Source organism: Camponotus floridanus, unplaced genomic scaffold (genome assembly GCF_003227725.1).
Source record: "Camponotus floridanus strain SB8 unplaced genomic scaffold, Cflo_v7.5 scaffold213, whole genome shotgun sequence".
Taxonomy (NCBI): domain Eukaryota; kingdom Metazoa; phylum Arthropoda; class Insecta; order Hymenoptera; family Formicidae; genus Camponotus; species Camponotus floridanus.
In genome coordinates this window covers 194,564-253,924 of record NW_020229341.1, presented here as the reverse complement: position 1 = coordinate 253,924, position 59,361 = coordinate 194,564, and the positions used below count along the sequence as shown (strand labels likewise).

The window sequence follows — 59,361 nt, the reverse complement described above, 5'->3', positions numbered from 1 at the left end:
ACAAAATTATTATGAAAATAGTATGTATTGCACCATATATTAGTATGCGTTTCTTGTAAAAGTACAGAAAAAAATAAAAATATTCTTTTTTAGGAAGTGCGAAAGCCGCTTAATTAATGGAATCTGTTCAGCAAAGATAATTGATGATCATACTAAATTTTTAAAAAGCCAAGAACTCGCAAGTGGCAATGTCTTATGAATAATTACACGCTGCAAAGGGGACGCACATAATCAATTGGAATGGAACTGATAATCCATCAAGATACTAGTAATTCTTCTTATAAATATTTGATCTCTTTATTAGAGATATTATTATATCGGCATGTTTGAAAATATTAACACGGCAAAAAATTATTTAGTTAACCACGTAGAACAATTAGTACAATTTCGAATATTTTTAATTATTTTCTGGATTTTCTTTTTTAGGACTTATCGCTAGATTGAGAGTGGAAATATTGTAATGTTTAAAATACCAGATTCTTTCTGCAGGAATAAAATTTTAATTTTTCCGTTAAAAAAATTATTATACAACTTTTGGAATGTTTAGCTCTACAGCACAGTATTCAAATTTACATCATTATTTAGAGGAAAAATTACCAGCTAGATTTGAAACATTTTAGACATACTTTTAATGAATCAATTTATCTTATAATTTTTATGATCAATTTATTATATATATTCCAATCGATAGAGCGAACTGAAGCTTTAATCGCTAACCTTTTTCCTTCTAGTGCTTGCCAGAAATACTACATATATGCTTAATACATATCAATAATTTCAGAAAATGTAATAATATTACTCGGTAATAATGTTTATATAATTGAAAATAATAAATACGAAATTTATTGTACATATTAATTATTGAAATGTATTATTTTGTTCTTACAGGACAGTCAATGAGATGATAGTTTAATGTTACTAATTAAACAATGCGTATTCTGAGAACAATTGACGTGGTAATTCTTATGAATCAACAGTTTTGATATTTATCGTAAATTTTTATTATAAAATAATTTTTATAATAATGTGTTTAAGGTCGATTGTTTACACATATTTTTTGCTGGTAACAAGTGCTAAAATTGAATTTTGTGATAGTAAATTAATTTGCAAATTCATTATCTTAACGCACGATCCAAAACATGATACTTCAATCAATTGTTCGGAGCCTTTGCTCGAGTTCAATTAGAATTTTAGTAATCACAGAAACATAGCTCCAATGTATGTGTATACGAGAAATGTTACTTATTCTGAGCAATGTGAAATAGTTTGTTAAAAATAAAATATAACAAAACATTTCTTTCACTTCTTACTGCCAATTCAATCAAGTGTTATAGAAACATAGGCCCCATAAGTCGTTACCCACAGTTCGTACAGGATTTGCTACACACCTATTCAGAGCGTCGATGGGTATGTCTTCATCAAGGCGCTAGACTAAAGTATTACTTTTTATTTGCCTTAATAAGAAACTATAAATTTTACAACAAATATATTATCAATAGTTATTCAATTTATTTTCCCCATAACCTACTATACGAAATTTTGTAACAGCGAATAACATACATTGTATGTGTATATTTTTATACACCAATCTTCTATTACCTTGTTCATAAATCTTGTCAATGAAAACTCTGGCTTTGTATGATACCTGTGACAATTCAAAATCATTATTGATGAACACTTGTTAAAAGCTTTTTTTAGATAAACTATATCAGACATGAGTTAGAGAATCCCGATCATCCTTCGAGTCCGTTGTTATTGAACGCAAGATAGAAAACGCCGTCGGAGAAATCCAAAGACAGACAGAATTTCTTCAATCTTTGTATACCAATCAAAAACTATGATATCTTAGTGTGCGGAACGTGTTAGAAACAAAAAACTGTAGAATAATCGTTTTGGGAGATAAGATAATGAATGACTAATTAATCACTACTTCTAGTTAATTGTTAATAACTCTTGCAATTGTTTTAATTATATTTTAAGTAATTTTTATATACATTGACTTTTTAGTAATTTAATATTTGTGTATAGTTAATTATATTTATATAATATTTATTATAAATAATATATGTATATATAACGTATATAAAAATATAAATATATACATATATGTATATATTATGACATTAATCAAGTACTCTTATATATTTTTACTTAATATTAAAATTTAGTAGTAACTAAATTTACTAAAATGTTTAATTAAACTCAAATATTTTTGTTACTCGCTATTATGTGATATTTACCACTATAATTTTTAATTTAATCCAACAATGAAAAGAAAGTAAATAATTACACTTTATATAATCTTTGTAAATGATGTTGTTCTTAATTTATGCTTATGTTATACGGAAGTATAATACTTAGCATATGTATATAGGAAGCTCAATAAAACATGTTATTAATACTGCACATATCCTGTATTTTCGATAATCGACCAAAGTAGTAACACTTCAATACTAAGGAATTCAAAGTTGTGTTTAATTCATTATAAATATTGATGATTTGTTGAGAAAGAAATATTTTTTGACATTTAAATCTATATGTATGTATACACATATATATATATATATATATATATATATATATATACATATATACACACATACCGAGGGTAGTTCGAAAAGTTCTCGGCCTGGCAAAGAAAACACATGATTTCCAGCAAAAATCTTTTTTATTTTTCAACATAGTCCCCTTTCAACTCAATACATTTAGACCACGATGTTCTAATTTTTTTATACCCTCAGTATAATTACGATTTGCTTAAACCTCCAAAATAAGCATCCGTCTCAGCGATGACCTCCGCATTTGACGTGAATTTTTTTCCAGCAAGCCATTTTTTCATATTCGGAAACAAAAAGAAGTCACTGGGAGCTAAATCTGGCGAGTACGGTGCGTGTGGTAACAATTCGAAACGCAATTCATGGAGTCCAAGCACTCTTGAGAAATGTTCGTTCGAATGCGTTTCTGATCGACCGTTAACAAACGCGGCACCCATCGCGCTGAGAGCTTTCTCATATGCAAATGTTCATGTAAGATATTGTGAACACGATCTATTGAGATGTTTGCAATGTTAGAAAGCTCACGCACTTTTACTGTGCCTCGTATATACATATGTATATATTTATAACATTAATTAATTATATTTAAATATTTTTACTTAATATTAAAATTTAGTATTAACTAAATTTAGCAAATATGTGTATTAAACTTAAAATATATAGATGAAATATAAAACTTAATAATTTTGTTACTCATGATTATATAATATTTACCATTATAATTTTTAATTTATTCCAAGAATAAGAAGTATATAATTACACTTTATAACCTTTGTAAATAATGTTCTTCTTAATCTATGCTTATATAATACAAAAGTATTTAGCCCTATATGGGAAGCTCAATTAAATATGTTATTAATACTGCATCTATCGTGTATTTTTCAATAATCGATCAAAGCAATAACTCTTATTCGAATTCAAAGTTGTGTGTGGTTAATTCATTATAAATATTGATGATCTGTTGAGAAAGAAAATATTTCTTGCTCTTTAAATCTATAAATTTTAATCTTCAATTAAAATGGACCAAATTAAAGGACGATAAATATTTCTTACATTTTTGAAATAAAGAAGTTATCAACAAGGAGTAAAAAAATGTAAATTAACAAAGATTTAAGATTTCTTTAATTTTTTTCTTTGCTATGAAGAAACACTGCCAAGCAAGTACAACATCAAAATAAACAGCCGTTCTGCAGGCCCGGTTTATTACTCATGAAATTAAAATAAGAAATAACATAAAATACAATTAATTTTTCATAATCATTACAAACAATTAATTTTTATCGTATATTAAATAAGAATGCTTATTATCTTGTTTTTGTAATCCATTTATCATTTGTATTCGCCATAATAAAGAAATATATAATTAGATGGTTTATAATTCGCAATTTAATATTTCGGAATTAAAGAAATAATATTATAGACGTCACGGAGTATCATAACGAGAAAAATGTCGTTTTTCGAATTGATGAATATGTTAATGAATGATACAAATATTTCAAATATTTTAACCATAACATTCCGATTGTCGCTCATTTTTCGAACATGCAAAAAACATTAATATGTGAACTCAACAATATTTCCCGTAATTTCTGAATGATCTTAGATGTATACATGTACAGTCCGATAAATTAAAAGTTCTGGAAACTTTTTCCGATGACATGGTGTGTTTCGATTTACGATATTTTATATTTGTCAGTTTTCTCATGATGTATTCTTCGCTCTTTTAGTAACTAATATGTGTAAACTAATTCGCAATATTAATATAATTTTTGTTATTCTCTTCTCATATAATCGATATAATCTCATAATATTGGTATAATTTTATCGACGTTTACAAAGCTATTTTGAAAATTCATAGTACATATTTCAAAGCCATAACTGAATAGAAAAATAGCAGCAGTAAAAGCACTTATAAATTAAAAAAATATTATACATATTTATTAAAAATTCGTAACTAAATTTTATTGCGCGATAAAGTGAAATTCTCTATCAAATGTTATCGAGCATTTATAGCATTCCAACATCTTATATTAAACATTCTACAATTTTTGCGTACTAGAATCAACAAAATGTGAAGAAATTTAATTACTGTTAATATTGTTCTTGTATATTCTCTATACATTAATATAAAAAAATTTCTCGATTTATTGCTTAGTCATTTCACTGTTAAAAATGAACTATTAAGAAATTTAAAAAATTAAATAAACATTTTTTAAGCAAGCCATATTATTTATACTATTATTTGCAATCATTTTATTATTACTTAGTGGTTTTGAATTAAAAGCAGAAAAAGTGCAATTTAAATTTATTGAAAATTTTACTGACGTTTTAATCATTCCATCAATGTCATGATTAATTGGCATATTGTCTTTATATTCTAACGATTGATTTAAAATGATTTATAATCGAAATTTTAAATCTATCTTGTGGCTACACTATACATGACGATGCATGATGAAAGCCATCCCTAATTCTTATAATTAATAATTTAGAATCAACTCTATGTGGAAAAATGGATTTTCAGCTTCTATAGCAATTAAATGATTGAATATATTAATTTGCGTACAAATTAATGCCAAATAGGAAATATAATGTAAAATAATTTAATGATATGGATATTTTAATGACATTACTTACGATACGATATGAACAATGCTTCATTTTACATTCTTAAACTTTATTAAATTAAATTCTGGTATTCTCTAAGAGAAGATAAAGATATAATATAAAATACAAGAATATTTTTATCTTATATATTGAGTGTACAGGGTATTTCGTCAACATACAGATCAATACGACGGGTTGTCTATAAGAGCGCAAGACCGGTAATGCAAGAATAGATAATACAGATCATTCGCGTACATTTTCGACAAAGTATACCAGCTGTCACGTATCAACGCGTAATAAGCGTAGAAGAAAAAATTAAATTGCACAGAATAGTGAACTTGTGACATGAATATTTGAAAGTATATATCTAAAAGAATGTTATAATATTATAATATATTTAATTGTTATTATAATATTATATTATAATATTATACATTTAATTGTTATTATAATATTATATTATAATATTATATATTTAATTGTTATTATAATATTATTATTATAATATAACTTTTAGCATTATATATCAATATTCCTCATCTATATATTATTGCAATCATATATATATGATCATATATATATATATGATACAATCCGTCATATTGAGCTGTATATTGATGAAACACCTTGTACACACGATTTCTCAATTAATTTTATCTGGCAAACATTCCAGAAAAATGATCGTTACAAATAAAAACTTTAAATATGGAAACGAAAAACAAAAAATGTATACAAAAAGACAGCATACAAAAACAAATATGTACATATTGATCTTAAAGCGTTTTCCACATTGTAGCGAATAATCGAACATGCGCAACGTGAACGCCAGTTGAGAGACAAAATCGCTTTCTATTTATGCGTACGAGCATACGTACGTGAGTCTGAATCTGGAAATTATAGAGAAGAATGAAAAATGCCACAATTCTATCATGTAATTCAATATGCATCATTTCTCAAAATTGACTGCACCAATCTTATTCAAACTGAAATCGCAATCGAATGTTTGTATTCACATTATATCATAAAAGTGTCGTTAGATTTTTGATTACGGCTTTTGTTTTTGAAATAACTTTTTAAAAGTTTACTTGATATAAAATTCCGGGTAAGTTACTTGATAGCGCCGTGATTGCAGATAAGAAAAATCGTTAATAAGCCAAAAAGAATATTTATGCACTTTTGCTTTCTCGTTGCTTGACTACATGGGCTAAGGATCTTATGTAATCTTCTAGGAAGAAACATAAAAAAACGAAACTAATTAATTATAAATGTTTATTAATTGGCTATTAATTTTTAATTGATTAAGTAAATTTTTAATTATTAATTATATTGAATACTGATCGCGAGTGAGCGCGGATCGCTGCGACAGCGCAGATTTTACAGAATGCGGCAAACGGATGACCACGAACAGAATATTAAACGCTAAAAGACTTAACACGACACGTAATTTTTTTGAGATTTCTTTTGAGTTTTATTTGACACCACACAGTAAATTAAAGTTTTACACAAATAAAATGAGTACAATTATTTCAGGTACAGAAATAATTCCGAAGCCGAGATTGCGAAAGTCCGAGTGAGAAAGCGGTCGTTTTAATAGAGGTTAGACAAGCGGTTTGACAAAGCGAAGCGGTTTAACGAAAGTACTGCAAGCAGCGAAAAAGTGCGAGACTTGACTGGTCCACGCGCGGTGCCCATTATATAGCGAGCGGAATTTTGGGCCCGCTGCGACGTGGACCAATTAATTTAATCTTTTAGCGGTGATCTCATTGCGGCGCGTGTCGTTGATTGTTGATGAGGTCTGATGTCGAATATTATTGACTTGTCATGCGCGCAATCTTTTTAAATCAGCTGATTGGCGATCAGCTGATCGTGACGCATGGGCGCGCATGCTCATGAGCTGCGTAAATTTCACGGTTGACAATAAATGACGGTTGACAATCAACGACGGTTGACAATAATATTGTTCGCGACGATGATGAGCGTTTTTTCCGGTGGCAAAAAAAGAGAGATAACTCGAACGTTCGAGTTTTTCTAATAAATAGATATTTCGAGAAGATTCTCGACGCCCGTTAATTTTAAATTTTCGAACATTTAATAGCGAAAATATGCGAATTTCGCTATGCGAATTTTAATCCGGAATGATTATTTTAAATTTTGAACAAATACTATTATTTGTTATAAGATTTAAAGGAAAGTCAGAAAAATACTATTATTAAATTATCGATTCTACAGTGAAATCTTTATGGTAAATAATTATTATATTCGAAAGTATGCGGAAAAGAACCACGTATTCATGGGTGTCACATTATCATGGGTGTGTACATTTATATTATGTATCATTTTTGTGAGTGTTACAAAAATTTGGAAGCCATCACTCAGAATAATGTTAAAAACTTAAATTCTGACTGCTTATTAATAAATAATTTAAAAAAATAAGAAGAATAAATTAAAATCAAACCGTGTAAATAAGTAAAGAAATGTGTTTATATGTAAGGAAGGTCAGATTTTTTCTTATCTTTATTAAGGGGAAGATCGATACAAAAAGATCAAAAAATAGCATTCAATTCTCGAATATACTCTTAAGTTAAAATTGAATATTTAAATCGTAAAATTTATTTGACAAGATTAAACTATATTAAAATTCGGATATTAATATTCTATGTCGGTTTTTTCCATTCTTGCGATCGAACGTGATTTATTTAATAATTATTTGAATTTTTATTAAATAAATAAACATAATGAAATATAAAAATGTCACAGACGGTCTCCTAAAATCTGCCAGCCGAATCGGATAACCGCAATTGGGATCAGGGCTCGGGATCAGAGCTCGGGAGAATAATAGTGAAAAAAATGCGATTTGATTGGTGTCAAAATAAAGTAAAATAAAATTTATATACGTCCTTTAATGTGTGTGTGTGTGTGTGTGTGTGTGTGTGTGTGTGTGTGTGTGTATGCGTGTACAACTGTACAAGTATGAATAAGTCTGTGTGTGTGAGAATAACATGTGCTTGTGTATTTGAACATGATTTTATAATTGTACGCAGTGTAATTGTACAAGCATGTGCATTAGATATGAGTGTGTATTAGGAGGCGACAATGCTATCGATTGTAAGCATCACAAATATTAAAATGCCGGTGTGATTACAATTGCCAAAAACAATTATAACTAAAGTTTATATTATTTATATTATTTTAGAACTAAAATTATAACTAAAATTTAAAAAAATAATGTCTTTCAAAATCTATAAATAAACAAAGTATTTGAATGTAAAAAAGATAAAGTTCTCTCTCACTTATATTGAAGAGAAAAACTGTATAAAGAATGATGTAAGAAACGATATAAGATTGAATATAGATTTCAAAAAACTTTATTATAAATTTCGGAAGATTTATTATATTTATAAATTAAAATTGAAAATTTTTATCGTATAATTTATACTGTGCAAAGCTAAGCTGCGAATATTGACATTATATTACTTCGACGGTTCTTCACAGTTCCTTGTATTTTCGCGATCGTATATGATTCATTAGGTTATCTAATTTTTTTTAATATTTAATTATAATAAATATAATATAATATTATAATAAATATAAGAATAATAAGATTAAGAACCCAAAAATGTCGATCATAACTATAATAAGAAAAATATAATCCGTCTCTCTCTTTCTTTCTCAGCACATATATATAAATAACGGTGAAAAGGGCAAAAAATTTCATTAAAATAACATTGGAATAAGACCATAAAACTATACATCTAAAGAAAGGAAAAAAGATTGTCCAGAAATTCTTTCCAAAGAATTTGTCATACGTACCTGCTGCCATGGCTTAACTTTTTTGACCAATCAGGATGGAGATGTCTCTCTTGTTCTGATTGGTAAAGCAAATGCTGTAAATCATTTCTAAAGAAAGTTCATCTTTAGTCTAAACCACGTGCAACATTCAACAAAGTGTATGCGACGTGCATAGACGTATTACAAGTAGGAGTAAAATTTGTGCACACATATTCGTGATTAATTATATATATAAGTATATAAACGAAATTAATTAGAAAATAAATAATCGATTACGAGCTGTTGTAAATCATTGAATTTTTTACGATGACTACGGTAACACATTTGCCAGATGAAATAATTGCTACAATATTGGAACATAAGAACATTAGCGTGGAGGATATTGTGCATCTTAAATCCACGTGTAAGAGATTAGAGCGTACAACATTTAGCATCAAATTTTGGGAAAAGAAATTTTTTCAGAGGTATGATTTTAAATATTTTTTAATTTAACACACTCACCCATGTACGCATATACTCATACACAAACACAACATTCATATATATATAACATATTCGTACGTGTGTGTGTGTGTGTGTGTGTGCGCGCGCGCGTGTGTGAGAGTGTATGTGTGTGTGTGTGTGCAGCGACGGATTAACACTAGAGGCAAACCTAGGCATTTGCCTAGGGCGGCAAATTTGAGGGGGCGGCAAATTTTCAAAGACAGAAAATTTTCGCCGCCTCTGTCTGGGGTCGTGAAAATATTAAAAAATATATTATGTTTTCACCAGCTAATGCAGGGGTAACAGAAAATTGATACATATTTTGTACTTTTTTTTTTTTTTTTGCTTTCCGGTTCTACATCTGACACTGCGACTATACCTTGGATTAGGGGCGGCAAAATGTACGCTGCCTAGGGGCGCCAAAATGTTTAATCCGTCGCTGTGTGTGTGTGTGTACGAGTATGTTATATACATTTATATGATGTTCGAAAATTATTAAATTAAATATTATTAATATTTTAACAAAAGTTGTAGGACAGAAGGGGACATTTGATAGTGATACATAGATTTGAGTGAACGTGCGAAGATCATAGTTTAATTTTCTTTCTTGAAAATTCTGCGGAGGCCAGAAAACGCTAAATGACATTGTACTCTCTATTTTTCATTTCATTTTCTTATAGTTCATCTCGAGAACTTTCCAAACACTATAAAATATTTTTTGTCAAGTACTTTTCGAATTATGAGGCTTAAAATAATTTCTTAATTTTATCCATAAAATATATCCCGTAAAACATTCATTTCTCGATTATTTTATCTCAATACTTTTATGCACAAAATAATGAGAGGAATCAAATAGTGCAAAGAAAACATAACTGTTTTAAAAAAAAGTTTGTAATAGTTAATTTCAAATTACATATTTTTTATTAAAAACAATTATTTTCTTTATACATATTTTTTATTAAAAACAATTGTTTTCTTTATACCAATTGATTCCTCACATTATTTTGTGTATAAAAGTATTGAAGTGAGATCAAAAAATAAATATTTTACGAAATATTTTATGGTTTATATAAAATTAAGAAATTCTTTCAAACTTCATAAAAGTAGCTTCATAAAAGTAGCTTCATAAAAATATTTTATTATATTGTTTTAGAAAGAGCAAAATAAGCTGCTCTCGCGAAATAAACTGCAAGAATATGTAATAAAAAATATGGAGTTTTATTTAATAAAACAAAGTTCAATTCTATATGACTTTGGTAAGTTCACTCGAGATCAAACCAATATCACCGTCAGATCTCTCCCTCTTCGAACCCTACAACTTTTGTCCAAAATATTTTCTTATCCGACCATTTTCTACCATATTAATCGAGATGCACAATTAAAATAAGACACTCTGTCTATATATAATTAAAAAATATAATATATTTACTTTGAAAAATAAATATTGTCTATAATTTATTGCTGATGTTTGTTGTTTAACATATTTTTGAAAAATATTCTTTTCATTTTAGATTTCCCTTGTGGGAAAGAATATATAACTGATGATGTTAGAGTAGCGAGGATAAGGGGTGGACGAAATAAGTATTACCACAGATTCATTGAGCTGCAACTTTTAATATCCAGTAACTGTTCGAGTAGAGTCATGAAGTAAGAAAGTATAAAAGAAACGAAACTAGAATTTAGAACGTAGATTACATAGTGTAGAGAGAGATTATACATTGCTCAATCTAACACTCCGCCTCAATGTATGAGCCGTAACATAAATGTAAATATAGCTTAATTTTTGCAAACACCAATATAAGAACGAAGCTTAACAAATTGGTCTCCTGTGAGACTTTTCGTAAGTATATCGGCAGTTTGCTCTTTGGTATTTACGTAATGCACGTTGATTTCTTTGCTTTGGTACATGTTTCTAACAAAATTGTATTTAACATCAACATGTTTTAATCTACGATGTTCCCATCGGCTTAACAGATGAATCACAGATTGATTGTCCTCAAACACTGTAATGGGATAGGCACTATTCACATTAAAGTCCTCTAAAAGTCCTTTTAGCCATATTGCTTCCGTCAAAGCTGTTGCCAAAGCAACATATTCTGCTTCAGTAGACGAGAGGGTGATTCCAGTTTGCTTTTTCGTTGACCAAGCTACCGTAGAGCCGAAGACCTGAAGTAGAAAGCCAGTAGTTGACTTGCGATCGTTGTCTGTAGCCCAATTTGCATCTACGTAGACTTGGAGTGGTGTTCCTGGATCTAAGCCTCGTTTGAACAGCAGTCCATAGTCGAGAGTGCCTCTAATATATCGAAGAACTCGTTTAAGGCCTTTCCAATGAGTTAATTTCGCATTGTTCTGGAAACGACTGTAATAGTTTACAGTAACACTTATGTCAGGACGTGTGTTGAGCATAAGAAACATCAGACATCCAACGAGCTCTCTGTATGGTTTTATCTCATTTATGACTTCTCCGTCATCGTTTTCTTGTTTTTCAGGATTTGCTTCCATGGGTGATTTGGAAGAATTGCACTCCGTCATTCCAAAGCGAGTGAGCATTTTTTCCATATATGCTCTCTGGCTCAAAAATAGGCCTCTTGATGTTTGCTCGATTTTTATTCCGAGGAAACTTTCAATTTCGCCAATGTCCGTCATAGCGAATTCATTTTTAAGAGCATTAACAATCTCTTGAATCTGGATTTCATCTTGGCCTGCAATGATAATATCATCGACATAAAGCAGTAGATACAGCCGACACCTTTGGGATATTGCTACATAGAGACAGTGATCTCGTTCTGATCTTTTGAATCCTAGGGTCAAGATGAACTCGTTGAATCGAGCATTCCATGCTCGTGGAGCTTGTTTCAGTCGGTATAAGGAACGATTCAACTTACATACGAGGCCATTACCTTGGGTGAATCCTTGAGGTAATTTCATGTATATTTCTTCATCAATAGTTCCGTGTAGAAAAGCATTTTTAACGTCTAGCTGTCTAGTTTTTAGCCTGAGTTGGTTGACTATCGATAGAAGGGTTCGCACCGTAGTGAGACGCGCAACTGGCGCATATGTTTCTTCGTAATCCAGGCCTCTTCGTTGAGAGCATCCTTTCACTACCAGACGTGCCTTGTATTTGTCGATATTTCCGTCTTTATCCCTTTTTATCTTGAAAACCCATCTGTTATTGATGATCTTTCTTTCAGGAGGCAATGGTATTAAGTCCCAGGTTTTGTTTTCGACAAGAGATGTAATTTCTTCATTTATCGCATCCATCCACTGCCTTTCATCATCTCGTCCTTGTATGTCGTCAAAATGTTGTGGAATATCTTCGACAAAGGATTCTGCGCTTAAAGCCAAGACAGTGTAGTCATTTAAATACTTTGGCTTGTTTCTCTGTCGTGAGCTCTTCCTCAAAATCCTTGCTTCATCAGCATTATCGAAGTATTCGGATTCTTCATCACTCGGGATATCTTGTTCTCCGCCTGAATTGGGAGACTCTTGATTCCTTACTGTTTCTTCTGTAGACTTCTGTAGACTAAAATCATCATAAAAATCTTCAGACTCGGAGGTAAACTTTGACTCGTTAAAAATAACGTCTCGACCTAATAATATTTTGCTACTTTCCGGACACCACAGTCGATATCCGTTCGCACAATAACCCATTAGTCTGCAGCGTTTTGAACGTGATTCGAATTTTCCGTTGATCAGTTCCTTTGGAATGTGAAGATGTGCAACGCATCCAAAAACCCTCAGTTTCCGAAGATTGGGTTTTTCTCCATACCAGAGTTCTGCTGGCAGCTTGCCTTTCACAGCGTTCGTTGGGCATCGATTGATTAAGTAAACAGCCGCTATTACAGCTTCGGACCAAAAAATCTTACTCATTTTTGAATTCAAAATCATACAACGCGCCTTTTCGATTATTGTTCGGTTCATTCTTTCCGCTACTCCGTTCTGTTGTGGCGTATAGGGAATCGTGAGTTCGAATTGTATTCCGCAGTCCTCGAAATGTTGACGAATTTCAGTCGAGAGGTATTCCCTTCCATTGTCACACCTGAATCTGCTTACTTTGAAATTAAAATGAGCTTCTGTCAATGATTGGAACATTTTAAAATGTTTGAGCACTTCTGATTTGGCTTTCAATGTATATGCCACAGTAAAATGAGTGAAGTCATCAATAAAAGTAAGCAAATATCTTTTTCCATCAAAGGATGTAACGTCCATTGGACCACAAAGGTCGCTATGAACCAGCTCGAGAGGTCGCTTTGCTCTGATGCGGTGAGATTGGTGAGGGAGGCGAGTCTGCTTGCCCTCCACACAGGTTTCGCAGAGCTCCAATGAAGTCTCCAATTCTTTCACATCTATTCCGTCTGCCATGCTCACAAGTTTCTTCAATCCGGAGCTGCTCAGATGTCCTAAGCGACGATGCCACAGTTGTGTTGTTTCACTGACATTGCAGACATTCGCGGTTTCCGTTACGCTTTCAACACATAGTTCATACAGCTTGTCTTGACGACGCGCGATTGCGGCGACTTTGTCCCCTTTCTTAATGATTCCTTTACCGTCTTCAAAAATTACTGAAAAACCATTCATTTCAAGTTTACGAACTGAGAGAAGATTACATTCGAGTCCCGCTACCGATAAGATTCCAGTTATTACAATGTCACTAGTTTTCCCGTTTACTCGCGCGCGCACTCTTAAGTCTCCGATTTTATTTGCAGTCAGCACGTGACCCGACTTTGCAACGCGTATATTTATCGGCGTAGTTAATTTCCGCACGTTAATTAATTTTGTCTTTTCCGTTGACAAATGCTCAGTAGATCCGGAATCTAAAACAAAATTTACGTTTGACACACTACTGTCACTTCCATTTGAGAAAAACACAAAGGCTTTTTGATTTTTGTTACAGTTATCATCAACCGCGGCATTCGCCGTTTCCGAATTCTTATCTTCGTTTTTCAATTTCCGACATTCGGACCGTTTGTGTCCAACTATGCCGCAGTGGTGACATCTATAATCAAACCGGTTACGTCTCGTTCCCGCGCTATTCCCGTTCGAATTAACATTCCGTTTATTGTTCGCGTTTCGATTTCCGGTTGAGTTCGCGTTCCGATTTCCGGTTGAGTTTGCGTTCCGATTTCCGTGGCGCTTATTCGTCGTAGCTGAGAACACGGTAGACGAGCTTCCACTTACTAAATCTGTGCTGCCACCTCGCTTCGCTTCTTCATCCAATAACCTTGTTTTGACGAAGCTAAGAGTTAACTGTCCACTTGACATTGTTTCGAGGGCTGTTACGACCATATCATACTCTTCGGGCATCGTTAACAATAGATGGCATACGATATCAATTTCTTCTATCTTAGCACCGGTCGATTTCAACTCCCGAACGAGCTTGTCGAACTTCAAAAAATGAGATGCCATGGATTCCGTTGACGCGTACCGCATGGTCAAGAGTATTTTTCTAAGACGAAGTTGGCTCGAGACGCCTGTACGCTCGAAACTATCCGAAAGAGCCTTCCACATATCATACGCTGTATCTTTCTCCTTCACGTACTCGAGATGACTATCTGAGATACGTTGAGTAATAAGCGACTTACATTTTTTGTCATTTCTTTTCAAGATAGGAGTTTGAGCGGCTGCGGTTGCCGCCGGTAGCCTTGCTATTAATGTATTAAGCTCTTCACCGATTAGATCAAAGAGATCATGTTCCTCAAGTAGAATCTGCATACGAAACTTCCAGTTACTGTAGTTGCTTCCATCAAAGAGCGGCACTTTGTACTTTTCATCGTCCGCCATTTTTGTCGCACTTTCGCACACGCGTTGTTTCTCAAAACTTTTCCGACTCGTGACTTACGAAGTTCATTCCGCGACTAAATTCCTTCTTCACACGCGCAACTCTGGGCCCATAACCTGATGATGTTAGAGTAGCGAGGATAAGGGGTGGACGAAATAAGTATTACCACAGATTCATTGAGCTGCAACTTTTAATATCCAGTAACTGTTCGAGTAGAGTCATGAAGTAAGAAAGTATAAAAGAAACGAAACTAGAATTTAGAACGTAGATTACATAGTGTAGAGAGAGATTATACATTGCTCAATCTAACAATAACGAAAAAAAACAGCAGAAAATTTTTAACCATTTAGAAGTATGTGTAAAATGTATCGAAGAACTACGGCATTATGTGTCACTAATGTCTTATAATAACTTATCGGATAACGAAGAAATGGAATTGAATAGACTTCTGCGTTTCACAGCTGAACATTCCATAATTTATTATTATGTCTTAAATGAGATAAATAAAATTATTTCTGCACAATTATCAAAGTAAAATTTAATAAACCAAATTGCCGCTAACATTATAAATTAATGTAAATATTACAATTAATAGGTACAATTAATATGTAAATTTTTTTCAGGCACAATTCTGATTTGACAATTAAATACTATTTCAGCCAAATTTATCATTGGTTAAAACAGTGTCGGTTAATATACAAGCAAACCAAATTTATATACATGCCAAAAGAAAAGCTGCTTTTAGAAAAACAAATTACTATTTTTGTACAATATTTTCAACCACATATATCTTACTCAATCATTGACACATCGTTAAATGATATTGTGCAAAAAGTATTATCCTGCCTTCGAATTAAAAATCCTACACATTCAATATTCTCGACGTCTCCTGAGCAATTTACTTTATGGAGAGATAACAATATCAACGATAACTTCTGGAATTCGACAGAAACCGAACAGATTACGTGTATTCTTGAAAACATTATATTTTCTGATTTAAATGTACATCAATTATTGGTAACATTAGGTGTCAAAAAAAAATTTATGATATATGTAAGCTATTTTTTATTATATTAAATTATAACTATTATGTACTGTGCAAACTATGTGTTCTATATCTTATAAATGTTTAATATAATTTTCCTCTAATAAAATTTGATAATATAGTTTGTATATAGCACTCACAAGGAGTATCTATTGTCTCTTATATATCACATCGTAGCTAGAAGACTTGGTTTACATTGTTGTCTGTGTTATAAGTCTGAGGATACTGTAATGGCAATTCTATCGGGACAAATATAGTTAGTAACAATTTAGTTCCAGAACTTTTCAACCTATCTGATGTATATATACTTGTACAAATATTTATTTTTTTAATATTTTCAGTTATAGAGCAAATCATTCGATACAATATTTTTATAGAAAATGGGGACGTTCCTCACTTCTCTCACAGAATACACCTCTAATTGTCAGAGGAATATGTCGCCTTCCACTGGATCCATTACATAACATATTAGTAAGCAATTTTTTATGTATAAGTATTTTTATACTAATTTTAGTAGGAAGTAGTTAATGAAGATAATAATCAATTATAAATCTTATAAATAATATGTTAGTCAATGAATCAATATATTCTATGAGCAATAAATAACATTTTATTTTTTTCATTTTCTTTTCTGTAATTGAAATATTGTTTATACATGTATATCTATCATTTTTCAGCAAATACGAAATCTGGTATGTGATTTCCGTAGATGGGCAAATTGTATCAATCTTTGCACTAATAAATTCCATGAGGAAAGACGTCAAGTATCTTACAAATGGAATATGATGTATATATTGAATTTTTTATTACGCTGCTTAAGCGATATTAAAGATATACATATGGATTATGAATACACATATATTACACGTTCAATAAAGGTAGTGTATAACATGTTATATATGACATACTGTAATATATAGGATCCGGCCGAATAATTTGCATTATACAAACGGGCACAGAGAGTGATTTCTTATGGTAAAATAAAAAAAAGTAGAATAAAATTCTTTCATTTGAGGCTTTTTGTTTTCGTGAAATTTGAGTTTAAATAACTGTACCATTTAAATTCAATTTCCGGTAAGATACGATTGTCCGTGGGACGTATAACACTTGTTCTAATTGTAAACAATGATTTGCAACTTATACTGTATTATTTGCGTGAGCAATTAGTTTCCATTCAATTATCAAAGCAATGAGTTACACGAATAGAGAGTACGTTGACATGATCATGGGAGCTTGTAACGAACATTTTTGTGTTGCCCTTCGTTATTGCAGGGTAAATTTTCCCAACCAGGGAAGTTTATTGTGAAGATATTCATAACTTAGATAATTTAGTTTAACGCATTAACTACGCATTTGAAGAATTGAAATAGCGGCCGGACCCTGTATACATATATATATAGAGAGTGTACCAAAATTCGCGGATGCGAAATGTGGACAGCATGATTGTTCGTATTAAAACAAACAATTTTTTGCTCTGGGAAAATTGCGTCTCAACATTACTTTTTAAATGAGAGCAACTTTAAGTTAACTTATTCTTAAATTAACTTTAAAAGTAAGCGTTTTCGATTACGGTTGAAGCAGAGGCGGCGCGCATATATGTGACATTTGAGCGTGTACGCTATTTTATTATTTTCCACAGATTTCACAAAAATTATGCATGATATCTAAATATCGTTATTTTCAATGCGTATTTAATAAGAAAAGATTTTTTTTAATTTATCGATATCATCGAAGCAATCTGAAAATAAAATAAGTAGATTAGATAACATGCGAATAATTTTGATCCAAAATTATTGTTTCAATTTTCTAAATATTTTTTGGCTCTGAAAAAGAATATTTTAAATCATATGTTAGAAATGCAAACCTCCTATTTACACATATTCGTATTCTACAAATAAAATGGATATATGAATATGCTCTAAAGCATTTAGTCGGCCTTTTTCAGGGCCAACAAATTTTTAAAACGTTTGCATCAAATTATTTACAGGTAATTTAATTTTACTTTCAGTCGTTGCTTCGTGGTATCAATTAGAAAATTTTCTCCTATTAAGTAAGTTATATTGAAAATAGCAATATTTAGATATCATATATAATTTTTGTAAAAGCTTTAGCGAAATAGTAAAATAGTGTACACGTTGAAATGCTACATATGTCGTGCGCGCATCTCCCCTGACTCCAGTGTAACATAAAGCGCTTATTCGTAACTTAAAATTGCTCTCATTTAAAAAGTAATGCTTAGACGCAATTTTACCAGTGAAAAAATTGTTTGTTTTGAAACGAACAATTATTCTGTATATTTCACATCCGCAAATTTTGATACATGTATATATATATATATGTATATATATATATATATATATATATATATATATATATATATATACATATGCCTATATATATATATATATATATATACATATACATATGCCTATATATATATATATATATATATATATATATATATATATATATAGGCATATGTATAGGCATATGTATATGTATATGCATATGTATATGTATATGTATGTCCTATATGTATATGTACATATATATGAGTTTAGATGTCAATATGCACAACTGTCTATATTATTTAAATAATTACAATAATTACTTTTGAAAACATTTCATAAGAGATATTGATTAAATTTTATTATTATATTATTATACACACATTTGTTATGTACATACAGGATAGATCTAACATCGTCATAAATGAACAATTAGGAATAAGAAAGAAAAAAATTAAATTTACTATTGGTATGATCGTAAGACACTCATCAAGATTGTCTCGGCCTTCGTGTAATGTTGATAATCACAATGGTGTGATAATTGGTTGGCATTACAAATGTAAAGCTACATTTGTACATGAGAATTTGAATACTTTAGTTCCGCAACTGAGCGAATGCTATGAAAATCAGCACATTCTGCATTCATGTAGATATGAAACTTGCGAATCGGACAAGTCGATATTTATCCGTCAACCGCACTATATAATTCTTACGAATAAAAATAAGATATGTTATATACCACAAGGTATATATGAAATATTAGTAGCATTTTCTTTTATAAATTATATATATTTTATATGATTTTTCGTCTCTCTAACACGCGCAATATAATTAAATATATTTCTTTTTATTTTAGGTGAGGTATCAAAACGTTCATCAAAATGGATCAATAATGTAGAGGTAGGACGATATTTTTCTGCATTTGATACGCATTATGTACCAAATGAAAATTTGGCAAGGAATTATCCTACTGATATCGCTGTTATGCACGAAATATTGTCTAATCAGTAGTGTATATAATAATCCAAAAAAAAATTACTTTTTCAAAAATTACTTTTTCAAAAAAAAGAAGTCGAGTCATCTCAGTAGTAAAACATTATTGTATAAAACTATTTTACAAAAAATTATTTTAATAAAAAATTGCTGTATTAAAAAAAATTGTGTAAAATAGTTGTCATAATTATCTACAAAAATTAATGATATATTTAAATAGAAAATTACGTAGAAAATAAAAGAGTGCGATTTTATTTTACGTTTATCAACAGTGAGAAATCATTTGGTGTAAAAAAAACACATAGTTGTTTCAAAGAAAAAATATGTAATTGTTAATTGCAAATTACATATTTTTTCTTAAAAATAACTATGTTTTCTTTACACCAATTGATTCCTCTCATTATTTTGTACATAAAAGTATTAAAGCAAGATAATCGAAAAATGAATATTTTACTAGATATATTACGGTTTATGTTAAATTAAGAAATGATTTCAAGCCTCATAACTCGAAAAGTACTCAATAAAAAAATATTTTATTATAGTAAAATATTATAGTAAAACACTATAATGAAAGCTCTCGAGATAAGCTACAAGAATATGTAATGAGAAAATGTAGGTTCCATTTAAGAAATTGAAGGTAACCTTCATGTGACTTTCAAATAACTCTTCAAGGTCAAACCAATGGTACCATCTTATGTCCCTCTAGAAACCATACAACTTTTTGTCTAAAACATTTTGTTGTATCTCACCAACATTCCGAGATATTTTCCATTATAGATTAAAATGGTCCACCCTGTATATTAATAATTCAAAATACAATCTCAAAAAACAAAATCGATGTAATAAATATAAAAAATTGAAGTTGTGTGCGGACGTTTCGACTTACTTTTAAGTCATCTTCAGCGCAAATATTGAAACGAAGTTAGAGCATCTATAAAACGGTTCCCAGAGGTAGAAAACGAAAAATCAAAAGCAGAAAAAATATAAACAAATGTTAATCTGAAAGGAGATTAACTCCGAATGCAACGGTTATGCATAGTAAATCGTAGACAGCTTACTAATCTTAGAGGAGATGCAACTCCAGACGCGTTGTTCATGGGTTGTTGTGAACGGCTTCCAATTATTTCAATGAGTGAAACAACTCTCGTTTGGGTTAATTGGCCCAAAGTTGAGTATGGTTCATCAGAGTATCTGTAAGACCGTGTAAAAATAAAAATAAAAGTAAATAAACAATAGGAAAATTATTTAGCAATGTCAGTATTTATAGAGGGTCAAATAATGATTAAAAAATAATAATTGGTTTAAAAAAACAAAAAAACTAGCTGGGAACTAAATAAATAAAGAATAAGAAACAAGCAAGTCAAAAGTATAAAACAATGTTAGTCATTAGCATAAAAATCGAAAAAATATATATGCGGTTCAATAACAATAGATAATTAAAGTAAGAAAATGATAATCGGAAAAATACAAAAAGTAAAAAATAATTTTTATAATAAACCATGTGCGGAATTTAACAATTTATAAGGGCATAAAAATCAATAAAATAAAAAAGATAAAAAAGATAAGAAAGATAAAAAAAAGATTTTAAAAAAAAGGTAAAAATAACTTACATTGCTATGCGGAACAAAGTTGAACATGATTAAACGTTAAAAGAATCATCATGAATCATTTGTTTATATTTTTTCTGCTTTTGATTTTCCGTTTTCTACCTCTGCAAACCGCATTTTATAACCGCAATTTTATAGATGCTCTAACTTCGTTTCAATATTTGCGCTAAAGATGACTTAAAAGTAAGTCGAAACGCCCGCACACAACTTCAATTTTTTATATTTATTACATCGATCTTGTTTTTTGAGATTGTATTTTGAATTAGTAATATATATTTTGACTAATTAACCTACACTATTATTTTGATCTCTAGCTCTATACGCCTAATTGACCACTTTTATTTTTGAATATAATAATTATATAATTATACAATTATATAAAAATTATATATATATAATTTATTAAATTAAATAACTTTAAAGAATAAATTTTAAATAGAACTTTTAAGTAGATGGGGGGAATAGAATTTAAAGATTTTTTACTTACTTTGATGCTAATTTTCTCACATTCATAATTCAAGAAGAGTCTAAAAGTATGTAAGAAAAACCATACTAGCCATAACATGATGACATATATTTTATTGTAATAATTTTTAAATATCATATCAAAAATTCCTTCAATATTTAACGTTATAAAAGCGAAGTAACATCCCATATCCACAGTCATTTGTGTTCCAAATATTAAATCTATTTTGCGGGATATTTTACGTAACTCCGAATGAAGATGTCTGTGCAAACGTCGTATTAGTTTGTCGTACGAAACAGAGTCATAATTAATTAAATTGATATAAATCTTCATACATTACAATCCATATAATATATGGATTTTTCGGAGCTTTTGTATATCTAAATGGATGAAAAAGTACTACGGAATCTTTCAAGTTTTGCTTTGTTCTACGTTTATTATCATTTGTTAATTTCTGGAGATGTTCATTGATTTGATCAAATTTCAATCCTACGTACCTAAAAATTGAAAAGATTAATGAATAATTATCTAATTAGCAAATATAACAAAATGTTCTTGTACATATTTACAAGAATAAACTAACCAAAGCATACTTATTACAGTTAAATCGCCGATAATAGTAATATGAACGCAATAAATCTGCATAAAAACATTAAAAATATCTTGCACAATGTTATCAGTGCGTTTTAAAGAAGTATGTAAACAGATTAGTAATATAACTGTAATAAACCAAAATCCTAAAATGAGCCATATTGTTCTCATATACAATTTATAATCTGTTGTAATTCCTAATTTTTCCAATGTATCGTCCACAACAGTGAGATTCTTTATACAATTTCTAAATGCCTGATATAAAAAGGTAATATGTAGTTAAAGAATTTGTATGTAATGTTTTGAATTGTATGAAAATATTGACAATCTTAATGCCTATCAATTTATTCATTTTATTATCAAAAAATGTAAAATAAAATATATAATATATACATATTATTTTTCTTATTTACCTGATCATATGCTTATTTTTTGTATTTATCATGTTTCAAAAAATAATTGACGTTATAATCGAACATATTATATAGAAAAATCAAAATTTATTAATAATTTATGACATGTTAACATGCTAAATCTTTTATATTTATATAACAGTACTTTTTTATTACATACATATTATAGAAAAAAAATGTAAATTATATTTCATTTTACAATTAATAATTGTAAATATTCAAGTTGCACTCATATTTTTTTATATGTTCTGTCTTCTACCTGTTATAGTATATCCCAATAATAATTGACAAAAATGCTACAAACATGTTTGTTCCAAACCAAACATGATATAAGATGCCGTAAGCAATTGTACACGGTATTATTATATATATAACGACAAAATTATATAAGGACCACAGTAGCAACATGTACAAAAGACTGATCCAATATCTTAGGACACCTGTAGGAAACTCGATTATTCTTGAACCACACACATAACTGATTATTAACAATGGCGATAAAATTTGTCGAAAGCTCATAATGAAAGTGCGATTCCGAACTATACTTGCTTTGCAAAGAAATGTACTGAAACGTTATAATAGACCTTTGTAATTTCATTCATTATACTTATCCGTAATAGAATAATCGATGTATTGAATTTTACATACTACAACTATAAAAACAGAAATTGTTAGATATATTATGTTGTCAAACAAGATATTAAAACATACATTTAACAAGCAAATATTAACGTTGTTTTTGATATATTTATTTTTTATATATTAGAATCTATTTGAAACATTTGCTGTTTGGAGTTTTCAATAATCTACATCGACGTGAAAGTAACAAATTTGGTTGAAATTTTGATAATTAAATACTATTGCTTTGGATAAGGGTCACTCAGCAACATGCCTTGGATAAGGACCCAAATATGTACGAAAGACCGAACCATTGTCTTGGGACACTTTTAGGAAACTCGACTTCTTAAACCATCTTCCACACACATAACTGATTATTAACAATGGTGATAAAATTTTTGAAATGGTCATAACGTAAATGAGAATTCCGAACTACACTTGCTTTGTTAACAATTGCACTGTAATATAATGAGAATCTTAGAATAGCGGATCATCGTAATATCGCTTATCATATATTTATCTATAATGAATGAAATCTATAATGAATCGATGTGCTGAATTTTACATACTGCAAGCTATAAAAATGATTGGACGCATCACATATCTTTAGGCAAAATACTTTTAATATTGATATTGTTTTTGCCAATTTTATTTATTATTTTTCTACTTACATAATTACACAATACTATCACATTTAAAACATCAAATAATAGGATATTTATAGTATTTTCATATAATGGCTTTTTAATTAATATCCACCTTAACAAAATAATCATAAAATTATCTGACTGTAAAGGAAAGAAAATAGGAGATAAAAAAGAAATGGGAAAAACAAAACATTAAAAAATAATTTTAATAATTAACATATTTTTTTCAATACGATAATGAATAATATATCACTCAATATACTCAAAGAGATATTGTTTTGTATCTACAATATATTTATTAACTTATTTAAGTTTTTTAAAATATTAGAATTGATTAAATTGTATAATTGCTTGACATTTTGCTGTGTTATATTTATAATGTCTGTTTACTTACGTGCTTGTACTAATAAAACTAAAACAATTGTAATGAATGAGCTGAATTTGAAAACATTAATTTCCTTTATAAACTTTATCATTAGATAATTATGATTCATTAGATTAATTTATTGATTTATTAGNATATCTTTGCCAAATGATCAATTGCTGTGGAGTTGCTATCACAGCAAAATACATTGTTCCAAGTTAATCAAAATTACGCGCTCTCTCGAAATATGAGTGTGCCAAAGGCAAAGCAAAGATCTACCAGATGGATTTCTAGTTCGGTACCACGAAGCTGCATGGATAGCCCACTTCGCACAATTTTGTTCGCCGGATTACCACGTGAATAATATTGCTGTCACCTGTGCTTTTTCAGGAGGCGATCGCGCATCATCCCGAAGACAGCGATGTAACTATCGAAATCACGCGCCACTTGCTTGCTACAGACAATCTACGTAAATCGCTAACCATCACGTGATTATATCGGTCTTCAAAAGCTGAATCATTCAAATAATCTGATCTTTTATTATCCTAATGTCTGGGAAATGACTTACATAGGCGGCGCGCACACCCGACAGTCGCTAAATTGTATCCGTCAGCTCAGTTTTTCCCGTTAGTCGCGGAACACCGATTGATCGGTTCTCTGGTCAAGTGGGACCATCCTGCCTACATGGCAGATTTCCAATTTCAAGCATAAGTCGAAAGAATCGTCTAAGAGCATGTCATGAGATAAATTTGTCAAGTAAAACAGACGCATACTAAGGGAACACAATTGATTGGGCGATTTGTTACCCAGGCAAGGCTCTTATATTATAATGGTTTTGGCAATTATTTGCAAAAGCTACACGATACCCATTTCGAAGCAAACTACCAGTAGTCTTTGAGAACATATGGCTTCAGCGCATTAACCTTCTTACCGGAGAATTAAAACAATCAAAACTGTTTTTGATAAAACTTATCGAGGAAACGGGAGATTTGGTTGATTTCTCGAAGCGAATACGATGTACCAGCGGGAATATCCTCCATTGCTGAAATTTATTGAGAAAGATATCAGTTAAACCTTACATCGGCTTCCGATGCCGTCCACAAGCTTTTATTGAATACGAGATATGTATAGGGAATTGAGATTACGTGGATTACGAACACAGTGGTATTTTCAAGGGATTAAAAATTGCTATTGACATTTCTTTCACCGTTGGCAGTTACATTGGTGTAATGAATGTTTCTTCGATATGATAACAAGTTTCAATTAAACTGTTGTTCAAACGACCGGAAATAGTTTTATGGTTTCGAAGTGTCGTACACCATGATCAATCCCCATTGCATAAACGAATTGGTCAATAATTACCTAAAAACGGCCGGATTGCCGATATATCACTATAAAATGTCGAATTATAGTCTATATCAGGCGGCTATGAAATAAGAGATATTGAAATGTACCGCACCTCAAAGCGAACTGCCCAGAAGACAACTACACCCAAATACGAACGCTACGTGTTTTTCGCTGCCATATGAAAACTCAAGAGCTTGAGGTCTTGAAAAAGATCCAAAGACAGAAAAAAATTCACATACTTACTGTCTTACTGTACAAACTGTATGTGAAAACATAACGCATCGGGAGAATCAAAGCGTTAGCAAATTGCGGATATCGAGCCGCAGAAAGGCTTTTGGCGCCCCTGTACACGATATTCCTTCTTGCGAACCCTTAGTCACCGTAAAGTATCGCCTACATTTAATTTTAATGACTATCGTCGAGTTAAAGAAGTGAAATCTTTACCATAAATAGTTTCGAGCAATATTATAGTATTAAGATACACATTTTTGATACATACATATGAAAATATTTCATAAATTGCGCAATTTGTTATATAAGAAACCCTTGAAAACAATCACTTTTATCATTTTAGGTTGATTTTACAGAGTTAGCCGTCAGTTCCGCGTCCGATTATACGATAAGTCAATCAAACGACAATTAATATAATGATAATTAAATTGGATGTGAACGAACATTTCCAGCTCAGAATAATTGCACCTCATCATAGCAGCGGAAGTTCTCTTCTGGCCGATCTTGCTTCGTTCTCAAAAATCTTGCGGCTACCTTAAGTTCTAATTGTTATATTCTTCTAGAGGAGATCTGGTATATTCGACTTAAAGATTGCACTAAAGGAAGCGCATTGATGTTAATTGGTAAACAAATCGACTCCTCGGGTAAGAGTTTAACTTCTTATTGAGAAGCGCAAAAATTTGAGAAAAGAAACCGATCTTAATAGAGATCACAGAAAACGATTCTCATGGTAGGCAAATCGAAAGCGGCATTGAGTAAAATTCGACAGGGAAATCAAGAATGTACTTTTTGTATCTCAAAGCGAAGAATTTACTTGGTATTATACATTTTATATATAATATTTTTTGAAAAAAAATTCGCGTTTAAAAAAGTATTTATTAAAAAATTTTTTCGAGCTTTATCCGAGAGTTGACCAACGAATCATTTAAAATTCTTGTTCTTTTTTATTCTCAGGTCTAATCGGATTCGTTACATTTGCCATCCGGCGGGAGGTCGCCAAAACGTGCGTTACATTTACATCCAGGATAGTTAATGCTCCCAAATTATTGATTTATTTCTCGCAATATCTACGACCAAAGACAATTTAGGAAAAAGAATTAATGGCTAACGTCTTTAAAGGGGTCAATGGACAGAGTTTTTTTAGTTTTTAGTTTTATAAGAATTATTATCGGCACTTGCAATTAGATCAAGCATATCTATGTGGAACTAGAGCACGCCTATGTGATACATTTGACGACAGGAAATTTAAAAGTTGGAATGGATTCAAAGTCCGCTTAACGATATTGTAGACCAAATTATCCAAATTACTCTCTTGTACGTGTTGCTACTATTGCATCATTAAATTTCAGGAGCAAGTTTCAAGCATCATTTTTTTGCTGCTTTCCGAAAATTCTACTCTAAAAATTGTTTAATAAAAATATAGTTACCACAATGATAAATATTTATTGATTAATACTAATAGGATATTTTGTTTGGCGACTGGTAAACTATCAATGGACCTCTTTATCGTTAGGGCTTGTCACAGAAGACTAAAAATGTTTTAGGATTAGAATTCTCCGGTAGAGACCAACGGTTGTTAGAGTAATGGCGGTTTAACTAAATCTAGAGGTTTGACGACCACCGTTGTGCCGGATTCCGATTTTCTTTGGAAAGTTACCTGAGGAATGGACATTTGGAGCAGGCGGCGACAATTACCATTCGCTTATGTCATCAGTTATTTATGCTTTGTTTTGTACGAGGTCGATTGAAAGCGGGCAAAAATGTACTGATTCATTCTGTGCGCGGTGCCGTGGCCTAGCGGCAAATCAATATTGCCTGCCACGCCGCTGCCCACGTCTTCGCCACTGTCGGCACAGAGGAAAAACGATTGTATCTCAAAAAAGACTTTTCGCCAACTTGACCGACAAGCACATTGGCAATTCCCGAGATACGAAGTTTTGAACAGCCTGATTATTTGGACGAAACCCGAAGGCTGTGGGGTCGATGTTGTTTTGAACTCGTTGTCAGAAAAGAAACTGCATGCCAGCGTACGGTGCCGCGCGAAGAATGGTCGCTTCCTCGATATTGCGGAAGTACGAACATGTTGAAATGGCAATCGCATAGATATGTCGATATTTTTAAAGGAAACATCTCCTATCATGGATTACTTTAGAAAATGCTGTCGAGGATTATCTCTCTTTTAAGATATTTTTGCTCTTCAACTCTTCTACGAACTTTTTCACGGACGTGGGTGAGCCAGAAATGGTAACCAAATCCGCGGAATTATGACAGGCTGGAGTTATATCGGTCAAAGACATTTTCTTGACTTTCTCCCAATTTAAGTTTACCACCGCCATAGCGCCTGGTTCCAAATCGGATTCTATGATCGACTTTCCTCTATAATAGGCTGCCAAAATCGTTTGCTCTAGGGTAAACGCGCCATCGGCATAAGAGCAACTTATTTCGCCAAGGGAGTGTCCAATTATACCGTCTGGTCGCACATCCATAAAAATTAACATATCGATGAGAGCGATTTGAATGGCCACGATTGACACAGTAGCAACCAATACGTTTTCGTATGTTTCATCGGTACCGTTAATGATGATATTCATTAGATCAACATCGTGTTCCTTTAATACATCCGCGCATCGCTGTAGACTACGCTGACACGTTTCGATATGAAGCAATTCGCGTCCCATACCCGGCCATTGACTATTGATACCGGAAAATATGAACCAAACGGGACGTTTCTCGTCATAATTCGCCTCGACAATCTCGCGCGTACTATCATAAGCGAGTATCTCATAGCCACGAATGTTGTGTTCTGATATATTATCACTGTGCAAGGAGTACAGTAAAGATAAAAACTCATTGTTTTGTTGATGCTCGTTTGCTTTGTTGAGTATTATCTGTACAGCTTCTTTTGTACGGCCTGATACAGCGACCAGCTTGGGCAACCGAGTCTCGACAGCATGATCCAATGATACCTTAACTTTTGAATTGCTGCGCAGAATGACATGCGAATTCGTACCACCAATACCAAATGAACTGATACCCACAAGGCCGCCATTCCATGGCGTAGCTTTGTCGATTACGCGAATACGTCCTTCGGTCAACGCGCAAATGTTTGGATTTGGAACGGCAAAGTGCAGATTTGCCGGAATCACACCGGTTTCCATTGCAATTAGTACTTTGGCAATCCCGCTCAATCCACTAGCTGCTTCTGCATGTCCCATATTTGATTTAACCGAACCGATTAACAGCGGTGTCTTTCTGTCTTTGCAAAACAACTTATCGATGGCATCGAGTTCCCCCAGATCACCCGCTTTGGTACCGGTACCATGCGCTTCCACGTAAACTACGTTTTTGGGATCGATATTCACCTCATTGTACATTTTCTGCAACATCATATACTGCATGTCACCACTCGGGTGCATAATACCTTCGGGCTTGTAGCCGTCCATGTTTATCGCCGTGTTCATTACTGTGGCATAAACTCTGCGCGCATCTGTCATTTTCTGCAAATATATTGCGACCACTGCTTCGGATCTCACGTAACCGTCAGCTGAGATGTCGAATGATTTACATTTGCCATCTGTGGACAGTATATTCATATGATGATAATGAAGACTATTGACCGGATCGAGCACGAGATTCAATCCACCAACGATCGCTGCGTCGCATTCGCCACTGCGTATCGCCAAGATTGCCTGATGCATAGCAGTCAAGGACGAAGAACAAAGTGTATCTACCAAAAAGCTGGGTCCAATTAAATCGAAGGTGTAAGAAATTCTGTTGGCTATCATTCCTTTGCTACTTCGAAACCATTCATGGCCTGCAAATAGACGATAATTTTTTTAGCTTATTTTAAGTATATTTTATCGACTGATGTTTATAGTATTCTTGTAGCAAAAGTTGAAATTTTGCTAAATGTATATCCATTACAATGTAATATGTATTATATGTATTATATATGAAAAAATTATAATATAATATTTTATAATATTTATTGTACAAGAGGAAGGCCTTATACCTCGATTGTCAGGGCATAATAATATTAAAGATAACAATTTAACTGACTGAATTCTCTCATCATGTTTACTTTAAATTAATTAAATTAACCAAATTAACTAATCATAAAAAGAAAGGAGAATCTAGACTACTGCGTCATTTATTGCAATGATATGTAATAATTAGTAAAATTTACTCATTATATTAAAAAAACATAATATAATAAACCAAACGTTTCGATTTTGCATGGATTTTTTTCACTGGTGATAAAAGAACATTAAATTAAAAAAAAAAAGAAAACAAAAATAAACGTGTCGAAAGTATGTAAATCGTTGGTTAGTATAAATAAAGAATCCCGCTAATTTAATGGAAAATGTCTTTCCGTCGAATTTGATAAATTTTTAATATGTTAATTTTTCAAAATTAAGACATTTTGATCATGATTTCAAAAGTTTCAAAGGGTGGAACTCTCGAAAATAGACAGTTTCGGGGCTGACTTTAGAACATTACATTCGTTCGTACGCGACTAATGATAGGGGAAAGATTTCCTTATACTCATTATATTAAAAGTTTATATATATATATATATATATATATATATATATATATAATATATGTAATGTTTATATATATGTTTAATATATGTAAATTTTTAACACTTCCATATATCATATGGAAGTGTTAAAAATTTACATATATTAAACATATATATAAACACATACACCCCATACACATACATATACAACACATCTATGCAGAATGAGGCAATAAATTTGTACAACTAAGATTGCATGATATAAAGGGAGCTATGACATAACTATAATAATTTTTGTCCAGGTAGAGGCACTTCGGAAATATTAAGGTTATCTTCATTTTTTATAAATGGAATCATCTTAATTTTTCCTATAAATTGACTATTATATATACTCGCAATATTCCGTAAAAAATTACAAAGATAGAATAGTCAAAAATTGAAAAGTTTATAAGATATATTATACTTTTAGATAAAATTTTACATAAAAAACATCTCATAAAATATTTTTATACATAGAATAACGAAAGGAATCAATTGTAAAAGAAGCACATCATTATTTTTAAGAAAAAAATATGAATTTGCAACGAGCAGGTACATTTTTTTAGAAATAATTATTTCCTTTACACCAGTTGATTCTTTTCATTATTTTGTGTATAAATCCCTTTTTATGGTACAAGTATGATTGCACAAATTTTTCTGTAGATCTTATAGATTCCAAACTATCACACACACTTTTATCTTTACTAGCGAGACTATCCTAGACAGTTCAAGGTCCATTCGCCACTGTTTTTCATCAGTGTAGTGAGGATGGTGTTATTTACTAGATGTAGATTCTTAACATACATACATACTCCAACATCACACAGATATAAACATTTAATATACTTTGTATTTTGTAAGTATTTTATAATATGATTTTCACTGTAAATATTCAAAAATTAATCTAACTACATAAGAATATTGTTTTATAATGTGATTTTCACAGACAAAGATTTTCACAATAAATTTTCAAAATATACCTACTTTCTGGTTTTCTTTTCCAAAAATCATTCGCATCCGAAGTATAAACACCAATGAACACACCAGTATGCGATTTTTTCAAGGTAGAAGGATTGATACCAGCATCAATCAGTGCCTCAAATGTCACTTCCAGCATAATGCGCATCTGCGGATCCATTATATGCGCTTGTTTAGGAGATATCTTGAAGAAAGAGGCGTCGAAACTGTGAAGATCTTTAAGTTTGCCAAATCTAGAGGGTAAACCGTAAAGACCTGGTTTCCAACGTCGATCGTCCTCAGTGACCATGTCCGTCCCATTCATTAAATTTTCTTTAAATTCTTCAATGTTTGACGATTCAGGCAGGCGGCCTGGAAAAATATCGATGTATTACAAATATTCATTTTATAATAAAATTGTGATTGTATCATAACCATTCGAGACAGGTATAATTACCTGAAATGCCCGCAATGACAATATCACCTTCAAAATAGGTAGGCATCTTGATCTTCAAATAATTTGAGTTTCCTCAGACTAAACTAATTTTTTATCTCTCTGTAAAAATAAAAATTCTTTCTTCTAATTTTAGCTTACACATATAATTGTTTTTATGGAAATTACGTTCATCGTATAGCTTTATTTTTATTGAAGTTTCTATCGTAATATTTTAATATATAAATAGACAAATACATAATGAATAATGATATCATATTTAAAACAGAAAATTAATTGATCTTTTTTTTAACTTCATACTAATTTTCCTGGAATATAAAAAAAAACTTACAATACAAAACTGATTGATTAAAGCCGAATAACATCTGTGTCTGTTACACTATTTCTATTAATTCTTTGATTCACTAAATTTTTACAAGGAATAACGCGTTACTTATAACGCCGTTATCGTTATTTTTATTTACTGTTTTTTATTACTGTTTTTTATTTCTGTTTTTTGATAACGGATTGATAACGACGTTACATTTTTTTCTGTAACTGTAACGATAACGTAGTGCGACGCCGTCGCCCGCCTCGGGAACGCCGCTCCCGAGGAGGTGGCGTGCAAATTTGGCGGTGTCAGTGATTGGCGGTATCGGGATCTTAAAATGGCGGTAACGGTATCTCAAAATGGCGGTAACGTACGGTAACAGAATCTCCCACAAAAAAGGAGATAGAATATGGGCGCCAGGCGCGGTATTTCCGCGCCACGATAACGATACGGTAGCGGCAAGATCCGGTAATCCCGGGCTCAGTGTTTGGCAGAGGGGCGGAGTTCTTTGTGGATTAGATGTCGAGAGAGAGCGCTAGACAGTATTTAGGAGAGAGAAATAATCGACAGTCAGTTATTTTCCTTATAATTATCTAAATATATTAAACAATAATGGTACAGATAGTAAGTGGTATAACAGAGATAAGATCAATATATGTATAATTCGGTATCAAAAAAAAACAAACTAAGAACGAACAGATAAATCTCGGAATATAAACAATCGAAGATCCGAGTCTGAAAGACAAAGGACTTGACTTGTAACGACTGATGCGAAGGTCAGGGATCGTGATAACGGAAACGATCTATTCAAAATGTGTGACTATAATACAACGATGAAAGCGGTAATAAAGTGATGTATAACATCTCACACATTGCGATACGGAAGCTCAAAGAATAATTTACAGCGGGGTACTCTTTAATACGCGAGATACAATACTCACAAGGAAAGGGTCGGAAGTGTCCCCCTCCGATTTTAATGAGCTTTGAATATGTTGTAGTCTAGATCAAAATAGGAGACACGTATTTTTTTATAAGTGCTGAGTCGGCCGTTAAGGGGGTGAAACACCTTCTTGAAAAAAATCGATTTTTTCATTTCTCAGCGGATACCGTCGAAGCGATAAGAGATATAAACAAAAGTTTCAAATAAAAGTTTTATGGTCTTTAATGTACTTCAAAATCATGTAATCAGATTTGTCGAAAATGTCATATTTTTCGAAATCCCCCCCCCTCCCTTTTAATGTTTGAAAATTTTTAAATTTGTCTCATAACAAAACTTATAGCTCATTTAACGACAAATTCAATCATATATAATAAAGTTGTATTCCGAAGTCATTATATATATGTATATGGAAATATTACATAAAATACCGTACATAATTATTGCATACAAGAATAACAAATATTCATGGTTGATATCGGTTACAAAGATGATGATCATGAAAGAAATGATTTATACAAAGGGATTTTTTACACCATGCGCAAGAAATTACAGCAATTTCACCGCAAATATCACATGTTGGTTTTAAATTAGTTTTGAAACAAAAATCTACTGGTGTATCAAATTCTTCTGGTTTCTTTTCTAAATAACCACTTTTATACCATGCATATTTGAATAAATTTTTAAACCTTGGTGATGAAAATTGATTATGTGTTAATGATTGTAATTTTAAAATATTGTTTCTTGAATGAAGCTTGACGTCAAGATCTAAAAGCATGATGGTATCTGAAAAATGTCTAACAAAATTTTTCCATAAACGAAAACCGAATACATCTAAAGGTTGTATTTTTCCCGTTGCTCCAGCTGGTATAGTTAACAAATTAATATTGTCTATAAAATCTGGTTTGTTTCTTTGAATTATATCAGGACAATGACCAGTCCAAGAATCTAATAATAACACTGATTTTGGTCCAACATTTGGAAAAAACACTTCTTTTATCCAGATCTCAAAATGATGCGATGTTAATTTTCCAGATTTTGATGCCATGACAAAGATATTATTATCTTTAAACATTGTTTCTTTTACTATTGGACCAAATGTTCCAGTAGGTTCTTTTAAAACAATAAACAGAGGCGATAATAATCTACCATCAGCTGAAACAATAGGTTGTATAGTATAACTATGTGTAGTTGCTGATATGGATTGTACTATGCGCTCTACTTTTTTAATACCAATAGGTGATAGTGAACGACCGGAATGAAATTCTAATTGAAATCCACTTTGGTCCGAATTATATACATTTTCAATTCCATATTGTATAATAGAAGATTTAACATTTTCGATAAATGACTTGCTTCGTGCTTCTAAATCTTTGTCTGACGCTAAATTTTTTTTTGTTATAAATTTTGTAATTTTTCTAGATACGATATTATGTGCAAGCTTAAACCTTTTTACCCATGATAATGATGCTGTAAACCCAAGTAGATTTACTTCCTTCTGTGCGCGAAGAGCCCATCGAGCAATATCAATGTCATGAATAATTATTCCCTTTTCAATACCTTCATGGAATTTATTTAACGTATATGTTGAAATTTCTTTCAGTTTATCAAATCTGTTGCCACCTTGATTTACTTGCTGCTCCCATCTTCTTAATTGACGTAATGACGTGACTTTCCGAAATCTATTTCTTATAGATGCAAGAGTTCTTGACTTTTTTGTTCCACTTCTCCATAACTCTACTGCATTTCTTTTATATTCTATTGGTACAGAATCCGCAACACATTCAATTTCTTTTACAAAATATGTGTCTTCTTCTCTTTCTTCATCAATTACAGGTTCTACTTCAGGTATATCAAATTCGTTTTGAAAATCTAATGATGATTCTTCATAAACTTCAAACGCTTCTTCATACATTGATCGAAGCATATTTTCCATCATGTCTTTTGTTTCATTTTCATCTGTTGTAACAGGACTTTCTGGGAATTCCCCAGTCATATACAGTGCAGTGTATAGCAGTACTGCTACATTTCTTGGATTAAACATTATCTAAAAAAATTATTAACATTATGTATATTTGTTTTATAAATATTAGCAAAAAAATACTTATTAGCAACAAAAATATTTTATTATTTAATGCGTATTAATAATTTGTTACGTTTTCCGAGTTTCATGAAAAATAGAACAGTTTTATCACATAACTTAAATAAAGTAATAAAATATTAATTATAATTTAAATACATTAAAACAAAACAGATAAACCGCAATTTTGAATGAAGTGTAAGTAAAAGCAAAAAACTATAAAAGTTTTAAAAATCGAAAAAGTACATACATACTGTATTGTTGTGTGCGTGGGGCACAATTGTTTTTTCAGGATAACGGCTAGTCTTGTTAATTAACTCGAGCACTTGTTAATTATTTGATAACTGATTTGTGACTGTCCGCCGCTTCTAGGCGGTGGCTTTTAACGCCTCCGATTCTGAACGATTATCGGAGGAGGATCGCGCGGTGGCATGACCAAATAAAATCATTGGTTATTTCTAAAGTGGCGTGATCAAAATGCAAGCGAAGGAAGTCCGAAGACTTCCTCGCATTTTATTGCAATTCAGCGCTATTTCGAGAGTGATTTCTTCCTCTGTTTGATGACTTGGCCGTGTGATACTGGCTGTATCAGCACTTCGGGCAGCTGACTTTCTTATCGCGACGCATTTTTTCGCTCGCTTTATAAGTTATAATCCTTTTAATTATTTTCTTATATATATAAATATATTTACTATCGCGCTCGCGTATATTCGATAGACGCTTTAATAGTAATATGTGTTCCACTGCACGCAGTTGTTAATAAAATAATATATTGCACCAACTCATTTCGCGAATGCGACATCTGTTTATTCATAGAATTGAATCTATTAACATCGGCATCTGATCAATAATTTTCCTTGTCCGACTAGTTTTATTTTTCATGCATTAAAAACATTACTTTTCCATATAAATTATATGTATATTTATTGTCACATAATATAGACATATATTATAATTATAATTATTATATAATTTATAATTATATTTATAAATATAATTTCTATAATTTATAAAAATATATTCTCATAAATTATTTATTGCTAATTTATGGTTGCCTCTGTGAGTTTGCGAAGAAAAATGACTGTCGCTGTGAATAACGAGCGTCATAAGGCGGATAAAGCGGGCGTATAGTAGTGTATAGGGATATTTTTAATTTATTTCTGAAAAATGTGACTTCGGAATACAACTTTATTATATATGATTGAATTTGTCGTTAAATGAGCTATAAGTTTTGTTATGAGACAAATTTAAAAATTTTCAAACATTAAAAGGGAGGGGGGGGATTTCGAAAAATATGACATTTTCGACAAATCTGATTACATGATTTTGAAGTACATTAAAGACCATAAAACTTTTATTTGAAACTTTTGTTTATATCTCTTATCGCTTCGACGGTATCCGCTGAGAAATGAAAAAATCGATTTTTTTCAAGAAGGTGTTTCACCCCCTTAACGGCCGACTCAGCACTTATAAAAAAATACGTGTCTCCTATTTTGATCTAGACTACAACATATTCAAAGCTCATTAAAATCGGAGGGGGACACTTCCGACCCTTTCCTTGTCAGTCAAATTTCCGAACACGGCCGGAGTCGTGAGACCCGCCGCAAGATTTCGATAAAAATTGAACGTATTTCTTACAATAATTCACGGTGATTAGCGGTAATCGGGATAAGACTCGCGGTCGGCGTACAATCAACCCGTACGACTTCGGAACACAGGTCGAGGCACGAGCCTCGCGCGAATCTCGATTTTAATCGAACGAAACTAAAGATACTATTTAACGGTAATTTGCGATACAACTATTCAAAAGTAACGGATAATGAATAGAATATAATAATCGAGTGTCCTGTGAGTATCGTTTCAACGGCCCACGTCTCTCCAAAAATTTCGGTATATCTCGAATCGATTTCTCGGTACGGTAATCGGCGATAATATTTCACGGTATATTTTTGGCAGAAAAACCAAGGCTTCGGAAAACGGTAGCGGTAACAATGTTTATGCGGAACTGTTTGCTTTATTTAACGGTCTTCTCGCGACCTTGGGTACTCGGCAACAAAGACTCTAAGTCGAACAATAGAATTTTTGAATAAGCGATAACAGGAAGATGATTCAGCGGAGATTTCGCGGTAACAAATATTCTTGCAGAGCAAATTGTTCATTTACGGTAACACACGCTCGCGAAGAAATTTTTCGCGCAAATCCCGCCTTTCGATATGCGATACGAAACGACCAAAATTGCCACGTCACGCTAGGACTTAGATTTCGGCACGTAACATAACGGTAACATATACGCTTAATATGACACGAAACAACATTTAACGGTAATTAACGATGTAAAATTCTACGGTACGGCACGAGACTGTCGGCGCGAACCCCCTGAGAGGAACAAATCCGCGACACCCGGGGACAGCTGGCGTCCGGCAATTACGGTACAAGTACAATTACTTTACGCGGTAGCTGTACGAAATATTCGTCGCCCTGCGACGGTATCTCAAAACGACGCCAACTGATCCCGGATGAACAATAATTAGGCTACCTGTGCGACGGCTTACACTGATCGTCGGCTATGGCTTCCTTCGGGGTCGCTTCCTCGTGGTTCGTCACACGTGTATTCGTGGCACGAGCTCACCGAACAGTGACGAATTTCAAGTGCTTCCGTGAGGTCCTCGGATCCCGCGCCGATCTTCCGCGCATTTCGTCAATTTCGGATGAACGGGGGTTGATTCTCCGCCCCCTCCCGAGTCATAGCTGTTGAACGGCGTTGCCCTTATGCAGGGGCCCAGAACCCACGGGCGACGGTATCTCTAATTCTTGGAGACGGGACCGGCTGGCCAGGCCGTATCCTCGTCTTTTTCGGAATCTTCTTTATTCCCCAGTCGGCCGCCTGGGAGGTTGTCTTCCGCCCCGTCGTCCGGGTGTTCTGCCGTCTTTTAATCTGAAATAATGCAGATTTAATCTCCTGCAGAATTAAGCATAGCTACGGTACGGGATCTCATTACATGACCTTTTGTTTTCTTGCGGTATCTTCGGTATCTTCTGCGGCATATCCGGTATCTTCCTATACGGCTCCCTCTCCTTCCGGTATCTGGCTGTATCTTCATGTACAAAGGAGATAACGCACGCTCGCACAGCAGCCGCACTTTATTCGCGGATCTTACATTAAAGCTAAAATAAATCTTAAAATTACGAATAAATTCATATTTAAATTCCCTCTCAGGCGCGAGGAACGACCCCGCGCACGCTGTTTCCCCTCGACAGGGCAATGGTGACGGAGCTCACAAGCGTCACGTCACAGTAGTTATATTTTTTTTAATAACGATAATCATATTTTTTGATAATATCATATTTTTGGAAAGAGACACTTAAATTAAAAAAAGCATAAGTATATAAAAGCATAATAATATAAATAATAATAAAAATTTTATATCTGGAGATTTCCATAAATTTCCTTTTTTATGAGGTCTATATTGGAGATTGGCTCTGAAATTTTTCGAATTGGCACCAAATTTGTAATAACTTATGAAAAATATGTTTTATTTTTTTCGTATTTATACATATTTTGATGGTTTTAATTCTGATTGCCATATTGGATCCGTCAGAGACCGGAAAAACAAAAAATGTCACACAATATCACCTTCAAAATAAGTAGGCATCTTGATCTTCGAATAATAAGATTTTGCTTTAACTTTTCTATCTCTCTATAAAAATAAAAATTCTTTCTTATAATTTTAGATTGCACATATAATCGTTTTATTAAAATTGAATTCTTGTATTTTTGTTTTTACAACTTTTACCTCTTTATCTCTTTTAAACCTTCAAATTTTCCTCGAAATTTTCAGCACTAATAAAAATATATTAATACTCGATTTACAAATCGATAATAATTTTTATTATTTCAAACTAATGCAATTAATGTTAGAATATAATAAAATCGATAATAAATATACATAAAAAATATACTATTCTAGTTCTTTTTTAATAGGCATTTCTATCTACATTTGATTATCGATTTTCATATATACGCATACACATTTTAAAGTTTCATTAGGAAATAGCTATAAAGTTATCTATTTTGTGATATTTTTGTAAAAAAAATTAATATCGGTTGTATTATAATCATCACGAACAACAAATACACAATCGCAATTTTTTGTACAATCGCGTAATGTCTTTTTCTTTATTGCAATTCTGATGAATAGTTTTAATAAAGCAATGAATTGCAGTTGACCTTCATTATTTATATGTTTATTTCACAACAGTAAACTTTGTCTGTAAATCTGCTTTATACGCGACACATGTAAGCAGTTATTTTTTAATAATGTAAAATATGGAGTACCACCATGAAACCGTTTTAGGAATTCTTGTATTGTACATTGGAGTAATAATAATATTTGTAATCTCTGTAATTTCTTATAAGCATCAACACTGTAGTAATTTGGAAATATTTATTTTTACTTATCGGTTTTACTATAAACGGAACCTCTTGGTATTTCATTTATTAATCTAATCATTTCTTATAAACTATAATTATACCGGTAATTATATCGTTTTGTTGTAATTTGTGTTGCATCAATATGCCACGTTCCATTCCACCAATTTTAAAAGTTTACCATTTAAATTCTCGTATACTAAGCAAGAGAAAGATCATGAAACTACGAATTTTAGAACATTGTTTGGTAAGTGTCGGAAATATTGAACAAACTCAAACAGAGAGTATCAAGTTGAGAGATATTAAAAAAAAAAACGAACAAAATTGCAATTCAAATGTTCTAATTTACGCACAAATTTATTTAAAAAATTTTGAGCAATATTTATTATGGAAAATGATTTGTTCGGAATTTAATATGAATATTGCTATTACAAGAAGAAGATAATGATTGAAATAATCTTGTCTTAAAATTCTCTTGAGAACTGGAACAGAATAATGAAAGCCATGTTATTCAATTTTGCTTTCCAGTGGAGTAAATCTTATATATAACGCGGCATACGATGCATATATTTTGACAGTTTGATTGCCATAAGCCTTCTATTGATGACATCAATGACAGCATACACAGAAAACGGAAAAGCTCGAAATTTAATATCAAACTAGTAATAATATCTTTTTCGCGACACCGCCATTCACGCAATGCATTCTATCAATCCCAATTCCTCCGATAAAATCTGACATAAGATTTAAAAAAACAATGTGTTTCTTTATAATCATGACAGGATTATCGGGACTTGCTCTATTAGCATATTCAATACATTCATTTGAAGATCTTAATTTTAATTCATTTTCGTAACGATAAATATGTACTGAACCTCTTAGAATAATTAAAACGTGAAAATTTATCTTTACAATAACCGTGAAGTGTGACCATAGTCTCTTAAATTGAACAAAATTAAAAACAATTTAAAAATTTTAAAAAAATTAAAAAATTTAAAAACTCACTTTTGATTGGCAGATCAGCAATTTCCACTAATAGCACACTTCTTACCGTTTTTAACTCCAAATGATATTGATAGGTACTTGCGTCTATCTTTTATACTTCTTTATTCCCGACTTGATTATCATATCCTCGAGAATAACATGTAAAATTTTTAATCGCTCACTATTGAAAAATTATTAAACAAATAAACTTCCTGGTAATAAATTTTTTATGTATATTTATGCAGAATTGGATATAATTTTACATAACCATATACAGGGTGTCCCAAAACTCATAATCAATCTTTAAAAGACAGATTTATCTTTGCAATTAAGCCTTAAATTAAAACTCAACTAAAGTAAACTATATTTAAAATTAATCGAAGAATGTAGTTTTGTTAATATTTTATTTCTATAAAGCTTAGTTTACGAAAAAACCTTTATTTCCAATCACCTATAATTCGAAAATTATTAGTGCTTCGACATTCTCGTTGAGGAAAAATCTTCAAATGATCCCAGGAATCTGTCTTTGAAAGATTGATTATGAGTTTTGGGACACCCTGTATAATTGTGCAAATAAATGTATAATTATAAATAATAGAGTACAGGTTATTATATATATTTACATATAAGTGCAATAACTTTTACATATAATTATATAAGTGCGCATTGTGCATACTTATACATGAATTTTTGTTAGTTTAATATGTAATTATATATAAGTCTTGCGTCATATATAAATATGTATAAGTAACACGGATTTCTGTTAGTTTAATATACATGGATTATAATTATACGTGGATTTCTGTTAGTTTAATATATAATAATATATAAGTCTTGCGTCATATATAAATATGTATAAGTAACAAATATAGTTCAGATACAATCATACATAATTGTATACGATTCTATAATGTATAAACGAGAAATTTTGATCGAAATGTATATGTATCTTTCTATATATATATATACATATATATATATATATATATATATAATTATCATTATACATCTATATATAATTATGATTAATAAATATATATATATATATATATATATATATATGTACATATATATATTTATTATAGAATATAATATTATAATTATTTATTGTTATTATATATATATATATATATATATATATATTATAATAAATAATTATATATATAGAATATATTTCTGCGTAACTATATTTGTGTCTACGCAGGCAAATGTAATAAATGTCTATGTAACTATAATTATGGTTGTGCAGTCAAATATGTAAATTTTTACACACACACACACACACACACACCACACACCACACACACACACACACACACACACACACACCACAACACACACACACACACACACAATGTGTGTGTGTGTGTGTAGAAATGTACATATTTGACTTCGCAACCAATATATATTTTATATATATATATATATATATATATATATATATATATAATTATAAATTACATAATTATATTCCACAAAATGATAACTGCCTATTTTCTTTATTAATATAATATGTCAAAATATATAAGAAAAAAATATGTAATTTGCAATTAACAATTATATATTTTTTTTAAAAACAACTATGTGTTTTCTTTACACCAATTGATTCCTTTCATTATTTTATACATAAAAGTATTAAGGTAAGATAATCGAAAAATGAATATTTTACTAGATATTTTATGGTTTATGCAAAATTAAAAAATGATTTCAAGCCCCATAACTCAAGAAGTACTCAATGAAGAAATACTTTATTATAGTGTTTTGGAAAGCTCTCGAAATAAGCTACAAGAATATGTAACAAAAAATAGGGAGTTCCATTTAAGAAATTGAAGATAAACTGTACGTCACCTTCAAATGACTCTCCAAAGTCAAATCATTGCCACTATCTGATGATCTCCTTCAAGCCACAAAACTTTTGTCTGAAATATTTCTTTCTAAAGTGCATAGTTTATGAAATATTCGATCGGTCCGGGACTTTTGGGACACTCTGTATATGTAATATATGTAGATTCTTAACACACTTTTTAATATCCCCCCCCCCCTCAAACACATCTATGCAGAGTGAGGTAATAACTATTACCACCTTAAATATCTTCGAATCTATACGACTTCGAAGAAAATTTGGGCAATTAAAATTGTACGATACAAATGGGATTATGATATGGTAATAATAATTTTTCCAGATGGAGGCACTTCGAAGATATCACGGTTATTTTTATTTTTAAATAGAATCATCCTAATCTTTTTATATATAAATCAATTCCTCGCAATATTCCACGTAAAAAATTATGAAGGTAGAATAATAAAAAATTGAAGTTTATGATATATTTTATACTTTTAGTTGATAAGATTTTACAAAAACTATAAAAAATACCTTATAAAATATTTATTTTTCGATTATTTTACTTTTATGTAACTTCAGTTGGTAAAATTTCTCATAAAACATAAAAAACATCTCATAAAATATTTATTTTCAAATTATATTACCTTAATTCTTTACGTATACAATAATGAAAGGAATCAGTTGCAACGAAAACACATAATTGTTTTTAAAAAATATATATAAATTTGCAATAAGCATTTTTTAAAAATAATTATGTGTTTTTTTTTATATCAATTGATTCCTGTGATTCTATTTATTACTTTAAACCCCTTTTTTATTGTGCAAATCTGGTTGCACAAATTTTCTTCTATACCTTATAAATTCGAAGTTAAGATGATCCTATAAAAATTACTTTTTCAAAAAAAGGTAAAAAAAAGAAGTCGAGTCATCTCAATAGTAAAACATTATTGTATAGAACTATTTTACAAAAAATTATTTTAATAAAAAATTGCTGTGTTAAAAAAAATTGTGTAAAATAGTTGGCATAACTATCTACAAAAATTAATGATATATTTAAATAGAAAATTACGTCGAGAATAAAAGAGTGTGATTTTATTTTATGTTTATCAACAGTGTGTGTATGTGTGTGTGTGTGTCTGTCTGTCTGTCTGTCTGTGTGTGTGTGTGTGTGTGTGTGTTAGATGTGATTGACTGCTGATAAATAATTGGATGAAGAAAAATTATGTTTATATTTTCGTCGAAAGTTATTACATCTTTGTCGTAAAAGTCTGAAACGATTTCTTCAACGATGAACAGTTGATTCATGTAGCTCGTAATTTAAAAAATTTTAATTATTAAAAATTTAATTATTAAATTTATTTATTAAAAAAACTCCACGCTGCCAAATTTATTTGTATATTATTCAGCAGCGTCGAGTTTTTTAATAATTAAAATTTTTTAAATTACGAGCTACATGAATCAACTGTTCATCGTTGAAGAAATCGGGATTCTGACTTTTACGACAAAGATAACTTTCGACGAAAATATAAACATAATTTTTCTTCATCTAATTATTTATCAGCAGTCAATCATCTAACACACACACACACGCGCGCGCGCGCGCGCGCGCACACACACACGCGCGCGCGCGCACACACACACACACACACACACACACACACTGTTGATAAACATAAAATAAAATCGCACTCTTTTATTCTCGATGTAATTTTCTATTTAAATATATCATTAATTTCTGTAGATAGTTATGACAACTATTTTACACCATTTTTTTTAATACAGCAATTTTTTATTAAAATAATTTTTTGTAAAATAGTTATATACAATAATGTTTTACTACTGAGATGACTCGACTTCTTTTTTTTACCTTTTTTTGAAAAGGTAATTTTTTTAGGATTTGCTATCACAATAAAACTATAAATTTGCAAACGAAGGTTTATTATCAAAAAGTATTCAATATTCGCTTCGATTCCTACTATAGAAGTTTGTAACAGCGAATAAAACACACAATTTGTATGTTATATATTTTATACACAATCTTCTTTATACCCTGTTCCATAATTCTGTCAATGAAACTCTGCCCGTATGATAATGTGACAATTACAAAATTATTTATTGATGACACTTGTTAAAATCTTTTTTAGATAAAAGAATTCATCAGAAATGTGATTAGAGAATCCTGGTATTCCTTCAAAGTTCTTGATGTTATTGAACGCAAGATAGAAATACTCCAATAGGAGATCCAAAAATAGAATTTCTTCAATCTTTGTTTACCAACTAAAAATATAAAGATCTATATTGTGTCGAACTGTTTAGAAACCAGAAATGTAGCATAATCGTTTAGGATAAGATATATAAATTGATGTAACTAATCACTATTTTCATATAATTAGTAATAATTTTTTAATTGTTTTTAATTTTATTTTAAGTAATTTTTACATATATTTGCTTTTTTGTAATTTAATATTTGTGTATAGTTAATTATATTTATAATATTTATTATAACTTCATATATGTATTGTATATATAATGTATATACACATATATATATATATATATATATATACATACATATATATACATATATATAAATATATATATATACATGTACATATTTATAACATTAATTAATTATATTTAATTATATTAATTATAAATATTTTTACTTAATATTAATTATTTTAATAAATTAAGTATTAACTATTAACTATTAGTATTCAGTACTAACTAAATTTAGCAAATATGTGTATTAAATTTAAAATATATAGATAAAATATAAAACTTAATATTTTTGTTACTCGTTATTATATAATATTTACTATTATAATTTTTAATTTATTTCAAGAGTAAGAAGTATATAAATAATTACACTTCATAACCTTTGTAAATAATGTTCTTCTTAATCTATGCTTATATAATACGAAAGTATTTAGTATTGTAAATAATGTTTTTCTTAATCTATGCTTATATAATACGAAAGTATTTAGCCCTATATAGGAAGCTCAATTAAATATGTTATTAATATTGCATCTATCGTGTATTTTTCAATAATCGATCAAAGCAGTAACACTTCAAATTCAAAGTTATGTGTGGTTAATTCATTATAAATATTGATGATCTGTTGAGAAAGAAAATGTTTCTTGCTCTTTAAATCTATAAATTTTAATCTTCAATTAAAATGGACTAAATTTGAAAGACGACAAATATTCCTCACATCTTTGAAATGAAGAAGTTATCAACAAGGAGTGAAGAAATGTAAATTAAAAGAGATTTAAGATTTCTTTAACTTTTCTCTTTTCTTTGCTTTGAAAAAAACACAGCTAAGCAAGTATAACAACAAAATATGTAGCCGTTTTTCTATCCCGTTTATTGTTCATAAAATTAGAAATGACATAGAATAGAAAATTAAATCGAAATTGGCACATGATAGCACGGTAATTGGAGCGCAGGGAAGAAACAACATTTCCTTCTTTTTTATTGTTAGTTTATTTCAAACTCAAAATTACAATAATAAAATTATAAATTTATCGATTGTGGCAACTGTGCATGACGATGAATGCCATTCTTAACCTCTACAATTAATAATGTAGGATTAATTCTATGTAGAAAAATGGATCTTTAGTCTCTATAGTAGTTAAATGATCGAGTATATTAATTTGCGTACAAATTAGTGCCAAATGAAAAATTTATTGTAAAATATTTTAATGATACGAATATTTTAATGACAACTCTTACGATATGGACAACTCTTTTTTATTTATTGTACATTCTTAGACTTTGTATTAAATTTTGGAATTTTCTAAAAGAGATAAAGATATAATATAAAATGCAGAATGTTTTTATCTTATATATAGAGTGTATACAGGGTGCTTCCGCAACATACAGATCCGTAAGTCGGGTTGCCTATCTGACGATAGATCTTCTTTTACCGACCTCGCATAATTGAAAAATAATAAAATCAGAGGATCGATGTAATTTTTTTTGGAAATCACTCCTCCGATGATTCGGAGAGTAAGGAAAAATTTTATGCGGAGGATTGCTTTATGTTTAGAAGAGAATGGTGGTTATATTGAGCATATATTGTAACTATTAAAAAATTAGTCCAATCAGAAAATAAAAGTTTTTTGTTTAAATTCATTATATTTTATCTATGTTATTATATTTCAATTGTGTCATTTGTCATGTTATTAATGTTATTTAAGTTATTTATGTTATTAAATATAATGTTATTTATGTTATTAAATATTACAATTACACTATATCAATGTTAAAAGCTGATTTCACTTTCCTCATTCCCTACAAATTTGCATTCAAGGTATCAAGGAATTTTTTCACTTTTCACGAAAAAAAATTACATCGATCCTCTGATTTTATTATTTTTCAATTATGCGAGGTCGGTAAAAGAAGATCGATTGTCAGATAGGCAACCCGACTTACGGATCTGTATGTTGCGGAAGCACCCTGTACATGCGATTCCCTAATTAATTTTATTTCGCGAATGTTTCTCCAGAAGAACAATCGTTACAAATAAAAACTTTAAATATAAAAACAGAATACAAGAACGTATACAAAAAGAGAGCATACAAAAACAAATATGTACATATTGATTTTTATCGATGAGTAAGAAAATTCTATGATGTATATATATATATAATCAAGATGTGTGTGAAATATTCACATAACACACATACACACACACACACACACACACACACACACACAATGTATCTTGTATATTTACTCTCAGGTATGCCGACAGTGCCGTCAGTTTATAACAGTCTTTTGAAGCGATAAGATTGCTGTTGAATGTTTATTTGGAATTAAACTTAACTTAAACGTCTGATTCAACAAGTAGGGTAAGACCTTAAATAAATTTACAATAAAATACTTATAAATCTTCTTTTCCTTGAATATATGTATACAAAAATACGAGTAATAAGGCAGTTATTTTGCTTCTTAAAAGAGACATTCCTTTTCAAAGGACATGTTTCTATATTGCAATTATTATTTTTATTTTCTGTAAATAATGTAGCTAATAAGAAGATATTTGACAATATATTGTAATAACATCATTTAATCATATTTTGATATAGAAAATATGAAATCTAAGCCAAGTATTTATTGACCTTATAATATAATATTATACTTAACGAAGGCTTATATTAATTTTCTTCCGATATAAAATATTTGTGGTGGTAATAAAAACTTCATAAAATATTTTACACAAATTGACTTAAATTTTTAATTTTATCACACTCTATATAGCACATATTAATCTATTTGTAAATATCTGTTTTATAAAAAATGAATATTTACAAATTTGAAATTTTTAAACCAATATTTGCGCGTGATATGTACATTTAAAACATATTTGTATATAACATCGAAAAAAGAGGATCATATAGCAAATTTATCGATTAATACGTCAATGTAATACAGTGCAATATACATGTTAATAATGCATGTATTTAAAGGATATAAAATATGTAAATAATTATTCAAATAAATGATCCGTAAATATATTTGGAAATTGTAATAGTTTAAGTTAAATTTTATATAGGGGAGACCGGGGACAAAAGTAACATCTTTTTGTAATATAGATCACTAATTAATTATCGTTAGAGATATAAAAAAAAGATTATATATTAAAAAACTTCATTTATTGCTCTATTATTATAGCTATGTTTCAATCTCAAATGATAAATATTTAAATAATTATTATAGTTTTTCGCAAATACGTTGATTGTTACTTTTGTCCTGAGGGACGGGGACAATCCGATTATTAACCGATCACTTTAATCGAAAAAAAAAAGAAACCGGTCAGATATCCAATCAGAAAATATCGATCGATCTGATGTCTGATCAGAAAGTTCAAAATTCGGAACTTTCCGAAATCAGATATCCGATTAAAGTGATCGGTTAATAATCGGATAATATCTGTTAGTTACCTTTTCACCGGATATTTTTCTCAGTGATACAAAAGATATTAGTATTTATTCCGAATCACAATTATGGCATACGTAATAAGAATCGCTTTTGGTACAGTTATTATCGGACCAGTCCTTATAATTAGTATTGAAACTATGTATTAAAATATGTTACCTTTGTTTACAGAGCGTCGTGTTACTTTCGTAAACCCCAAACACATTTTTTAGAAAAAAGCATTATATCTAAATATGATGCAAGAGTTAGCCAAATCAACTATAAAAACTTATGAATATATTTTAAAAGAATGCATCGGCAAATAATTACGTCAATATATACACTTTAATTAGGCATAGATACAAAAAAAATTAAACAAGAAATACTTAGATGAATAATACAAATATACACTAATTTCACTCCTGCATGTGCAATCGGTGCAATCGTTCTACAACAATTAGCTAAAAAGGAAAAGAATCGGGGCGTACGCGTTTGATTATATAGTACAAAATATTTAATATATTGTGTAGTTTAGTAGAAGGCTTGTTACTTTCATGACAATGTTACTTTTGTTCCCGGCCTTTCCTACTTATTAAAACAAAATTATTTAGTTAAAATATATGTATTTGCACATATATTATATTCGTTCTTGTAAATAGTACGAAAAAAATAAAAAGATTCTTTTTTAGGAAGTGCGAAAGCCGCTTGAATTAAAATGGAATCTATTCAGCAAAGATAGATATGATGATCATACTAAATTTTTAAAGCAAGAACTCGCAAAGTGGCAATGTCTTATGAATAATTACACGTGCAAAAGGACGGCACATAATCAATTGGAATGGAATCTGATAAATCCTATAAGATACAAGTAATTCTTCTTATAATATTTGATTCTTTATAGAGATATTTTTTATATGGGCATGTTTGAAAAATTAACACGTCAAAAATTATTTATGTAACACTAGAACAATTAGTACAATTTCGAATATTTTTAATTATTTTCTGGATTTTCTTTTGTAGACTTTCGCCTAGATGGAAGAGGTGGACATATTGTAATGGTTTAAAATTACCAGATCTTTCTGCATGGAATAAAACTTTTAATTTTTCCGTTAAAAAAATTGATTATACAATTTTGGAATGTTTAGCTTACAGCAAAAGTATTCAAATTACAGTCAATTATTTAGAGGAAAAATTACCAGCTAGTTTTGAAACATTTAGACATACTTTTATGATCAATTTATCTTATAATATTTTATGATCAATTTATCTTATAATATATCCAAATCGATAGAGCGAACTGAAGCTTTAATCGCTAACATTTTTCTTTCTAGTCTTGCCAGAAATACTAAATATATGCTTAAATACATATCAAATAATTTCAGAAAATTAATATATTATTACTGGTAATAATGTTTTATAATTGAAAATACATAAATACGAAAATTTATTGTACATATTAATTATTGAAATGTATTATTTTGTTCTTACAGGACAGTCAATGAGATGATAGTATTAATTGTTATAATTAACAATGCGTATTCTGAGAAACAATTGAGCGTGGTAATCTTATTGAATCAAAGTTTGATATTTATCGTTAAATTTTTATTATAAAATATATTTTTTATAATATGTTGTTTCAAGGTCGATGTTACACATATTTTTTGCTGGGTAAAAGTGCTAAAATTGAATTTTGTGATAGTAAACTTATGTTTGCAAATTCATTATCTTAACGCGACGATCCAAAAATGATACTCATATTGTTCGGAGCCTTGCTCGAGTTCATTAGATTTTAGAATCAACAGAAACATAGTCCAATGTTGTGTATACGATAAATTTACTTATTCTGAGCAATTGTTGAAATAGTTTTTAAAATAAAAATATAACAAAACATTTCTATTTCACTTTCTCTGCCATTCAATCAGTGTATAGAAAAATAGGCCCCATAAGTCGATTAGCCCACAGTTCGTACAGGATTCTGCTACACACCTATCAGTAGCGTTCGATGGGTTGTCTTCATCAAGGCGCTAGACTAAAAGTATTACTTTTTATTTGCTATTATAAAGAAACTATAAATTTACAAACATAATTATATTATCAATAAGTATTCAATATTATTTCCCATACCTACTATAGAAATTTGTAACAGCGAATAAAACATACAATTTGTATGTTATATATTTTATACACAATCTTCTATATACCTTGTTTCATAATTCTGTCAATGAAACTCTGCTTGTATGATACTGTGACAATTACAAAATCATTTATTGATGACACTTGTTAAAATCTTTTTTAGATAAACTTATCAGACATGAGATTAGAGAATCCGAGTATCCCTTCGAAGTTCATGATGTTATTGAACGCAAGATAGAAATACGCCGGTCGGAGATCCAAAGACAGACAGAATTTCTTCAATCTTTGTTTACCAATCAAAAATATAAATATCTCTAGTGTGTCGAACTGTATAGAAACAAAAAATGTAGAATAATCGTTTTGGATAAGATATATGAATTGACGTAATTAATCACTATTCTCATATAATTGTTAATAACTCTTCAATTGTTTTTAATTATATTTTAAGTAATTTTTATATACATTGACTTTTTAGTAATTTAATATTTGTGTATAGTTAATTATATTTATATAATATTTATTATAAATACATATATGTATATATAACGTATATAAAAATATAAATATATACATATATGTATATATTTATGACATTAATCAAGTACTCTTATATATTTTTACTTAATATTAAAATTTAGTAGTAACTAAATTTACTAAAAATGTTTATTAAACTCAAATATTTTTGTTACTCGCTATTATGTGATATTTACCACTATAATTTTTAATTTAATCCAACAATGAAAAGAAAGTAAATAATTACACTTTATATAATCTTTGTAAATGATGTTGTTCTTAATTTATGCTTATGTTATACGGAAGTATAATACTTAGCATATGTATATAGGAAGCTCAATAAAACATGTTATTAATACTGCACATATCCTGTATTTTCGATAATCGACCAAAGTAGTAACACTTCAATACTAAGGAATTCAAAGTTGTGTTTAATTCATTATAAATATTGATGATTTGTTGAGAAAGAAATATTTTTTGACATTTAAATCTATATGTATGTATACACATATATATATATATATATATATATATATATATATACATATATACACACATACGAGGGTAGTTCGAAAAGTTCTCGGCCTGGCAAAGAAAACACATGATTTCCAGCAAAAATCTTTTTTATTTTTCAACATAGTCCCCTTTCAACTCAATACATTTAGACCAACGATGTTCTAATTTTTTTATACCCTCAGTATAATACGATTTGCTTAAACCTCCAAAATAAGCATCCGTCTCAGCGATGACCTCCGCATTTGACGTGAATTTTTTTCCAGCAAGCCATTTTTTCATATTCGGAAACAAAAAGAAGTCACTGGGAGCTAAATCTGGCGAGTACGGTGCGTGTGGTAACAATTCGAAACGCAATTCATGGAGTCCAAGCACTCTTGAGAAATGTTCGTTCGAATGCGTTTCTGATCGACCGTTAACAAACGCGGCACCCATCGCGCTGAGAGCTTTCTCATATGCAAATGTTCATGTAAGATATTGTGAACACGATCTATTGAGATGTTTGCAATGTTAGAAAGCTCACGCACTTTTACTGTGCCTCGTATATACATATGTATATATTTATAACATTAATTAATTATATTTAAATATTTTTACTTAATATTAAAATTTAGTATTAACTAAATTTAGCAAATATGTGTATTAAACTTAAAATATATAGATGAAATATAAAACTTAATAATTTTGTTACTCATGATTATATAATATTTACCATTATAATTTTTAATTTATTCCAAGAATAAGAAGTATATAATTACACTTTATAACCTTTGTAAATAATGTTCTTCTTAATCTATGCTTATATAATACAAAAGTATTTAGCCCTATATGGGAAGCTCAATTAAATATGTTATTAATACTGCATCTATCGTGTATTTTTCAATAATCGATCAAAGCAATAACTCTTATTCGAATTCAAAGTTGTGTGTGGTTAATTCATTATAAATATTGATGATCTGTTGAGAAAGAAAATATTTCTTGCTCTTTAAATCTATAAATTTTAATCTTCAATTAAAATGGACCAAATTGAAGGACGATAAATATTTCTTACATTTTTGAAATAAAGAAGTTATCAACAAGGAGTAAAAAAATGTAAATTAACAAAGATTTAAGATTTCTTTAATTTTTTTCTTTGCTATGAAGAAACACTGCCAAGCAAGTACAACATCAAAATAAACAGCCGTTCTGCAGGCCCGGTTTATTACTCATGAAATTAAAATAAGAAATAACATAAAATACAATTAATTTTTCATAATCATTACAAACAATTAATTTTTATCGTATATTAAATAAGAATGCTTATTATCTTGTTTTTGTAATCCATTTATCATTTGTATTCGCCATAATAAAGAAATATATAATTAGATGGTTTATAATTCGCAATTTAATATTTCGGAATTAAAGAAATAATATTATAGACGTCACGGAGTATCATAACGAGAAAAATGTCGTTTTTCGAATTGATGAATATGTTAATGAATGATACAAATATTTCAAATATTTTAACCATAACATTCCGATTGTCGCTCATTTTTCGAACATGCAAAAAACATTAATATGTGAACTCAACAATATTTCCCGTAATTTCTGAATGATCTTAGATGTATACATGTACAGTCCGATAAATTAAAAGTTCTGGAAACTTTTTCCGATGACATGGTGTGTTTCGATTTACGATATTTTATATTTGTCAGTTTTCTCATGATGTATTCTTCGCTCTTTTAGTAACTAATATGTGTAAACTAATTCGCAATATTAATATAATTTTTGTTATTCTCTTCTCATATAATCGATATAATCTCATAATATTGGTATAATTTTATCGACGTTTACAAAGCTATTTTGAAAATTCATAGTACATATTTCAAAGCCATAACTGAATAGAAAAATAGCAGCAGTAAAAGCACTTATAAATTAAAAAAATATTATACATATTTATTAAAAATTCTATACTAAATTTTATTGCGCGATAAAGTGAAATTCTCTATCAAATGTTATCGAGCATTTATAGCATTCCAACATCTTATATTAAACATTCTACAATTTTTGCGTACTAGAATCAACAAAATGTGAAGAAATTTAATTACTGTTAATATTGTTCTTGTATATTCTCTATACATTAATATAAAAAAATTTCTCGATTTATTGCTTAGTCATTTCACTGTTAAAAATGAACTATTAAGAAATTTAAAAAATTAAATAAACATTTTTTAAGCAAGCCATATTATTTATACTATTATTTGCAATCATTTTATTATTACTTAGTGGTTTTGAATTAAAAGCAGAAAAAGTGCAATTTAAATTTATTGAAAATTTTACTGACGTTTTAATCATTCCATCAATGTCATGATTAATTGGCATATTGTCTTTATATTCTAACGATTGATTTAAAATGATTTATAATCGAAATTTTAAATCTATCTTGTGGCTACACTATACATGACGATGCATGATGAAAGCCATCCCTAATTCTTATAATTAATAATTTAGAATCAACTCTATGTGGAAAAATGGATTTTCAGCTTCTATAGCAATTAAATGATTGAATATATTAATTTGCGTACAAATTAATGCCAAATAGGAAATATAATGTAAAATAATTTAATGATATGGATATTTTAATGACATTACTTACGATACGATATGAACAATGCTTCATTTTACATTCTTAAACTTTATTAAATTAAATTCTGGTATTCTCTAAGAGAAGATAAAGATATAATATAAAATACAAGAATATTTTTATCTTATATATTGAGTGTACAGGGTATTTCGTCAACATACAGATCAATACGACGGGTTGTCTATAAGAGCGCAAGACCGGTAATGCAAGAATAGATAATACAGATCATTCGCGTACATTTTCGACAAAGTATACCAGCTGTCACGTATCAACGCGTAATAAGCGTAGAAGAAAAAATTAAATTGCACAGAATAGTGAACTTGTGACATGAATATTTGAAAGTATATATCTAAAAGAATGTTATAATATTATAATATATTTAATTGTTATTATAATATTATATTATAATATTATACATTTAATTGTTATTATAATATTATATTATAATATTATATATTTAATTGTTATTATAATATTATTATTATAATATAACTTTTAGCATTATATATCAATATTCCTCATCTATATATTATTGCAATCATATATATATGATCATATATATATATATGATACAATCCGTCATATTGAGCTGTATATTGATGAAACACCTTGTACACACGATTTCTCAATTAATTTTATCTGGCAAACATTCCAGAAAAATGATCGTTACAAATAAAAACTTTAAATATGGAAACGAAAAACAAAAAATGTATACAAAAAGACAGCATACAAAAACAAATATGTACATATTGATCTTAAAGCGTTTTCCACATTGTAGCGAATAATCGAACATGCGCAACGTGAACGCCAGTTGAGAGACAAAATCGCTTTCTATTTATGCGTACGAGCATACGTACGTGAGTCTGAATCTGGAAATTATAGAGAAGAATGAAAAATGCCACAATTCTATCATGTAATTCAATATGCATCATTTCTCAAAATTGACTGCACCAATCTTATTCAAACTGAAATCGCAATCGAATGTTTGTATTCACATTATATCATAAAAGTGTCGTTAGATTTTTGATTGCGGCTTTTGTTTTTGAAATATCTTTTTGAAAGTTTACTTGATATAAAATTCCGGGTAAGTTACTTGATAGCGCCGTGATTGCAGATAAGAAAAATCGTTAATAAGCCAAAAAGAATATTTATGCACTTTTGCTTTCTCGTTGCTTGACTACATGGGCTAAGGATCTTATGTAATCTTCTAGGAAGAAACATAAAAAAACGAAACTAATTAATTATAAATGTTTATTAATTGGCTATTAATTTTTAATTGATTAAGTAAATTTTTAATTATTAATTATATTGAATACTGATCGCGAGTGAGCGCGGATCGTTGCGACAGCGCAGATTTTACAGAATGCGGCAAACGGACGACCACGAACAGAATATTAAACGCTAAAAGACTTAACACGACACGTAATTTTTTTGAGATTTTTTTTGAGTTTTATTTGACACCACACAGTAAATTAAAGTTTTACACAAATAAAATGAGTACAATTATTTCAGGTACAGAAATAATTCCGAAGCCGAGATTGCGAAAGTCCGAGTGAGAAAGCGGTCGTTTTAATAGCGGTTAGACAAGCGGTTTGACAAAGCGAAGCGGTTTAACGAAAGTACTGCAAGCAGCGAAAAAGTGCGAGACTTGACTGGTCCACGCGCGGTGCCCATTATATAACGAGCGGAATTTTGGGCCCGCTGCGACGTGGACCAATTAATTTAATCTTTTAGCGGTGATCTCATTGCGGCGCGTGTCGTTGATTGTTGATGAGGTCTGATGTCGAATATTATTGACTTGTCATGCGCGCAATCTTTTTAAATCAGCTGATTGGCGATCAGCTGATCGTGACGCATGGGCGCGCATGCTCATGAGCTGCGTAAATTTCACGGTTGACAATAAATGACGGTTGACAATCAACGACGGTTGACAATAATATTGTTCGCGACGATGATGAGCGTTTTTTCCGGTGGCAAAAAAGAGAGATAACTCGAACGTTCGAGTTTTTCTAATAAATAGATATTTCGAGAAGATTCTCGACGCCCGTTAATTTTAAATTTTCGAACATTTAATAGCGAAAATATGCGAATTTCGCTATGCGAATTTTAATCCGGAATGATTATTTTAAATTTTGAACAAATACTATTATTTGTTATAAGATTTAAAGGAAAGTCAGAAAAATACTATTATTAAATTATCGATTCTACAGTGAAATCTTTATGGTAAATAATTATTATATTCGAAAGTATGCGGAAAAGAACCACGTATTCATGGGTGTCACATTATCATGGGTGTGTACATTTATATTATGTATCATTTTTGTGAGTGTTACAAAAATTTGGAAGCCATCACTCAGAATAATGTTAAAAACTTAAATTCTGACTGCTTATTAATAAATAATTTAAAAAAATAAGAAGAATAAATTAAAATCAAACCGTGTAAATAAGTAAAGAAATGTGTTTATATGTAAGGAAGGTCAGATTTTTTCTTATCTTTATTAAGGGGAAGATCGATACAAAAAGATCAAAAAATAGCATTCAATTCTCGAATATACTCTTAAGTTAAAATTGAATATTTAAATCGTAAAATTTATTTGACAAGATTAAACTATATTAAAATTGGATATTAATATTCTATGTCGGTTTTTTCCATTCTTGCGATCGAACGTGATTTATTTAATAATTATTTGAATTTTTATTAAATAAATAAACATAATGAAATATAAAAATGTCACAGACGGTCTCCTAAAATCTGCCAGCCGAATCGGATAACCGCAATTGGGATCAGGGCTCGGGATCAGAGCTCGGGAGAATAATAGTGAAAAAAATGCGATTTGATTGGTGTCAAAATAAAGTAAAATAAAATTTATATACGTCCTTTAATGTGTGTGTGTGTGTGTGTGTGTGTGTGTGTGTGTGTGTGTGTGTGTATGCGTGTACAACTGTACAAGTATGAATAAGTCTGTGTGTGTGAGAATAACATGTGCTTGTGTATTTGAACATGATTTTATAATTGTACGCAGTGTAATTGTACAAGCATGTGCATTAGATATGAGTGTGTATTAGGAGGCGACAATGCTATCGATTGTAAGCATCACAAATATTAAAATGCCGGTGTGATTACAATTGCCAAAAACAATTATAACTAAAGTTTATATTATTTATATTATTTTAGAACTAAAATTATAACTAAAATTTAAAAAAATAATGTCTTTCAAAATCTATAAATGAACAAAGTATTTGAATGTAAAAAAGATAAAGTTCTCTCTCACTTATATTGAAGAGAAAAACTGTATGATGTAAGAAACGATATAAGATTGAATATAGATTTCAAAAAACTTTATTATAAATTTCGGAAGATTTATTATATTTATAAATTAAAATTGAAAATTTTTATCGTATAATTTATACTGTGCAAAGCTAAGCTGCGAATATTGACATTATATTACTTCGACGGTTCTTCACAGTTCCTTGTATTTTCGCGATCGTATATGATTCATTAGGTTATCTAATTTTTTTTAATATTTAATTATAATAAATATAATATAATATTATAATAAATATAAGAATAATAAGATTAAGAACCCAAAAATGTCGATCATAACTATAATAAGAAAAATATAATCCGTCTCTCTCTTTCTTTCTCAGCACATATATATAAATAACGGTGAAAAGGGCAAAAAATTTCATTAAAATAACATTGGAATAAGACCATAAAACTATACATCTAAAGAAAGGAAAAAAGATTGTCCAGAAATTCTTTCCAAAGAATTTGTCATACGTACCTGCTGCCATGGCTTAACTTTTTTGACCAATCAGGATGGAGATGTCTCTCTTGTTCTGATTGGTAAAGCAAATGCTGTAAATCATTTCTAAAGAAAGTTCACCTTTAGTCTAAACCACGTGCAACATTCAACAAAATGTATGCGACGTGCATAGACGTATTACAAGTAGGAGTAAAATTTGTGCACACATATTCGTGTTTAATTATATATATAAGTATATAAACGAAATTAATTAGAAAATAAATAATCGATTACGAGCTGTTGTAAATCATTGAATTTTTTACGATGACTACGGTAACACATTTGCCAGATGAAATAATTGCTACAATATTGGAACATAAGAACATTAGCGTGGAGGATATTGTGCATCTTAAATCCACGTGTAAGAGATTAGAGCGTACAACATTTAGCATCAAATTTTGGGAAAAGAAATTTTTTCAGAGGTATGATTTTAAATATTTTTTAATTTAACACACTCACCCACGTACGCATATACTCATACACAAACACAACATTCATATATATATAACATACTCGTACGTGTGTGTGTGTGCGCGCGCGCGTGTGTGAGTGTATGTGTGTGTGTGTGGCGGTTGGATGTGTAGGCGGATTGACGGAATTTCAAAGAAAATTTTGCCTCTGTTGTGTGAATATTATTATTATTTTTACAGTATGATACGATTATATTTTTTTTTTTTTTTTTTTTTTTTTTTATTGATCGACTATATTATTACAAATGTACGCTTCGAAAATTTTATTTTTTTTTTAATATTATATAATTATATATTTAATATTTTAAATAAAATTTTAACAAGGGGACAGAAGGGGACATTTGATAGTGATACATAGATTTGAGTGAACGTGCGAAGATCATAGTTTAATTTTCTTTCTTGAAAATTCTGCGGAGGCCAGAAAACGCTAAATGACATTGTACTCTCTATTTTTTATTTCATTTTCTTATAGTTCATCTCGAGAACTTTCCAAACACTATAAAATATTTTTTGTCAAGTACTTTTCGAATTATGAGGCTTAAAATAATTTCTTAATTTTATCCATAAAATATATCCCGTAAAACATTCATTTCTCGATTATTTTATCTCAATACTTTTATGCACAAAATAATGAGAGGAATCAAATAGTGCAAAGAAAACATAACTGTTTTAAAAAAAAGTTTGTAATAGTTAATTTCAAATTACATATTTTTTATTAAAAACAATTATTTTCTTTATACATATTTTTTATTAAAAACAATTGTTTTCTTTATACCAATTGATTCCTCACATTATTTTGTGTATAAAAGTATTGAATGAGATCAAAAAATAAATATTTTACGAAATATTTTATGGTTTATATAAAATTAAGAAATTCTTTCAAACTTCATAAAAGTAGCTTCATAAAAGTAGCTTCATAAAAATATTTTATTATATTGTTTTAGAAAGAGCAAAATAAGCTGCTCTCGCGAAATAAACTGCAAGAATATGTAATAAAAAT

The 59,361-nt window shown here is 30.0% G+C and overlaps 3 protein-coding genes and 1 long non-coding RNA gene across 4 annotated transcripts; 3 read left to right on the top strand and 1 right to left on the bottom strand.

Annotated features, from left to right (window-relative positions):
• The first annotated feature begins 16,205 nt into the window (after positions 1-16,205).
• On the top strand, positions 16,206-17,193 carry LOC112637870. Its single transcript, XM_025408540.1, has 5 exons — positions 16,206-16,266; positions 16,381-16,514; positions 16,600-16,729; positions 16,936-17,136; positions 17,179-17,193. The coding sequence occupies exons 1-5, from the start codon at positions 16,258-16,260 to the stop codon at positions 17,191-17,193; spliced, it is 489 nt and encodes a 162-aa protein (XP_025264325.1). The 5' UTR covers positions 16,206-16,257.
• Positions 17,194-18,963: 1,770 nt separating this feature from the next.
• Positions 18,964-19,572, top strand: LOC112637871. Its single transcript, XM_025408541.1, has 2 exons — positions 18,964-19,291; positions 19,403-19,572. Exons 1-2 carry the CDS (start codon positions 19,018-19,020, stop codon positions 19,555-19,557), a joined length of 429 nt encoding a protein of 142 aa, XP_025264326.1. The 5' UTR covers positions 18,964-19,017; the 3' UTR covers positions 19,558-19,572.
• An 8,419-nt stretch (positions 19,573-27,991) lies between these two features.
• On the bottom strand, positions 27,992-38,430 carry LOC105258487 (fatty acid synthase). The gene is made up of 4 exons (XM_025408539.1): positions 37,678-38,430; positions 31,802-31,900; positions 31,372-31,716; positions 27,992-29,637 (listed from the first exon to the last, which is right to left on the bottom strand). Exons 2-4 carry the CDS (start codon positions 31,845-31,847, stop codon positions 27,992-27,994), a joined length of 2,037 nt encoding a protein of 678 aa, XP_025264324.1. The 5' UTR covers positions 31,848-31,900; positions 37,678-38,430.
• Positions 38,431-47,169: 8,739 nt separating this feature from the next.
• LOC112637863 lies at positions 47,170-49,496 on the top strand. The gene is made up of 3 exons (XR_003122772.1): positions 47,170-47,237; positions 48,993-49,171; positions 49,324-49,496. It is a non-coding gene; the product is annotated as an uncharacterized LOC112637863 (long non-coding RNA).
• Positions 49,497-59,361: the final 9,865 nt, after the last annotated feature.

What these genes read in the sequence shown, in the direction of transcription:
- LOC112637870 (XM_025408540.1), top strand. An exon ending in ATTCTATCGGGACAAATATA is followed by an intron (nt 16,515 to 16,599) that starts GTTAGTAACAAT and finishes TAATATTTTCAG; the next exon opens with TTATAGAGCAAATCATTCGA. An exon ending in ATCCATTACATAACATATTA is followed by an intron (nt 16,730 to 16,935) that starts GTAAGCAATTTT and finishes ATCATTTTTCAG; the next exon opens with CAAATACGAAATCTGGTATG.
- LOC112637871 (XM_025408541.1), top strand. Translation starts at nt 19,018, where the DNA reads ATGATCGTAAGACACTCATCAAGATTGTCTCGGCCTTCGTGTAATGTT. An exon ending in GATATGTTATATACCACAAG is followed by an intron (nt 19,292 to 19,402) that starts GTATATATGAAA and finishes TTTTTATTTTAG; the next exon opens with GTGAGGTATCAAAACGTTCA.
- LOC105258487 (XM_025408539.1), bottom strand. Translation starts at nt 31,847, where the DNA reads ATGCCTACCTATTTTGAAGGTGATATTGTCATTGCGGGCATTTCAG. An exon ending in TGTCATTGCGGGCATTTCAG is followed by an intron (nt 31,717 to 31,801) that starts GTAATTATACCT and finishes ATATTTTTCCAG; the next exon opens with GCCGCCTGCCTGAATCGTCA. An exon ending in TTGGAAAAGAAAACCAGAAA is followed by an intron (nt 29,638 to 31,371) that starts GTAGGTATATTT and finishes GTCTATTTGCAG; the next exon opens with GCCATGAATGGTTTCGAAGT.